At 51.7% G+C, this 60,948-nt stretch overlaps 2 protein-coding genes across 3 annotated transcripts; one reads left to right on the top strand and one right to left on the bottom strand.

Moving 5' to 3' along the window:
• Positions 1-1,213: 1,213 nt before the first annotated feature.
• On the top strand, positions 1,214-16,562 carry LGALS9 (galectin 9). Of its 2 annotated transcripts, XM_066363746.1 has the most exons (11): positions 1,214-1,319; positions 4,548-4,639; positions 8,186-8,387; positions 9,333-9,443; positions 10,436-10,516; positions 12,130-12,165; positions 12,774-12,821; positions 13,432-13,473; positions 13,937-14,025; positions 14,165-14,327; positions 16,037-16,562. In XM_066363746.1, the coding sequence occupies exons 1-11, from the start codon at positions 1,281-1,283 to the stop codon at positions 16,181-16,183; spliced, it is 1,050 nt and encodes a 349-aa protein (XP_066219843.1). In that variant the 5' UTR covers positions 1,214-1,280; the 3' UTR covers positions 16,184-16,562. The 2 variants fall into 2 exon arrangements, with proteins under 2 accessions (XP_066219843.1, XP_066219844.1); XM_066363747.1 differs by lacking the exon at positions 10,436-10,516.
• Positions 16,563-18,719: 2,157 nt separating this feature from the next.
• Positions 18,720-51,707, bottom strand: NOS2 (nitric oxide synthase 2). The gene is made up of 26 exons (XM_066367393.1): positions 51,601-51,707; positions 49,018-49,102; positions 48,122-48,244; positions 46,605-46,753; positions 42,358-42,520; positions 41,483-41,574; positions 40,038-40,179; positions 39,806-39,945; positions 38,014-38,188; positions 37,820-37,921; positions 34,526-34,720; positions 33,432-33,514; positions 32,931-33,075; positions 31,550-31,654; positions 30,572-30,621; positions 30,029-30,203; positions 29,108-29,240; positions 28,135-28,213; positions 26,454-26,635; positions 23,782-23,945; positions 22,529-22,736; positions 21,720-21,807; positions 21,128-21,249; positions 20,662-20,810; positions 19,495-19,689; positions 18,720-18,899 (listed from the first exon to the last, which is right to left on the bottom strand). Exons 1-26 carry the CDS (start codon positions 51,705-51,707, stop codon positions 18,720-18,722), a joined length of 3,531 nt encoding a protein of 1,176 aa, XP_066223490.1.
• Positions 51,708-60,948: the final 9,241 nt, after the last annotated feature.

Below are 60,948 nucleotides of genomic sequence, written 5' to 3'. Positions count from 1 at the left end.
TGGACACATGGCCTCAGTCAACCGGAGCCTCTCGAAGAACTCAGTCTTTGCAAACTCTGGTGCATCTAGATAAGGTTCAAGAAATAAGAGTGGTACAGACACGTGTGTGACCCTGGGGCACCTTCTACCCGCTTGGCTTGACTGGTAGCACATTGGTTTTCTCTCTAGCACATTTCAGGGACCTGCTTGACATCAGATGAGTTTATTGTCACTGCTCCTCTCCTTTCCTCCCCACTCCCTCAACCCAGTCTATCCTGCTATTCTCTGTTCAATCATTATTTTTTATTTTATTTTATTTTTTAGGGGAGGAGCAGGAAGCATCAACTCCCATATGTGCCTTGACCAGGTAATCCCAGGGTTTTGAACTGGCGACCTCAGTATTCCAGGTCGACGCATTATCCACTGCGCCACCACAGGTCAGGCTCAATCATTATTTTAACGAGGTGCTGAAGTCAGTTAAAGGCAGTGTATTTAATATTACGCTGACCTCCATGTCACTTGGGGTGTTCCAGTATGTCCAAGACTTCTCTCTCCCTATTCTAAAGCCCCAACAAAAAAGGGAGAGAGGAGAAGGGAGGGAGGGAGGGAGGAGAGAAGAAAGACATAAATTCATAGAGGGGACTCAGAAGCTCCTGGGTGCCTCTGGAAGCAGGGATATCATAACCTCCATTATGAGGTTTTCCATTTGTAAAACATTTCTCTCTCCATGATGATGTTTTTATATGAGGAACATAGTTTTAAAGGAGAGAAATGCCTCTGAGAACCTAAGGATCTTCATAGAAGTCAGGCTGCCTCTAGTGAGCTGTGTGACCGTGAACATGTCAATTTCTCTGTGTGTAAAATGGGAATAACCAGGCCTTCCCCCCTGTGCTGCCCCTTTATTTTCTGGACATTGTCACTGAGCATACTCAGGCGACACGGCACCACACTTACAGGCAGGGTCATCTGGAAACTCATTGCCATGTCAGTGTGGCCAGGCTCTTTGAACCAGTATGTGAACCAAACTTGATTTACTCGGGGTGGGGCACAGGAGGAGAGAGGAAGGAGAGGTCACTGGGGTGAGGGCCCCTACATTCCTGTCCCTGAGTCCCACCCGCGCTCCTCCTTCCCCGGCACTCTACCCCTTTCTTTCTCTAGTCCCACTTCCTATTGCTCCAGGCTCCTCCCCTTTGAATACCTGCCAAATTGCTTTGGTTTCTCTTTCCTTGCAAAGTCCTCCCCAGTGCAGAGAGCTACCTGGCTGGTGTGAGAAGCTGCGGGAACCACCGAGTGGAGGAGAGATGGCCTTTAGCAACTCCCAGCCTCCCTTCGTGAGCCCAGTGAGTTCCCGGGCTGCGGGCACGGGTGGTACTGCCAGCGAGCTGGTAGCCTCGCCAGGGACTGGGACGCAGCTCTGGGTCTCTGAGAAAACCACACACCCAGGGGGCAAGGGGTGGAGGGGGCATCCCGAAGAGAACACAGAAGGACAGAAATGCCGGGTGGGGCAATCCTGACACAATTTCTGCCCCTGGTGGATCTCATCTGTGCCTCCTGGGACTGGAGGGAACGGTAACCACCCGGAATCATGCATCTGAGGAAAGTTAACTGAGCTTCCTCTGGGAGCCTGTCCTGTCCTGGGTGCTGAGGGGAAGAAGGCACAAGTAACAACTAGAAGAGCAGTGGTTTGTTTAAATTAAAGGGAAGCGAACAGGGCTTCTGGGGGAGGCTAGACAGCACCCAGCATGGGGCACTTACTTTGGAGATGAGATAGCCCTCCTGGGCTCAGCCATTTACTAGCTCGTGACTTCAGGCATGCTACTCTTACTTCAGTGGTCACATCTGTAAAATGAGGCACCTCTCAGGATTGGGCTAAGGACTAAGTAAGGTGACATATCTAGGGTGTGGCCTCCTGGTCCCCGCTCTGCGGCACCAGCCTCTCCCAGTCTTGGCAAAGCCTTTCCTGAGGGGCTGGGGAGGTGGGCTGACAGAGCCCTCCTGGGGAAGGGGCATGGTGTTGGCAGGTGGGCAGAGCAGAGTGCTGGGCGGGGATCTGCCATGGCTTCACGGGAGGCCCACCCCCGCAAGGCCCGCGGCTCAACCCGAGGTAGCTGCCCGGGGGACTGGAGACCAGGCCCCTCGGCGCCTCCAGGCGCCTCCGCGGCAGAACGTGCTAGGGCTCATTTTCTGATTTTCTGTAAGAGGAGATCCCTCAGTAAGGGGAGGGATGGGGAGAGAGGGAAAGAAAAGGAAGACTCACGGACACAGACAACAGTGTGGTGACTGTGTAGGTGGGAGAGGTGGAGAAGGGAATGGGGAATAAATGGTGAGGGATGAAGACTTGACTTGTGGGGGGTAAACACACAGTACCATATGATGTACAGAGATATGTTAGAGAATTGGGCTTCTACAACCAGTATAACTATGTTAACCAGTGTCACCCCAATACATTCAATTAAAAATAAACAGGGCCTGGGAATCCAGACAAGAAAGAGGATGGGTGTAGCCCCCACAGGCTCCAGGAGCACCCGTCCACCCCCGATGGTCACCCTCTCCCAAGTGACACACTGACTTCCAGCAGTCAGGAGTGATCTTCCTCTTCCACCAAAGTGTGTTGTGCTGACATGCTGAACACCGCGAGGGCCTGCTGTGGGGGCCTTGCCCCCCATTCCTTGCCCAAGCCCCCCTGGCGTCATCTGGCCCTGCTTCCTCAGGGGTCAGGATGGAAGCTGGAACCTCAAGCAGGACGGGGCTTGCTGTCGGGTCCACAGAAGCACTCAGGGAGCCAGGAGTGAGGATGCTCTATGCTTCGTTGTGAGAAGTGGCCTGTGTGGCGGTTAAAAGCATGGGTGCTGGGATGGATGCAAACCCACTCTATTACTGACCAGCTGTGTGGCTTTGCGCAAGTTACCAAACCTTTCTGTGCCCCAGTTTCCTCATCTGTAGAGGTGGCACTAATAACGGCCCCAGCTGTTGGGAGGATAACTAGGTAGCAGGGAAACTGGCCAACAGAAGCAGCTCAGAACGCTTGGGGCAGCGGCATCCTCTGGCTGAAAGCCTCGTACTGTTCCCTGCAGTGAGGCCTTCTGCCCGCTGGGGCTGGGTGCCCGCTGGTGACCCTGGGCCTACAGGAGGAGGCTGCCCACCCTCTGGCCTATGGGGCCTGGTTCTGCAGTCTGAACATCCAAATAGAAAGAGGAAGAAAATATTTCAGCCTCCTGACCTGGCTCAGGAGCCTGGAGCAAGTTCTGACCCAGCAGAGGGATTAATCCACCCTAAATTAATTAGTTCATCCTGTTGGAGCCGAGAGGACTCTGTCGCTTTAGATGAGAGAGGTGGTATTTACTTTGGCAGTAGTCTCTACCACTCCCGCTTGTCCCCTACCTGGCCACCTCACTCGTATACATCACCCACCTGGCTCCTCCAAACATTTCATTTCTGCAGGGAGTTGGCTTAAAGAAGAAATTAGAGAAAATGTTAACAAGTTGAAAAATGTAAAAATTGACTAAGAGCTGGAAGCCCCCTCTCCTAGGTTAACGCGGGTTACCGACCACGTTAGATAAAAGGCATTCTGGAGGTTCACTTTAAAAGTCAAGAAGTAACCAATTTGGGAATTTTGCTCAGAGAGACTAAGAAGGGTGTGGTAGAGACACCTACTATGTGCCAGTCTCTTCCCCAGACTTTTTCTCACTAAATCATCGATCTTACACAAAAGTTAAGATTTATCCCTGTTTTACAGATGAGGAAACTGAGGCAAAGAAAGGTTAAATAAGCCTCCCAAGGCCACTCAGGTAATGAGCAGCAGAATTAGGATTCAAACCTGGATTATGCTTGGCTCTAACATGATGCAAGCCTCACCATCACCATTGCTCCTTAGAGCACCCAGGAAAGTGAGTTTGACAGGATGAGTGCCGATGGGGCCTAGGAGGAGCAAACATGCCACATGAGGGTTTCGGAAGTTGCCCAGGGCCTGGGGGAACGATGGGAGCCCATGGCAGGCGTAGAGGAGGAGGCTACCCTGTGGCTGCAGAGAGCATTCAGGAACAGGCACTACCTAAGGTGGCTGGGAGGACGAAGGTCATGGTCACCACAGTTCTATGGTAGGGTGGGCAGGAGAGGTGAGGTGGATGCCTTCTGCTTGGCCTTCTTGGGTGAACCCGAGGTTTATTCTTTAGAATACGTTGGTAACCTCGTTGGTCCCTTGGGTTTCTGAGGTTCAACCAGGGTCCTGGGGCCTTGGATGGAGCTTGGCCTAGAGTCCAGCAGCCCTTCTCACCACCCTGGTTCCTTCCTCTCTCAGGGTCATGTGCATGCTACTTCCTTCTCTTGGAAGCTGTGACCTCTTAAAGGAGGCCAGCTCCCGGTCACATCTTCTCAGAGTCCGACAGTCTCCTGTCAGTCTCAGAATGTCCATGTGACTACAGATGAGACTGAGAGCCCGTATGTTCAGTTCACAGCTGCACCCAGCACCCACCACGGTGCCTGGCATACCAGGCCAGACACTAGCAAGTGCCGGAGGGGACAGACACAGGAGGCAGGCCCACTGACTGACTGTCTCCTTCTCCCTGCAGATTGTCCCCTTTACTGGGGCCATCCAAGGGGGCCTCCAGGACGGACTTGAGATCACTGTCAATGGGGCTGTTCTTTACTCCAGTGGAAACAGGTACCAGGAACTGTTGTTTCTTCCCAGCCTTGCCCCTTAGCAAACCAGGCACCTGTCAGCTCAGCCTGGTTCACCCGACCCTCTCCCAGCTGCCTTTGCCCGGGCTCAGGGACGCTGGGTGGGTAGGGCTTGGCCCCTGCCAACACCGCATGGTTCCTCTGCCCTCTGCCAACAGCATCTGGACACTGTTAACAGAGCCTCCCCACAGACCCGGAGATAGCACAGTCAGGCCTGCCCGGCGGCAGACCATCACGGACTAGGATTGAACTTTGCACACTAAGACCCAGAGTTGTAAAAATAGCACTTCCTTTATTTCCCATAACTGCTGTCACATCAAAGCCCTCCTGTGGCTGATGTGGAAATGTTAAAATTTACCATCAGATGTAATTTGGTCTCTTTCGGTTTCAAGTTCTTTCCTGGAAAATACTAAGTCAATTCAAAATACAAACATGTCAGTACTGTTTTCCACCCAAGAAGGGACTTTGGGGAACAGGGAAGAGCCTGTACATCTGCTCAGAGGATGGAGAGCCCCCTACTGCTCAGGTGGCCCTGGCTGACCTCTGCTGAGGTCCGAATGGTGTGGAAGTGTGGGGCACTTGCCGGATTTGGGTGGGATCTACGACCATGGTGGTTGCTTGCTGACGCCCACAATGCCCAGGGTGCCTTCTGGACACATGGCTCTCTCGGAAGCCTCTCGGCCTCAATCTTAGATGTCTTTTGCCTCCAGTGGCTCTTTTATCACCTATCATGGGGCGCGGGAACCTTCTGGACCCCTTCACAACACTCCCCGGCCCTCTCTACCTCATCGTGGCATCTGGATTCCAGAAGGCTTTTCTCTGCCATCGCCTCCCCTGTCCGGTGGCTATAGCCACGTGCACCCTGGCACCTCTCCGAGAGCCCTGCGTGCTCCCAGGAGATTCCAAGGAAAGTGAGGCACCCTCTAAACTCTGCCATCAGGGGAATCTGGGACCTCAGCTCTGAACCTCCCTGCCCTTCTCTCTCCTTCTCCCTCTGCTTACCCCTCCTCCCACCACCAAGGAGCCTTTCTGCTCCCATCCTACTGTCCCTACCTCTTTGCATGGGAGCTTTTGCACCCTCTCCTCCCTGGGGCAGGGATTTTCAAAGGACCAAAGGAATGGAGCTGGAAGACCACAAGGGGAAACACATTCAGAGATATTTCAGAAACAATAGTCACATTTAAAAATTACTTTTTTTTTTTTTTTTTCTGAAGCTGGAAACGGGGAGAGACAGTCAGACAGACTCCCACATGCACCCGACCGGGATCCACCTGGCACGCCCACCAGGGGCGATGCTCTGCCCACCCACCAGGGGGCGATGCTCTGCCCCTCTGGGGCGTCGCTCTGCCGCGACCAGAGCCACTCTAGCGCCTGGGGCAGTAGCCAAGGAGCCATCCCCAGCGCCCGGGCCATCTTTGCTCCAATGGAGCCTCGGCTGAGGGAGGTGAAGAGAGAGACAGAGAGGAAGGAGGGAAGGGGGTGGAGAAGCAAATGGGCGCTTCTCCTGTGTGCCCTGGCTGGGAATCGAACCCGGGTCCCCCACAAGCCAGGCCGACGCTCTACCACTGAGCCAACCGGCCAGGGCCCAATAGTCACATTTAAAGAGGAATATAAACTTAGGTTTTCTGGTTCTAGAGTCAGTGGGAGCTTCCTTTCCTTTTAAAGTTCCCAAAGGGAGGGCTGGCTGGGCTTTTGGCCATGCATTTCCCTAGGTCCCTGCTGGCTGAGGGCCCACAGAGTGACCTGGTATTGAGGACACACCCAGAACTCGCCCTCCTCCACAGAGAAATCAAATGGGCTCCACGGGAATTGAATAGAATGTGTATCAAGGGCCACCTCTTGGCTCGGTACAACGCCTGGCCCTAGGGGGGATGCAGAAGACAGGAAAGCAGGAGGCCTTTCTTGAGTGCTGCGCATGAGTTGGAGACACAAGAGTGACTCCAAGAAACAGGCTGCGAATCACATACATGCTGAGTCTGGGAAGGCTAGAGTAGACAGTGACACCTTGGTGGAGAACCTCAGATTGAAACTGGTTTGAGGACATGTGTCTGGGGAAAGGCAGGACAAACATTTATTGCACCCCTTTTGTGAGCCCGGCTCCTTGGAAGGTTCTGTTTTAATTCCTCTTTTGAGAGCCGTAGATATATATACTCAAAGAAGTTTTGAAAGTGAGAGCTTCCGGGCCTGACCTGTGGTGGCGCAGTGGATCAAGTGTCAACCTGGAACACTGAGGTCATGGGTTCAAAACCCTGGGCTTTGCCTGACCAGGTGGTGGCACAGCGGATAGAGCATCGGACTGGGATGCGGAGGACCCAGGTCCAAGACCCCAAGGTCACCAGCTTGAGTGCGGGCTCATCTGGTTTGAGCAAAGCTCACCAGCTTGGACCCAAGGTCGCTGGCTTGAGCAAGGGGTTACTCGGTCTGCTGAAGGCCCACAGTCAAGGCACATATGAGAAAGCAATCAATGAACAACTAAGGAACCCCAACGAAAAACTAATGATTGATGCTTCTCATCTCTCTCCATTCCTGTCTGTCTGTCCCTGTCTATCCCTCTCTCTGTCTCTGTAAAACAACAACAACAACAACAAACAAACAAACAAAAAACCCTGGGCTTGCCTGGTCAAGGCACATATGGGAGTTGATGCTTCCTGCTCTTCCCTCTGCCTTTCTTTCTCTCTCTCTCTCTCCCCCCACCTCTCTAAAATTAATAAATAATTTAAAAAATTTTTAAAAAGAAAAGGAAGTGAGAGCTTCCTTCCAAGGAGAGAAACAGGAACAAAAATGTACTTGTGGGAGGGACTTCCTGAACACTACTTCATTAATCATCCCCAAAGGAAGGTAGGGAGTCTTTCCTGGGTGCGGTGACTTGAGGGTAGTGTGGTTCAGGGTCACCTAAAATGACAGACAGTACAGAGCTGGGGTCTGGGTCCAGGCCAGCGGATTTTAGGGGCACCACTCCACATCTCGTGTGTGGAACACACACCAACCTCTGATGAGGAACAGACACGCGTACTGGAATTTCTCCTGCCTGGAGAGCTAGTAGTTATCCTACGCCTCTCCTGTTAGACATGGTCATGGTAGGGGTAGTCCATCAATTTCACATGTCCTTCCAATTTGTTCTCTTCCTTCCCAGTTGAGCAGACGTGGCCTGGCCTCTCACAAGTGCCCACTTGGCATCAAAGGCTCTTGCTTCTAGGCATCGTCCTTGATTTCCATCTTTGATATAAATTTGTCATCAGTTTCCAAGATCTATGCTTCCTGTTGCTGGTGTCAACATTTTTTTTTTTTTACCCATTTTCCACTTATTTTTAGAAAGTCGTACTGGAAAGGGCAAAAATGCAATAATTACCACAAAACACTAGATGCCAATTAGGTTAAACGCAAAGAAAAGCAACAAAGTGAGGACGGGTGCAAACCTGCCACACAGGTTGTATGCAAGTTCCAGGAGGCACGCAAGTCAAGGGCATGAGGCCCTCCTGCTCCTGCCACTGGCAATAAACCAGAACACTATCTGATTGCTTCTGCCTAGGTTTGCGGTGAACTTTCAGACTGGCTACAGTAGCAATGACATTGCCTTCCACTTCAACCCTCGGTTTGAAGAGGGTGGGTATGTGGTCTGCAACACGAAGCAGAAAGGATGCTGGGGGTCGGAGGAGAGGAAGAAGCAAATGCCCTTCCAGATGGGAAGTCCCTTTGATCTCCGCTTCCTGGTGCAGAGCTCTGGCTTCCAGGTGAGCCGGAACTCTCTTCCCCACCCTCCCCCCTCCCTCCCTCCCCCATCAGGTGCGGTGAAAAACCCTTAGCAATTACCCAAGCAATGCTATTATGCAGAGAACGGGACCTTACACACCGTCACCTGCACCGCCAGGGGCAGAGGCGGATTAAGGTCAGTTGAGGCCCTGGATGAAGAAGAAAATATTGGGACCCTTGTCATTAGAAAAAAGTGTCAAGTTGGGGTTTTGTGGGGCCCTTCAGCAGTTGGGGTCCTGGGCATGTGCCTGGTGCACCTGCCATTAAATTTGCCTCTGGCCAGGGGCACCTGTTGTTTCTATGACTAAGAAATAAGAACTAGGTAGGTCACCACGTGCTCTCAGGGTCCAAGTTCACTCCATTTTTTTTTTTTTCATTCCATTTTCCTGCTGTAGCCATTTGTCCTGTCCAGGTCCTTGGTGATGTTGTTGAAGCCTTTATCCAGGATCTAAGAATGGCTTAGTCTTGCATGGTGTTGTAAACTGCTTTTGCAAGCAGAGCAATGCTGCTGGGTTCAGGGAGATGGATGGCCGTGTCCGCGCTTCTTTGTGTGAATGTGGATGGTCCCTTCCCCTCAAAGGTCCACCTGAGGTCCCCTCTCCTCTGCTCCCTACGGAGCATTTTATGCGTATTTAAATAATACCCCAGGTGAGCTAAGACTGGAAAGACAAACCTACTGCAATAAACAAACAACCATAACACCTGAAAGGCCAACAACTAAAGCCAAGTGGTGGCTGGGTTTGGATGCACTTTGATCGGACTCATGTTCCTGTAACTGGTGCAGCTCTGAAGGCTGGTGCCCCGACCTACTGGGGAGGGATGTGAACACCAGACAGATCTTCATTTCTAGAAGCAGGAGTCCTGGTCAGGTGTGTTCCCCAGCCCGGTCTGGGATCCCCTCTTGGAATAGTCACTCATGTTGACAGGTGACGGTGAACGGAAGCCTCTTTATGCAGTACTCACACCGCGTGCCCTTCCACCGCGTGGACACCATCTCTGTCACCGGCGCTGTGACGCTGAAGTTCATCAGCTTCCAGGTCAGATCATCCACCTGGCACCTGTCCCAAGGGCTGGGCATAGGGCCCGGTTTAGCTATGCCTAGGTTCTGTTGGTTCGGCCCAAAGGTACCCAGGTGACTCTGGGGACACACCTCTAGCTCTGACTCCCCCATCCCGCCCTTCCTGTGTCACCGTCTCTGTGCAGAGTGCTTGCCTCACGCTCCCAGACTCCTGCTACTCCTCTCTGTCACTCTGTGTCGTATTTCCACCCTGGTTAGGAGGCTCTTCCAGGAAGAGCCCAGGCTTAGAAATCAAACTGACTCTAAGCTCAGATCCCAGCTTTGCCATGTCATCAGCTGTGGGATCTCAGACAGTGCCTTTGCCTCTCCTAGCCTCAGTTTTCTTATTTGTGGAAGGGACACAGTCACTGCCTCCCCATGGGTTACTGTGGGAGCTCAATGAGGCAATACATGTCAGAGGCCCACACAACGGCCCACATGGGCCCACACCTGGATCTATTTGACCTGCTCTGTGTTTAAACTTTTTTGAATGTGTTGGCGACACCTTAAAGGTCAGGAGAAGTTTTGTGTTCTGGAGACTGATGGTGGCAATGGCTGCACATCAATGTGAACGTACTTAATGCCACCGACCTGGACCCTTAACAGTGGTGAAGGTGGGACATTTTATCGCAAAATTTTTAAAGGCCAGGTGATATCACATGGAAATCTGAATTTCTGGCTTTTGGTAAAAACTGGGAAGATGAGGACATGCAAGGCCCCAGGCAGCTGGACCGGAGCTGTCGTTACTAGTTTCCGTATTTGACTACACTCCCTGAGATGAGAAAAGCACACAGTAGGCCCTCAACAAACACGAGCTCCTCTCTCTTTGGTCCTCACCTCTCTTGCTCTCTCCCTACCCACTCTCTCCTCGCCTGCCTGGCTTTCCCCCTCTTGCCATGGCCCCTGCCTTTCCACCCTTTCGTGGCTCCATGAAAGCTACTCTCTGCCCCATGGCGCCTTTTGTTTCAACAGAACACACGTGCAGTTCCTTTCCAGCATGCCTTCTCCATGAAGCAGACTGCCTGTTTCCCACCCAGGGGGCGCAAACCAAAAGTGAGTCAAACGTGGAGAAGCTGGGAGGCTTAGCAGTCAGTGGGAAGGACAGAGGGCCTACAGGCCACATCATGCCTACCCAAGGTGCCCTATCTCCATTCACCAGCCACCCAGAGCCAGGACCTGGGAGTCATCCTTGGGTTGTCCTTCCCTTCCTTAATATCTTTCCAGCACACCAATGCCTCCCCTTCCCTCAGCCACTGCCTTGGTCCAGGCCGCCTGATCCCTCAGCCCACTCACACCCACCCACTGTCACAGCGAACTTCCTATAAGCAAATCCAATCTTATCCTCTCCTTGCTTAAAAATCCTGAAGGCCCCAAGCCCTCTAAGTAAAGGTCAAAGTCCCAGCAGGATGTGCAGAATCCGCCCCAGTCTTGCCCAGCCCACCTTCAGGCACGGCACCTCGCCCACGACACTCACACAGCCTCCATGCTCCCCCAGGCTCCCTCTGGCCACCACGCTTTTGCATCTGCTGTCCTGGTACTGAAAGTACCCTTTGCCACCTCACCCGCAGCCAACCCCTAACTGCCTGCCAATGCTCTGCTTAAATGGCACTCCTCAGGGCCATCTTCCCAGCCTGACAGATGGCTGGATGCCCCACGCCCTCCCCATCCCCATGGGCTTTTTTACAACTCTGTACTCTGCCAGCCACCATGTGCTGTTGTAACTGTATTCACATGTCTGTCCCCCTCACTCCACCCCCTCCTTCCCTGCACCCATGAGCTCAGAGTTGTGACTTGTCCCTTTGTGCATTCCCAGCACTTTGCACAGTGCCTGGACTGCAGTGGGGACTCGATAAATGAGTGAGAATTGTGGTTTGCACAGCCAGTAGGAGGGGAGACCAGCCAGGGCAAGAAGAACAATCTGCTGGGTGGGGAGAGGGTCTAGGGAAGGAAAAGAAGCAGGGTCTGGCCCTTCCTTTGGCCACTTGAGCAATGGATGCTGAGGGCAAGAGGTGCCTCTCTCCCCAGCCTCCCTGGGGCCCATCATGCTGCAGGTAGGGCCCCTGCCGCCTGCCACACCGATTTCAGGACTGGCAGAGCTCCTGGAAGCCTTTGCCAGGCAGCCTGACTCTGGCCCTGGCCTGGGGAAGACAGGGTGTGCTGGATACCAGACGCACCTGGGTACCATTTTGCATTTTATTGCTTGCAACGTGGTCAGGCTTGGGCAAGTTGCTTAAGCTTTCTGAGCCTGGTTGTGTCATTTAACAAAACAGAAACTAAGGATGCCTCCCTCACAATGTACCGAAGCCAGAGCTTGGCACCCAATAAGCCTCATTAAAGGCGAGTTTCCCCTTCCGGGTGAAATAGGACACTGGAAGTCATGGTTTTGTCTCTGGGAGCGAAGGTGAGCTATCAGTTCTACATCAGACACATCCTTCTCTCTCTCTGGAGGAGCCAACGGGATGCTCCTTGTCCTCCACCCCTGACCACCTGCCCCCACTCTGTTCCATACCTGGAATAGGGGGTAAGGGTCCAGGCCCCACAGGCTCAGGATGCCTCGCTTGGGAGCAGGAAGGAGGAAGCAAGCTTGAGTCTGGGGAAACGTTTCTTACCACAGTTTCTGCCGTCGTCAATGTTAACCACCATTTTTATTTTCTCGTTCCCTTCAGCCTTCAGGTGTTTGGGCAGCCAACCAAGCTCCCATTGTAAGTCTCTTGCTCTCTCTCTTCTAAACCTCTTCATTTTGGTTCTTCCTGTGGGTTAAAAGGAGGAGGCAGGGCCAGGCGTTGGGTCTCTGCCATGGGAGGTGGAGTGGGGGCCGAGGGTCAGCTGAGGCCAGACCCCTTGCCCACCCGCCTGACTGCGGTGGTGGTGGTGGTGGTGGTGGTGGTGGTGGTGGGGCGGTTTGGGGGGCCGGGGTGGCTGGCTGGCTTGATGATTTGGGAAACAGCCTGAACTGCCCAAGCCCCTGCCATCTGTGGACAGCCACAGGAAACCAACACTCCACATCTCCTCCTTCTTCCTGCAAAGTGAAGCTGTCTATGCTAGAGAAATTCCCGCGAGGAGGAGGATGGGCCAACAGGTCACAAATGAAGCCATATTTCTTCTCCAGGAGAAGCTTTTGCCCCTACCTCATCCCCTTAAGAGGAGAAACACCTCTCGCCTGTAATTTTGGGCATCTGGTCAGGCGATTGAGCTGTTGACTTGCTCGGAGCCCACTTAAGGAGGGTGCGTGCTAAACGGTGCCCTCTGGTGGTAGATGGTGATCTTCACACTGGTGAGAGATGGTTAAAACCCGATTTCTTTCTTCCAGACTCAAACAGTCATCCACACAGTGCACAGCCCTGGACAAATGTTCCCTGTAAGTCCGAAAGCTATGGTCAGCTCACAGCCCCTCACCCCTTCAGCAAAGATTGAGTTCTCTAGTCTCAGAGAAGGGAGGAGAGCAGTTTAGCAAGGAAGATGGGGACATTTGGAGCTGGAACTTCTGCTCAGAAGACGTGCAAGTCAAACTCCCCTTGAGACACCAGAGATTCCGGATCAGGCTGGCTTTACCCAGAGGCCCAAGAGGCAGGAGCCTGAGGACCAGCCGGAAATCTGGTCCTGTTACTGAGAGGAGAGGGCAGTGTCCCCAGCATCTGAATCTGAGGCCCTGCATCCTCCTGTCCCCGGATGTCACTGCTGGTCACAGACTTAAGCTACTGCTTCTCTCCCTCCTGCTGGTACAAGTCAGATGGGAGCCCTGGAGTGAGGGGAGCGGGCTGTGGAAGGGTTGAGGGCAGGTGACCATGAGACTATGGCAGGAAGTTCCACCAAGGCTGAGAGGAGAGGGAGGGGGAATGGAAGAATCCAGGGGCTGAAGCCTCCCATTGGAGCATCCCCTGGAGAGTGTGTGTGTGTGTGGGGGGCCTGGCTGTGGGTGTGGGCGCGGGCACAATTCCACACTGAGTTTCCCGGTTTCTTCTCAACAGAACCCCACAATCCCACCTATGGCGTACCCCAACCCCACCTATGTAAGTGATTTCTCAGGGGGGCGGAGGTTTTGTCCATGGGGCAGCAGGGAAGGTGAAGGGCAGCTTACCTAATTAAAAGCAGTCCTTTGGTAAGCTGCAGTTCTTCAACCATCCAAGGAAATTAGAAGACTGTTGAAAGGAGCTGTCACCTTTAAAACTGTCCCTTCATCATGAGCATATTACATGGCCCTCCCTTCTCAGCCCAGGTAGCCTTTTGTGTCCAGCCAAAGTTCTTTTCATGGCAGTGGAAGCCCATTAATCTGAGGAGCACTGGAAAGTTTTCTTTCGACATGTGCTAACCAAGTAAAGAGATCATGATCCTTTCTTGAAAATATACAGCTTATGGGTACAGTTAGTCAAACTCAGGTAACAGTTCAACTTCATGGAAATTGGCAGGAAGTACCCCCTACAGGGGTCACTGCTCTGGCTGCCCCTGGCTGACTGACCCCTCTCTTCCCGACAGCCAATGCCCTTCTTCACCAGCATCCCTGGCGGGCTGTACCCCACCAAGAGCATCATCGTGTCGGGCACCATCCTGCCCAGCGCTCAGAGGTAAGCCTGGGCTCTTGGGGAGGAGGAGAGATACGCCAAGGTCATTGTGGCCCCGCCCCTGGCTCTGGGCAGGCTGGGGAGGGGCAGGGGCCCAGAGGTCAGGGGCCATAGGGGGTCCACATGAGCTGCCTACCCCCAGGTTCCACATCAACCTGCGCTCTGGGAGTGACATCGCTTTCCACCTGAACCCCCGTTTCGATGAGAATGCTGTGGTCCGCAACACGCAGGTCAGCGGCTCTTGGGGGCCTGAGGAGCGCAGCCTGACCCAGAAAATGCCCTTCTTCCAAGGCCAGAGCTTCTTGGTAAGCAGTCGCAGTCTGGGGCTCCAGGGAGCTCCGGAGGGGCAAGTGAGCAGGTGGTGGGGGTGTCTGGGGGCCTCGAACAAGATAGGAGCTGAGGCCTCTGAGGTGAGGGCTGGGCCCAGTAGAAGAGGATGTGTTCAACAAATTATCATTGTTATGGTTTGACTATTACTGTCAACACATAAAAGAGGTGCAGTATCTGCTATTTACAGATTGGAAAAAATCTCTCAAACGCAGGTTCCTTGTCTGAGGTCACACAGCCAATAATTGCCAGATCAAAGATAAGAATGAGGTGCATTCATCTATTCACTCATTCAATCATTCATTCAACAATCATTTATCAAGGTCCACTTTGTGCAGGAAGTAGCCCAGGTGCTGGGGGGACAGCCATGAAGTGGACAGATGGGGTCCTGCCCCTGAACTTTACAGTTTAGGCAGAGGAGGATCAGTGTAGATCACAGCAGGTGCTATTCCAAAAGCACAAGTGAATAATGGGTAGAGTGAGGCCCAGGCAGGGGCCACACGCCTCAGATGGGGACAGCTCTCAGAGGCCACAGTGCAGTGGAGACCTCAACAATAGAAGGAGTTGCCCCACAAAGATCTGAGGGGGTGCATTCCCAGCAGACATAGGAGAAAGCAGCTGTTATGGCAAAGTGAGAGTCATGGGCGTGGCCTATCCAGGAACTGGGAGGGGCTGAGGCTGGAGGCCCAGAGCACAGAGCAGGGGTTCTCAACCCTGATTACAGATTCAAATTACCTGGAGAGCTTAAAAAAAGAAAAAGCAATGCCTGGCCACACCCCAACCAATGAGGGAGTGAGCCTGGGCATCCATCTTTTTAAATAGGCCAGGATTGAAAATGGCTAATGTAGGGCCTTGAGGGCCATGGAAAGAAATTTGGATTTTAATATAGGATGTTGGTGTGTTTTGAGCCAGAGAGCAATGCTCTGGCTCAATCAATACTCTGATTTCTAGAGAGCTGCGTGACTTTGAGCAAGTGTCTTAGCAGCTCTGGGTCTCAAATGCCTCATCTAATAAATTGGGCTAATAACAGTATTGACCTCACAGCGATGGAAGAATGAAAGGCTTAGGACGGTGCCTGGTGCACAGTAAGTGTGCAGCAAGTGTTGTGAAGGGGATGATGACATCTTCAAAGATGTGCTCTGACTGCCTTGTGGAGAATATTCGGGTGAAAAAGACAAGTTAGGAGGTAGCCGTTGCAGAAGGGCAGGTGCGGAGCACCCCTGTGTGCCGGGCACTAGGGACACGGGTGGCACAAGCCAGAGCTCCTGCCCCTAGGGGCGTAGGGTCCAGTTGGAGAGTGAGGATGGGGGCGGGGGACATGACCTAAGGGAACACCTGACTTGACTAGTAGGGAGTCAGGAGGTGGGGAAAGGCAGGGAAGGCCAGCCAGAGCGGGGGGGGGGGGGGGCGCCTCAAGGGAGAATAGCAGTTATCCACGCGGGCAAGATGTGCGGAGCGGGGAGCCGGGGAAGAGCATTCTCTGCCAGGGGAACAGAATATGTAAAAGGACGGGAAGGAGAACACTCGGCGTGTTTATGAAGAGCGAATCCTTCCGGGTGACTCGAATGCAGGTGTGGGGTGTGCTTAATTAATGTTTGAAGAAGGCAGGAAGGAGGGAGACACCAGCCTGCATTTAGGTTTGAGGACTTTCCAAGTGGGGTGCAAGTGTCACGACCTGTCTCTTCAGGTGTGGATCATGTGTGAAGGTCACTGCCTCAAGGTGGCCGTGAACGGTCAGCACTTGCTTGACTACTGCCACCGACTGAAGAACCTACCTGCCATCAACAGCCTGGAAGTGGCAGGCGACGTCCAGCTGACCCACGTGCAGACATAGCTGGGACCCCTGGCCCTGGGGACACGGGCTGGAGCACAGTGCTGCCTGGATCTGCCCCTCCGCCTTCCCAAGCTCCCAGCCCGGGCTGCCCTCTCATCTCCCTCTTGACCCCAATCCTACCCTCTACTCAAGTCCACCTCAGGCTCGAGTCACCAGATGGCCACTCACATGGGAGGTGATCTCTTCAGCTCCTCCTCTTTCTCCAACCTTTGACCTTTCCTTTCACCCGGTACCAACCCTCCCCCCACTCCAGGAACATGACCCTGACTGACACCTGCTAATCTCCACCAAGTACAGGATCTTTTTCAGCTGGAGGTTACCCCTGTCCCATTGCCCTTCAAATAAAGAGAGAAAGAAAAATCCATGTTGGCACAAATGCGCAGGACGATCGTGGTTTATTAAATGTGTTTGGAGATGTATTGGTTTCTGGAATTGGGGAGGTCCTGGCCAAGGAGAGCATAGGCTAACTTCGATGCAAGGGATCCTGATCCATTTTTGCTCTCAGTGGGTCCCCCCAAATCCTACACAGGTGTGGGAGAAGCAGCCAGAAGTGGGATCTTTGGATAGGAATCTCTGGCAGGAAGCTTAGCAAAAGAGGTGAACCCAGGAAACAGCCCCACGCTTTTTTTTTTTTTTTTTTAAGATTTTATTTATTCATTATAGAAAGGGGGGAGAGAGAGAGAGAGAGAGAGAGAGAGCGAGAGAGAAGGGGGGAGGAGCAGAAAGCATCAACTCGCATATGTGCCCTGACCAAGCAAGCCCAGGATTTTGAACCGGCAACCTCAGTGTTTCCAGGTTGACACTTTATCCACTGCGCCACCACAGGTCAGGTAGCCCCACGTTTTTTTGTTGTTTTTTTTTAATTGATTTTTTAGAGAGAGAGACAGAGAAAGAGAGAAGGGGGAGGAGCAGGAAGCATCAACTCCCATATGTGCCTTGACCAGGCAAGCCCAAGGTTTCGAACCGGCGACCTCAGTGTTCCAGGTCGACGCTTTAGCCCACTGCGCCACCACAGGTCAGGCCTAGCCCCACGCTTTTGAGATAGGCCAGAGGCTGGGATAGAGCCTGTGAGGGCTGTGGGCTCATCAGAACCCTGGATCCCAGTGGGAGGAGGTAGCAGGTAGGGTCAGGAGAAGCTGACTCAAAAGAGAGACTTGTGTTGCTCCACTGGGAGTCCCCAGGTGTCGGAGGTTAGGGTGTGGGAGGGAAAGTAGCTCAGTGTGAGGTCCTGCGAGCCACCAGGTCAGTGCAGGGGGACCCGGGTCTGTGTCCACATGATACCAACAGGCCCTGCTCACTCCATCAAGAATCCAGTGCCTCAGAAACCAGGGTGCAGGCTCAGAGCGTAGTCCTCGACCCAGCAGGATCTACAGCACCTGGGAGCTTGTTAAAAAATGCAAAATCTTGGGCCGCACTGCAGACCTGAATCGGAGTCTGCATCGGAACCAGGTCCCAGGCAGTGTGCACGCCACGTCACTGTGGGAGGGGCACTGGTCCAGGTGACTGTGTTCTTGTTGGGACACTGCACATTGGCATGTCCCCTTCTCCCTCCACCCCCACCCCCACTGAGTAGGGGGATCAGGGAGCCGATGAAACAGAGGCCAAACCCAAGCTGGGAGTCAGATTTTGCTGGAACCTGACTTAGCCCCTGGTCGAATTCCTTCCTTGTTCCCACTGGGAGAAGGAAACATGTCTCAGTCCCTTAAGGAGCCTTCCTCATGAAAGATGTGTGTCCTTCCCTCACTGCCAAGTCACTGACATATAGCCTGACCCCACATGCCTTGTCATCCAGGTGCCAGGTCCCAGGGCGAAGTACTGTGACTTTGTGAAGCGGGCTGTGGTCGCGCCTTTGCTACAGAGCTGGCCTCCTGCCAGCGCCGCCCCTCCCCGCCCCACCCGGCATCCCCTGCGCGGGTGCCTCCTGCACCCGGCTCAGCCGAGGCCTATGCCTCCCACCCTATCTCGGGTTTCAGATGTGCACTCCGTGTGCTGGCCTCGAACCCATTTCAGAGGGGCAGCAGGGCCAAGCTGCTCCATCCCTTTGTGGGGGATTTTTGTCCAGGCTGTGCCACCCACCAGCCCCCAAGTTTATATAATGTAGGGTTGCTTCTCTTATGAAACACACACACACACACATACAATGTGATTAAAATAAGATGCACTTTATATAAATATCCCCATCAAGGAGTCACACAGGGAAGGCGTAAATGGCCCTCAGGTGGATGACTAGGGTTTGTTTGTTTTTTTAATACAAAGGCATAAATAACTGTACATGGGAGAAGGGTGGGGCTAAATACAGAGCAGCACGACAGCGCCTCCAAGTGGCCGCTTGGAGTGGTGCAATCAGGAGGATCCATCCTCACCCACTAGCGTTGCAGATTCACTCTCCAAGGGATCAGGGACACCCCAATTCCCCCTTATCCGGGAAAAGGTGGGCTCAAAGGAGACAGGAGGTTCCACTTAGTCCAGGCTGCTACTTGGTAGCAGGTCAAGTAAAAGGGGAAGGAGCTGGAGAAATAAGACCTTGTGACCTCAGTTAATCGAAAGTTGGCTCCATCATGAAGTTCTGCGGCGGCAGCTTTAACTTCTCCCGTGGGCTGTTTGTTGGAGGTCTGGGATCGCTCGGCTGCCCCGCTGCCAAGTGAGCGGCCCCATCCTCTTTCACCTTGTAAGGAAATACAGCACTAAAGATATCTTCATGATAGCGCTTCTGGCTCTTTAAGGGAAAACAGAGAGAGATCAATGTGTCAGCTCTGCTGGTCCAGCCCCTTCTCGTTCATCAGGCCCAGCCTGGAACAAGCTCCTGGGCTCCTCCAGCTCCCCTACCACGCGTACACTTGTGAGCCATTGGCCTTCCCTACTGTCCTGCTTAGATTACACTCGAATCTCACTTGACTCTAACTCCCACGGCTGCCTGCTCTGGTGTGGACCACCGAAACATCTTTCCAAGCTCTATGATGGACAGGGTAGCCTGCCTAGTGCCTGTCCCACTAGCACCTGGAAATGTGGGCTCTGCGATTAATATGTTTGGTGATTGCTGCATCCTTTCTCCCAGTTTTGAAGTGTCATAATACACAGGAACATGTTAGAGGCTCTGGAAGTCTTATCATAAGGCAACACGTTTGCCTTTGTTTAACCAGCAACCAGACCAGGATGGACTGACAGCCCATCTGAGCTCCGGCCACCTCTAGGATTCCTCCGACATCCAGGACTGTTCGAAGCCTGACTCCCCTGGTTCAGACTCCCCTAGTCCTGGCTCCCTGGCCCACGCCCTTGACCTGCATCCCTAGCGCACACCCCAGCTGCAGTACCTTAAGCTGGAAGAAATAGTCCTCGACCTGCTCCTCACTCAGGCTCAGCCTGGCAGCCACCAGCTGCTTCAGTGTGTGGGCCACATCCCGGGCCATGCGCACGTCCCCGCAGACATAGAGGTGGCCTTGTTCCTCATGGAGCACGTGGAGCACCTCGCCGGCCAGCTGCTGCTGGAGGATGTTTTGAACGTAGACCTGAAACCAGAGGAGATGGTGAGTCCAGGCCTCTGCTGCTGGAGTGGGGTGGGGAGTGAAGCCTGAAGTCAGGCTGCTGGCCACAGGGAGGCAGTGTGTGTGTGCCATGGGCTGCAGGGAGACCATGCTCCCCGCCAGGACTCTGCACAGGGACCAGGCTCAGCACGAGGAGGTGCACTGGCATCCTGCCCAGCCTGGGCCTGGGCTGCGGCTGGAGAGATGAATGCTGGCCACAACCCTGCCCTTGAGGGGCTGAGGGTCCAGTGAGGTTCCTGGATATACTCTGAATTCACCATGCTTCAAAGAGGCATCAATCAAGCCGCTTCCCCTGCCCAGGGCTCTGAGTCGTACCTGCCTACACCCCAGAAAAGCGGTTCTCTCAGTGCAGACTGTCTGTGTAGTCTCCACTGTAATTCAGAGCAGGGCACAGAGCCTTGGGCTCACCAGTGACATAGATGTCCAGGAGTCAACTGGGGCTCCCAGTGACCCCAGTTCTGGGCATGGAGCACTGGCTCTGGGAGGAGCCCTGATAGGCCAAGTTTGAAAGGGAAGAGCCACGAGTCTGTCCAGACTCCCCAGGCTCATGGGGCAAAGTGCCTCCTGGGCAGTGTGCCCATCAGTGGGCTCACGGTGGGAGTAATGGCCGCCCTCCAGCCCTGCGATGTCTGAGCAGAAAACTGGCGCGGACCACCTCTTCCTGGGGAGTTATGTATCCTGCAGCGGGCTGGGCCCTCGGGATTAACCCACCACGTGGCCCCGACTTAGTCCTGTCTTCAGGCCTGTCTGTTCTTCTAGAAGAGTAAGCGAAATACTACAGCTTCACGACATCGCTCTGACAGTGTATCCGCCTACGTTTTAGAGCCGAGGAGATGAAGGCTCAGAGATGTGAGGGGCGTGTGGGAGCCAGGGCACCCACCATTGTATAGTCTACTTTTAAAGCTCCTCCCGCTGCACGGGCAGTTGCCGTATTACCTTGGGCTGGCCAGGCAGGCGAGAATAGGCTGTGTGCACCTCATTCAGCACCCCCTTCCGGGCCATCTCCAACATCTCCTCCTGATAAAGGTGGTCTTCGTCGGGGCGCCGGCACCCGAACACCAGGGTCATGCGGCCTCCTTGGAGCCCTGCAAGACACAGCAGGCTGCAGTTACTAGGATGGCCACCAGAGGGCAGGCGTCAAGGTCTGACAAGCGGGGCACCCAACTTGAATTCTCCTTTCATCCCCACAAGTGACTTAGCTAGCACTTTCCACACTTTAAAGATGAGGAAGCTGAGGCCCAGGGCATACAGATCACTTTCCCACACAGGCCGAGGCAAACGGAATAGGGACCAAGAAATGTGTGTGGGCAGTGACACAGATCCTCTGCAGCTCAGTTCTATTCCCAGGCGGGTGCTGGCCACCTGGTGCTCCCCACCCCACCCCTGGGGACCCCTGCAGTACCTTTGTGCTCAGTGTCATGGAGCCGCTGCTGCCAGAAACTGCGGAAGGGGGCGATGCCTGTGCCGGGCCCAATGAGGATGCAAGGGCGGGTGGGGTCCTCAGGTAGCTGGAAGCCACTGGCACTGAAAGAGACAGAAAAAGAGAGGCCATAGTCCGCAGACACTGTGGACCAAATGTGCATGCAGGAAAGGGGCCGGGGAGCTGGGTGGTGGTTGGGGGTGGTAGTGGTGGGGGGTGTGGAGAGACAGTGAGCTCAAGTCTGATTCCCAAGTCCTGTAGGCTGGATATACTCTGTCCTGACCAAACACACCATTTCCCCTGACCAAACACACCACCTCCTTGCCCCGGGGGCCTTTTGAAAGAGGCTGAACCTCATTTGCTCTGGGCCCCATCACCACTGTCATCTCCATCCCTGCTAGACACTGGCCATGTTCTACAGCCAGGAGATGGAATGGAGAGGCCGTGTGACCCCAATGCCTTCTTTACGGGCCAAGGGGTCCAGAGTGGCATCCAAACCTCAAATCCTTTCCGTTCAACCCAGAACTCCCAGAGCCAATGATCCCACAGCAGACAGAGCGGAGGGGGCACTTACCTTCGTACAAAACAGGGCACTGGGTCTTGGGGCTTTAGGCTGCTGAGCCATGTGCTGCAGACACCGTGGTGCAGGGGACCCTGTCCGTCTGCAAGGAGAGCACAGACCTGACCACCATCGCCCCCGCCACCCAGGCGCGAACCCACCCCCAGTGGCTCCTCCCACTTGATGCGCCTCCTCAAACTGTCCACTCAGATACTCTGTGAGCTTTAGTTTTTCTCCTGGTTCTAAGATTTACCCTCTCTATCCCCAGAGCTGGTGAGAGCTGAAAGGGACTTAGCATGCCAGCTTCTCCTTTTACTACTGCAGAAATCGAGTCTTGGAAGGGCAGTGACTTGGATAAGGTCACTCACATGGCCGTAGAATAAAGGCCACAGCTCAGCTTCCCTGACTCTTACTCTGATGCTCTTCTAAGAGTTTCTTCAGAGACGCTCCCAGCCCAGCACTCAGCTCCAGTGACAGTTGCACAGAGTGGCTCCTGAGGGTGGCCACAGTCACCGCCCCAGAGTGTTCTCACAAATATAGTCCTTACGGGTAGGAACCCCGGGTGATGGACAGCCTCCTGAGCACTCCGGTCTGTTCTGACATCTGTGTGTGGCCCCTCGCATCTCACATGATGAGCGATAACACGCATGCAGAGGGGCTAGCTCAGTGCCCGGTTCAGAGTAATCTCCTCACACACCTCACTGCTATCACAACTCGGGAAGGTGGCTGTTTAACTGATGAGGAGACCAAAGCTCAGATATGTTGAACAGCTGCCCAAGAAAAAGCAGAGTTGGACTGCTTCAAAGCCTCTGCCTCAGCCTTACCTCGCGTGTGGTAGGTGAGCACGGCCACGGTGAGGTGGACCTCTGTGGGCGTGCGGTCCATGGAGGAGCTGATGGAGTAGTACCGGGGTTTCAGAACAGGGAGCTGGGAGAACAGGAAGCTGGCAGACACCCGCAGGGACGGGAACTCCTCCAGCACCTCCAGCAGCGTGGGACTGTTGGTGAACTTCCACTTGTTGTACTCCGAGGGCTGAAGGGCAAGGGCGGCAATGTGAGCGGCTCAGGGCACCTGGCCCACACCGAGGGAAGAGGCTGGCCCACACCGAGGGAAGAGGCTGTCACAATGCCGTGTGCACTCACTCATTCATTCACTCACTTCCCGTTCCCTCCCTCAACACTTTGAAGCACCAAGCGCTGTCCAGGGTGCTGAGATGACCAAACTGGAGAGTGAATATGTCCTGTCATGGAAGAACTCAGGACAGTGAGTAGCAGTTATCTAACTTGTGGATCTAACTTGTGTACTTACAACTTCACTGTCAGCAACATGTGGGCAGGAGTCAAATTTTTATTATAATCTCATTTGGGGCAGGCCTTTGGAATCATACAGACCTGGGTTCAAACCTTGATTGGACGCTGTGCTGAGATGCATGGTTTAGAGCTGTGGGATCTTGTCCCAGTTACTTAGCCTTTGTGAAATGAGGATAGCATCACGTATTTTGTGAGGATGTTGCAAGAATTAAATGAGAAAATGTGTGCCAAGCTAGTGCAGCGGAGCCACAGGACAATGGCATTGGAGGTGGCTGGAATCATGATCACTAGCAATGATGATGTAATAATGACATCCAGTACCTTTTGCAAAGACTTGGGCCTAGAGAGTTGCGGGTGAGTCAATGCATTTTCTTATTAATTTGTTAATTCAACTATCCATCTGTCACCATGTCCATTTATCCATTCACCCACGCCATCCATTCTCCAACCCTTTCTAAGTCCCAAGCGTATTCCAGACTTGGGGAATACAAAGACACACAGGACCCAGAGGCTCTCTTCTTCTGGATAGTCTCTGAGGATGTGCACTTTGGTTGCATCCTGCAGACACTCGGGAAAATCCAGTTTACTCAATGCAACTGTGTCCTAGAGATGTGAGAGGAGAGGGTGCCTCACTGCCCACCAGACTCTGACAAGGTCTCACTTCGGCCGCTGGAGCAGATCCCCCTTGGAGGTAGAAGACCAACTCTGGCCTCTGGCTTCCCCCAAGTATAGAACCCCACCACTGCCCCACCCACCAGCCCCTTTACCTGGCACAGGGCCTCTAGCCGCTGCCTCTCGGCCTCTTCCGTGGCCAGCTGGGCCAGCTTTCGAAGCAGCGGCTGGGTTGGAGGGGTGGTGATGTCCAGGAAGTAGGTGAGGGCCTGGCTGAGTGAGCAGGGGGGCAGCCGCTTGTCCCTGACCCAGTAGCTGCCTGGGTAAGGAAAGGAATCAGGGTGGGAAAGAGGTCCCATTTAGTTTTCCCAAAGGGTGATGAGGCCTCAGAGGCAGACTCCCTCTACCCTCCAGCTGCAGCAGAGAGAAGACACTGATGTTCTGGTTCCAGGAACAGCAACAGGGCTCATGTGCCCAACTCGTGTGCAGGAAGGTGGTGCTCGGAGATAGGGCTGCAGGGAAGCTGATCCACAGCCGTCCAAAGGGCACCTACAGTGACCAGTCCTATAAACTATGCACCAGAGTCCAGCCCCTCTCTGACCCAGGCCTGGTACCCACAGGCAAATTATTAGAGACTCACGGTGACTAAATCCACCAAAGACTGGTGTACGCCTGAGAAGCCAACTGTTCATTTAGTGAAAAGCCCCTGACTACAGTCCTCTGGATTCCTATACCAAGAGGGGCTAGGAGAGCAGCCAATCACCCCGAAGTAGATAGGGGAGTCCCAAAGGGCAGTATACAGGGTGGTCACAGCATGGACCCTGGGCCAGTGGAGGTGGGTTCGAACTCTGGCTCTCCACTTTCTAGCTGGGTGACTGAATTCTCTGAGCCTTGGTTTTCGCCTCTGTGAAATGGATGTGATAAGAAAGCTTGTCTCACTGGGTCTGCATGAGCAATGAATGACATGGTGCAGTATAACAGTTGGTACAGTATCTGGACACAGGTGCTCAATAAACATCAGGTAAAAATATTAGTATCGTGCCTGACCAGGTGGTGGCGCAGTGGATAGAGTGTCAGACTGGGATGCGGAGGACCCAGGTTCAAGACCCCCAAGGTTGCCAGTTTGAGCATGGGCTCATCTGGCTTGAGCAAAAAGCTCACCATCTTGGACTCAAGGTCGCTGGCTTGAGCAAGGGGTTACTCGGTCTGCTGTAGCCCTACGGTCAAGGCACATATGAGAAAGCAATCAATGAACAACTAAGGTGTCACCACAAAAAACTGATGATTGATGCTTCTCATCTCTCTCTGTTCCTGTCTGTCTGTCCCTATCTATCCCTCTCTCTGACTCTCTCTCTCTGTCCCTGTAAAAAAAAAAAAAAAAAAAAAAAAAAAAATATATATATATATATATATATATATATTAGTATCGCATTGTTTCATCTAGACCCAAGGCCTGATGAACCGCATCTATCTCCCTATAGTCACGAGGACATCTCTGTCCTCTCATCCCCAAGTTTCAGGCTCTCTCACATTCTCCAATGCCAGACTTGACTTCTCTGACCCCTAATTTCCTATTTTGGCCACTCTAAGTAGGGGGACACATTCCTGAAGGTGTCATTTTCACTGAGGAAGCTAAGGCCAGGGAGCTAGTCCCACGGCAGGGAGTCCCCTGACTGTAGACTTCACCGGTAACCCCTCCTCGTGCCTGTCAGCCCATGCTGCGCTCACCACACAGGCAGAGCCTCGCCTTAGCACCAGAAAAGAGTGCCCTGGACCCTCCGTAGGACAGTGTGTCATCCCCTCCGCCCCCACCCCCGGTGAGGATGGCCAGGAGGAGCCACACTCTCCTGGTCACCTATAGCCTGCCCCTGCTCACTGCCCAGGGAAGGTGGCAATAAATCAGACCCTTGGGGAGGAAGCAGTATGAAATTAGAACGCCATGAAAATGTGAGAAGTTATATATATATATATATTGGGATCTGAGGAGACTCTTAGGGTATATTCTCTGACCTTCAGGACAAATGCTCATTAGCCTGTGGGAAATGGACGCTCTTCCATTTCTGTGTTTGGTTCCAGGGATTGTGGTGAAGGCTGCATTTGTATGTACTCATTTATGTTTTTCACAACAAGGAAGGCTTTGTTATCTCTATTTTAGACAAAAAGAAATAAAGCCTAGAGCGGTTAACTCATGTGCCCAAGGTCACGTAGCTAGTGAGTGATGGCTCAGAAACTTGAACCTTCACATTTTACACTTGTTTCCACATTTCTCTATTATGTCACCAAGCAAGCTGCAGACATGTGCCTGATGTGGGGATGAAAGGGGCAATGCGTGTGAAATGCTGGCGTAATTACCCAACAAGTGCTAGCTGTTACTGTTATTGTTATAATAATTATTATGAATAATCTTGCATATCTGCCTCCTGTACAAGGTTGTGAGCTCTCTGAATGAGACATTGAATCTCATTCATTTTTCGCCCAGGGTCTGTCTGTTATATAGAAGGGACCAGTTAAAACTTCAATGGAAAAATAAACGAATCAGTCAATCAACAAAATATTGGCTAGAAAAGGAAAAGAATGAAGGGGAAAGACTCTTCAGCTGCTAATTTTTGGCAGATAGTCCCAAAGGAGCATCCCTTCTCGCTGGTTGAGAACCCTTTGTGAGGGAGCTTTAGTGCAGGCTGGGGTGGCCCACCCACCCAGCAGGGAGGACAGGGTTAGCTGCCCGCCTGGCCTGCCGTGCAGGGCCAGGCCCAGCCCAGCAGCCAGCTGGGGGCTGGTGGGAAGGTGCTGGGGCCGCCCCAGTGGAGGATCCTTGTAGAGAACTCACCGGTCTCGCTGAGGATCTCCACGCACATGGGTTGGTTGGATGTCGGGCCGTCCACCACTCGCTCCAAAATGCCTTGGACCAGGACTGGCTGGTTGCTTGGGAAAACGCCCAGGTGCTCTCCAGGCAGGTAGCTGAGACCTTGGCCGCCCTCACGGGAGAGTTCGACCAGGAGGGTGGTGCGGCTGGAGGAGGGGAGAAGAAGCCTCTGGTGACACCGCCAGGATTTCCTCCAGAGGTCCCTGACGGGTGGGCCGGTTTCCCCAGGAAATCTGCCCTCCTTTCATCTTCCTGCCTGGTTCCCTGCGCGCAGTCACCAGCACCCCTCAGGCTGGGCCACTTAAGAGGATCGGGTCTGGCTGGGCCTGAGGCTTCTCTGGGGGCAGAGGGTGAGCTGCAGCCCTCCCTGTGCGGTCTTCCCGAGTCCACTGGGCTCAACCACAGACTCTGCCTGGAGAGAGCATCCCTCTAGAGGTATGTGCCCTTGTCCATGGCACAAATCTGGTTCTTATTAGAACAAAGCCCAGTTTTCTCTTTTGTTTTTTACAGAGACAGAGAGAGAGTCAGAGAGAGGGATAGACAGGGACAGACAGACAGGAACAGAGAGAGATGAGAAGTATCAATCACCAGTTTTTCATGGTGACACCTTAGTTGTTCATTGATTGCTTTCTCACATGTGCCTTGACCGTGTGGCTACAGCAGACCGAGTAACCCCTTGCTCGAGCAGCGACCTTGGGTCCAAGCTGGTGAGCTTTTGCTCAAACCAGATGAGCCAGTGATCAAGCTGGCAACCTCAGGATCTTGAACCTGGGCCCTTCCGCATCCCAGTCCGACACTCTATCCACTGCACCACTGCCTGGTCAGGCCCAGTTTCCTTAATGTGTTTTGTTTTTGTTTGTTTTTTTCTGAAGTTGGAAACGGGGAGGCAGTCGGACAGACTCCCACATGCGCTCAACCGAGATCCACCCGGCATGCCCACCAGGGGGCGATGCTCTGCCCATCTGGGGCATCACTCTGTTGCAACCAGAGCCATTCTAGTGCCTGAGGCAGAGGCCACAGAGCCATCCTCAGTGCCCAGGCCAACTTTGCTCCAATGGAGCCTTGGCTGCAGGAGGGGAAGAGAGAGACAGAGAGGAAGGAGAGAGGGAGGGGTAGAGAAGCAGATGAGCGCTTTTCCTGTGTGCCCTGGCCAGGAATCGAACCCAGGACTCCTGCACACCAGGCCGATGCTCTACCACTGAGCAAACCGGCCAGGGCCCCAATTTTCTTAATGAATGGCAGAAGACAACACAGAGAAACAAAATCTACAGAGAATCCACATCACTGGCTCACCCTGGTAGGGAGATGACCCTCCCTGCTGAACTGTTCCTGAAAGTTCTAAGAAAGAGTCAAATGGTTTGAGTTTCTCTTGCTCTCCCCTTTTGGTGAAAGAGTTAAGTGACAAAGGTTAGGAAGTGAAGCAGGTACCTAGTTACCAAGCTGGAAAAGTGGCCCATGATTAATGGAGACCAGATGTAAAGGCCCTGGTGGCTACAGTGTGACCAATCAAACCGGCCCTCACCAATGGCATCATTGCTAACACCAGTGGACACTTCTCTCTTTTCAAAGGCTGACTGGCTCTAGTTTTTCCTTCCTTAAAATACAGTCTGTGGCCCATCCCCCGGGAAGCCCTGTACTCCCCTACCTGGATTTCGCACTCTGCAAATTCTGCCTTGATTTGAGCTTCATGGTGAACACATTCTTGGCGTGCATACTGCTGAGGGCTGTGGGGACAGAGATGGTGAAATGGCCAAGCGGCTCTTAAGCGTTGGTGGGGCAGCCTCCACGTGACTGAGTCAGTGACATCTGGACACTGCCCGTGGGATGTCCCACTGTGGTCACGGTAGGGTTTTCTTTCTTTTTCCCCCCCGTGTCTCTGAATCAAAGACGAAGACCTTTGGTCTGACAGAGAGGGGCGGGGCTACTGCTAGATGATAGGACGTGCAACTTAGAGGCCCGAGTATGAGGGTTTCTAGAGCACCTCATGACTCGGACTCCACAGGAGAACCTTGCTGAAGTGGGGGCACCCTAGCCAAGCGGACCCCTGCAGGGCACGGGACTCCTGGCACTAGAAAGGAGGACGCACTGAGGTGCAGCGTCTGGAGGGCACCAGGGAGAGAGCACAGACTGGAGAATGTTCTGGAATTGCCTCTGCAGGATGTTCTTTACAATACTTAGCTGCCACTGGAGCTGGAAGGGTGGGGCTCAAATCTCAGCCACAGGGAACAACTCGCCTCATCTCCCTGAAGGTCATTTTCTCTGTCCGTGCCTTTCTCGGAGGCTGGGTGTCAGGGCTCGCTTAGAGCGGGCGGGCAAAGAGCCTGGCACCGTGCCTCACACACAGGGACCCTCAGTTGGTGAGGCTGCCTCCTCTCTTCACCTCCCACCCAGGGCTTCCTCCTGAAGTGGCCTGCCTCCCTCAGGGACAAAGCAAGGCCTGGATTCTGGCAGCCCCACTGGCTCTTGGAGGCAACAAGAGAGAGGGGCCCGGTAGCCCCAGGCCAGCTGCCTCTGCTCGGAGGGTCCTAGTGCTCTCCCTGACCACAGACACACGGCTCAAAGACCCCGGCCCTGGCGGGAAGGGCAAACAAGCCCCGGGGGTGCGGGCAAGCAGGTACCTTTGTTGAGGTCCAAAGGTTGTGAGTCCTGCACGAGCCTGTAGTGGTGTGGGTCCCAGGTCACACGGGTGGTGTAGCGCTTGGGGATCTGAATGTGGTGTTTGCCTCGGACATCGAACGTCTCACAGGCCGCCTGGGGGAGAGAGAGCAAGTTGGTGTCCACGAGTGCCACCTTCAGTAGCAGCAGCAGCTGTACCACCGTGGAGGCTCCCATTGTTTAGGTCCTTACAGCGAGCTAAGTGCTTTGTTAAATCACTAAGCACATGTATCTGATTGTTGTAAAGACTTAGCACATGGTAGCTGTTGCTATTATGATGAATGTTAATATTGACAGTGTCTCATTTTATCTGCGTGAGGTAGGTCTGATGACTCCCACTTTCTTGCTGTGGAATCATTGGAGGAGGCCTGGGCTTGGGAATCACATCAGCCCTGGCTCAAGCCAGTGCTCCTGGGCGCCACTGGGCGAAATAGTTCGCTTGAATGAATTTGCTAAATGAGAGGAGTCAAACCATGGGCGACAAAGACTGACTGCCCTGGGTCCAGAGAACTCAACTGTGTGGTCCTTGTCCCCAAGCTCTCTGGGGCTGGAAGACTTGAAACAAGACAAAGTTGTCAAGAGGTGACCCGGATAATCAGAGGAGGAAACATCTTAAACAGAAGCGCCCAGAAAGGAGGGAGGTGTCCCAGCCACTTCTCGTACCCAGCGACGCATGCTTAAAGTGGGGCTTTTTTTGGGGGGTGTTGAGGAAGAGCAGCAGTGACCTGAGCCCTCAGGCCTGCAACCCCGGCCCACACCTGGGTCCATGCTTACAGGGCCAGGCCAGGGTCATGCCACCCAGGATGCCCAACACAGATGACCTGGTCACAAATGCATGACAGCACCCTGTCCGTGCTGGGGGGCAGCTCCAGCTAGGAACTGACCTTGAAGGTTTGCACAGCCCAGCTTCGGAAGGCCTCTTCCTGCCCGCTGAGCTCGTCTCCTTCCCCTGTTGGGGTGAGCTGAGATGCTCCCAGGTGGGACAACTTCTGGTCGACATCATGAGCAAAGGCACAGAACTGAGGGTACATGCTGGAACCGAGGCCAAACACAGCATACCTGCCCGAGGAGGACACACACACACACACACACACAGACTGCAGCGAGCCAACCCGCACACGCCCCAGCCAGCAGCACCAACAGTCCGTAGGCCAGCCCCAGACACGCCCTCCTCAGCCAGGCATAGGGCCCAGCAGCGTACGCCCCCTTCTGGTCTTCCCTGGTCAGCGCCTTGCCACCAGCTTCCATGAGCAGCCCTAGGCTTGGCCTGCGGACCTGTGAGAGGGACCTGAATTTCCTGGCTTGCTCCTCGACACATGCTGAGCACAGGTTCTCTCTGCGCCTGGACCTCCCGGAGACGACCCCCTTATATGTAGACCTAGTTCCAGACCCTAAACCCTACAGCAGGGGGTAGGGAACATCCTTACCTGAACTTGTTGGTGAGCTCTTTCAGCATGAAGAGGGATTTCTTCAGTTTCTAGAAAGAGAGAGAACCACAAAGTTCTCAAGACAAGATTCATAAAAGCACTGCTTTTTCTTTTCTCCTGGTGGCCGTTCAAGAACTGAGCACACCTGGCAGGAGAAGGTCCAAGACCCACAAAGGCAGGCAGGGTTCTGTGTGCCTGGCCGGGGATCAGGGACGACCTCAGCCGTAGGCTCTCACGTGGCCCTGACCCTCAGCGTGGGACCCAGCCCAGCCCAGCCTCCGACCCACGCAGCCCCGGTAGAGGGGGAATGCCTCAGAGCAGAGCACCGCCAGAGGGTTTCCACTTCTGGCTCAGAACCTGGTGAGACCAACAACTGTCCCCGTATTTTCTGAAATAACCCTGATTCCCCAGGACCTCGAGATCATTTTCAGTGGTACATGACCTAGCGGATCTAGTGTCCAATCTCATGGTCAGAACGTATTCTCTTTTCTGTAATTTTTTTTAGTTATCCCCATTTCAATTTTATTTTTTGTTCTTCTGAACACTAAGGAGAAAGTCCCGGGTTGGTATTAACGGAGACTTAACACCTCTCTAATACTTGCCTTTTACTCTGAAAAACAAAACAAAACTGAGCAAGCCAGGGTTAGCGAAGAGTTCAACAACTCCGTTTGGCTTTCATTGGAATTACTTTCTGCTGGCTTTTCATTTGTGAGAGTGACAGAAAATTTTCCTTAAACGTGAATGACTGAGTTGTAAAACGTAGCTCCATTTGCTAGAACATTAAGTATGTCATAGGAAAGGTGGCACGTGCATATGGCAATAATCACGAAGGGCACAGGCTGATGTTAGGGCAACCCAGAGTGATCTGAGCACTCACTCCCAAGTGTCCTCCTTAGGACATGCTGAATCCCCCAGACCCTTCCCTTGGTCCTCTGGGGCTCTGCCACCACTCACACCACTGACACCTGGACCACCTACCTCTCCATTGCCGGGGGAGTCTCCGTTGCCAAACGTGCTTGTCACCACCAGCAGCAGCTGCTCCTTCTCCAGGCTACTCAGCCTGTACTCATCCATGCAGAGAACCTGCATGGCACCAAGGGAGGACATGGCCCTCGGCCCAGGCTGCGGCCCTCTGCGCCCTCCCCAGACACCCTGAGCTTCCTCCCCCCAACCCAGGCCCTTGGTTCCCTTCATCATCCCGTCCCCTGAGCTCCTCCTCCCCAACTCCCAGCTCAGCCGTGGCACAGAAATGGTGAGTGCTCCACAAATCCCTGTCAGATGAACCTACTTGAATACATGTCCTCGATCTCTCAATCTCATGCCCCACGGCTAACATGTCAGCAAGCCCTGGAGGGGTTATCTCCAAAGTACAGCTTGTCCTAAGGCAAAACACTCCCACCACTGCCTCTACTATTCTATTTTATTTTATTTTTTTAGTGAGAGAGAGAGAGACAGAGAGAAGGGCAGATAGGGACAAACAGGAAGGAGAAAGATGAGAAGCATCAATTCTTCACTGCAGCACCTTAGTTGTTCATCATTTGCTTTCTCATATGTGCCTTGACTGGGGGCTCCAGCAAGCCAGTGACCCCTTGCTCAAGCCAGTGACCCTGGGCTTCAAGCCATGATATTTGGGCTCAAGCCAGCGACAATGGGGTCATGTCTATGATCCCACGTTCAAGCCAGTGACCCTGCACTTAAACTGGTAATCTTGCGCTCAAGCTGGTGACCTTGGAGTTTTGAACCTGGATCCTCTGTGTCTCAGGCCGACGCTCTATCCACTGTGTCACCCCCTTGGTCAGGCTCCATGGCTATTTTGGATTCTGAATGTGTGGACATGTTTTCCACAAAAATGGGATGATCAAGTAACACAAATAATGACTGCTTTGGCACCTCAAGAACCCAAACGTTTTGCCTGATGCTAATCTCAGCTGAAGGGTGTCCTGGTCTCACTGTCCTTTCCAGCCCACCTGACTTGGGAGGCCTTTGGTAATGAAGCAGCAAATCCAGCACTGATGGGACGAATGACCTACCCTTCGAAGTTTTGTTTGATTTGTCTGCTCTTAGTCATCCTTTGCCCCCTTTACATGTAGCGGCGCACCCTGTATGGGTGGGCGGTGCTCAAGAAAAGGGAATAAAATTCATCTACAGCAGCTCATGTATACTGAGATTGGGATTCATCAGGAAGTGTTTCTCAGCCTGTGTTCCCCGGACATACACCTATACTCCCATCACCAATTTGCAAGGTACAGTGGCACATCCAAGGCTCTGAGACACCCAGGAGCAGAGCAACCATTTTAACCTTTCCCAGACACCCCTGAGCACAGGCAAGAAACTGGCATGCATCGCCTGGGCCAGGTACCTGGGGGTTGAAGGCACAGCTGAACAAGGCCGCCAGGTCCTGGGCCAGCGTTTCTGATTTTCCCGTCTCCGTTGCAAAGAGGACTGTGGCTCTGACCCGGGATGCCATGGCCTTGCGCATCAGCATAGAGGCGAAAAGCACGGCTCTGTGGGGACAGACAGACAGACACTGTGCTGAGTCATCTTTCCAGAGGAAGATGGGTCAGGAGGATGGGAGGGGACCAGTGATTAAAGTGGGGCAGCTTGAATTAAAGGAACCCATGTTTCTCACCAGCTATCAACCCTGACGCACCGCCCCTCCGCTCCCCTCCCCTGCCCAACACACTGCTGTGGAAAAACGGAGGAGATAGGGGTTTGCGACAATGGCAACAGGTGACCCTTGGAATTGGTGTAGAAGCCAAACTCCATCGAGATCATCTTTTCTATTTGTTCCCTGCCCTTCAAGGCCTAGAGGGGCAGTCTGACTAGAAGGAAGATGTCAACACTGGCCACTCCCTCTTACTTGGCCATGACTTGGAACCGAATCTCCCTTCTGCGGGGTCTCCGCTTCTCGTCCTGCCAGACGTGGGTTTTCCAGGCCTCCACCTGCAGAAAAGATGGCAGATGTGAGAGTGAGGGAGGGCCGGGTCAGCTTGGGCTTGAGGTACTGGCGAGATATAGGAGCCTTCGTGCCCTTCACAAGTTGGGGGTGATCAGGCCCTGTCCCATTTTCTGCCTCACTGAAAGCCCCACAGGGAAGGACTGTGTCTGTCTGTGTCCCTCAGAGCGGCAGCTGCGGTTTCTAGCATAGAGCCTGCGCATACCGGGTGGTCCGCTGATTGTATGGTCATTAGTATCTCTTTCGGTTTTAGTGGCTTATCATTAGGAAGACTATATAATGTATAGTCCAAACTAGGGCACCACTGAGAGTAAAAGGAGGTGCTATGGCAACAGATACAAAGTGTTCAGGGCAATAAGACACCCTATTTATCACCTTTAGTGTAAGGAAGTTCTTCCCAAATCTAACCAAAGTCCTTTTTGACAAAAAATGAACTTGTTTCAACATGTAACGGTTATGGAGTGCATTCTGGGTTGGACACTGGGCTGAGCTTTGCATACACCAGCTTATGTGATCCTTACAGCCTCCTGTCATGACATGAAGCTCAGTCCCTTAAGAGATGAGAAAATTGGGCCTGAGATGGGTGAAATGACTCCCACCCCAGGTGTGCCTGACCTGGGGGCCAAGCTCTTCACCATGATGCTAAGTGACTGTTTATGGTCCTCCTGTGGAGTTAGGTGCCATGGTGGTCACCCCCTGGGAGCTTAAACCCTGTCAGAGCAACGGGTCACTAAAGGTACAATAAAAGGTATTTCCTCAGCCCATGCTTTATAGAAATAAACAAACATCCTTGAGTGAAGTCTAAAAATATGTCTGTGTCCCTGATCCTTCCCCATATGCCTTGCACAACTGAGCATACACGTGCACACACAGATGCACACAGATGCACGAACACATGCACAGACATGCCTGCCACGTGCATACATGTACACACGTGCAGACACACACTCTCTCCACTCCTAGCTCCGGAGACAGAGAGGACAGGAAGCCTCTGTTACCTGGTAGTAGTAGAAAGGGGACAGAACATAGTTTAACATCTCCTGGTGGAACACGGGGGTGATGCTTCCAGAAATCGGGGGGACCAGCCAAATCCAGTCGGCAGGGCAGCCCCCTCGGGACCGGTACTCGTTCTGCATGTACTTCATGAAGGACTCTGCTGCCGAGTGGTGGTCCATGATGGTCACATTTTGCTTCTAAATCAGAAGGAGGCAAGAAGGGGAGTTGAGACAAGGGGGAGTCAGGAGAGTGCTCTGTTGACTGCAGGGCTCCCAGAGGAACCACGGGAAGGCCTGCAAACCTGTAAAACGGGACAGAAATTCCTCCTGGCGCCTCCTCGCTGCTGCCCAAATGGAAGGCACTTTCAGAGCCTGTGAAGGGACCAACAAAACCCCCAACCATCGCCATGTTCAGCCCACAGATCAGGTGGTGACCTACTGTTGGCCCTCTGGGACAGTGTTCAGTTTCTCAGGCCATGCCCTCAAGTCTCCCCAAATTCCCAACAAATGGCTCTCTCTGGATGCTGATAAATCAAACCACAATGCATTTTTGTTGGCAGAGAGTTCCAGGAGTCACGTCAACAGGATGAGAAGAGACTAGACTCCTCCAAAGCATTGTGGGAAACATAGTGTATGAAAGACCAGTGACCAAAATCCTAAAATTAAAAGCCAAAGGGCCAGAGCCTTCCCAGAATGAGCCTGCGAGGGCAGCCACACCCTCGATGTCAAGGGCAACTCATTCAGTCAGGAGATATTTGTTTAATGTAGTGGTTCAAACCTTGGCTTCTTATTAGCCATGTGACCTTAAGTAATTAGTTCCTCAGTTTCCACATCTGTCAAGTGGGAATGACAACAGTCCCTACATCAAGAAGTTATTGAAAAGATGCAATAAGTTATTACAAGTAAAGTATAGAACTTGCTCAATAAATGTTAGCTGCTATTATTTCTATCTGCCAGGCATTGCGCAACGCTCTGGTATTAGAGAAAGACATGGCCCATCTCTTCATCAGACTATATTCTCACTGGGGGGAGGGGAAGAAGAAAGTCAGCTGTTTCACGTGGTGTGATAGAAGCTACGATGGAGGTGTGTGCAGGTGCTAACGGAGGACAGAGGAGAGGGCTTAGCTCAGATAGAGGCCTGGAGGTGAGATGAGGGTCTTTCAGGGACCGAATCTAAGAGGAGGAGAGTCTTGAGGGATGGGTACAGGTCAGGCTGGAGACAGGCATTCCTGGAGGAGGACACAGCATGAGTCAAGGCCAAGAGGAGGAGAAGACTAGCTGATGGAGGCCCCAGTAGGCCCAGCCATGCCTTCTAAAATGTATACATACTGTATATATAGAGCGACTTCTGGCTGCCAGACCAGTGTTAAGTTCAGGAGCTGATGATGGTCATTGTGAAAACGATGGTAACAATAATAAATAAGAAGAACAACAAAATGAGTGCTTCCTAAGTGTCCACAATGGGCCAGGCTGTTTGGCTAAATGAATCACATACATCTCATTTCATTCTTACAGTAATCTAGTGAGGGTGGTACTATTATTATCCTTGTTTTACAGATTAAGAAGCAAGGTCCAGTCTTTTGCAGTTTGTCATGAAGGAGGGTGACGAGGAAATCCTGGAGACTCAAACACAGTGACGGGACATGGTCAGCAATGGACAGGCGACAGGGAAGGATTGGCGGGTGTTCTGGGACCTAGCCACATCCTGCCAGTGTCAGGGCTGCTGCTGGGAGCCCCCAGGACTCAGGATGTGTGGTCCAGGCTGGAGCTGGGCCAGCCCTAGCGGGGCTCTTCCTGTCCTGTCTCAGAGCCATCACCCCAAATCAAGCACAAGCTTAACTAACCTACCTATGGGGTGACTAGTCATGGGGAACAGTGTGTGATCATAAATGTTTACTGGGTGATTGTTCAATGTCAGTTCCTCACTATACTGCACGAGGAAAGACTGTTGTCTATTTTGTTCACCACCCACATCCTCGGCCCAGCCTAGTGCCTGGCATATGGAAAATGCTCACTAAAACTTTGCTGAATGAATGACTCTCTAGTCAGTAGTCTGGCCTTCAGGGCATCTACCAGCTTTGTGGAGATGGTCCTCACTTCTAAGGTAATATCTTCAAACATCCCACGCCTCCTTCCCAAAAGAAAGGGGTGTGTTTATGTGAATAGGAGCAGCAGATGGACCAGAGGGCTCAGTCTCACACAGGAACCAACCTGCTGTGTGTGGGTCCAAGGGGCAGATACTGTCGCTCAGTATAGGGAAACAAGAGCACCACTGCTCATGTGGAGGTGGGCTCTCATTCATTCAACACATTTTTTTAGAATATACCATGTGCCACTCTCTGGATTCTAGAAGTAGAACAGTGAACAAGAGAGACAAGTCCCCTGCCCTAGGAGCTTCCATTCTAGTGGGGGAATCAAAACAACAAACAAAGAAAGAAGTAGATGTACTATATATTGTTAGGAGTTATGAAAAAAAATAAAGACAGAGTTAAAGGAGTAAGAGAGAGAGACAGGATGGAAGGGAGGAGGTGGTGCCATGTTTTAGGGCATGGTCAGGAAAGGCTACTCTGAGGAAGTCTCAGTTGGGACCTGGATGAAGAAAAGGGGCCAGTCATGGGATGATTTGTGGGAAGAGTTTTAGGAAGAGGGGAAAGCAAGTGCAAAGGCCCTGGGGTGGGAACTTTATTGGTGAATTTGAAAACAGCAAGAGTCCCAGTGTGACTGGAAGAGTGGTGGAGGATAAAGGCTTGACTGGAGTGGCTAAGGGATGAGGATGGGTAATGAGATCTGGCCTTCGTTTTGCGGTAAGGGGAAGCAGAAAACAAGGTAGTAGCTAGCTGGGGGAGTTATTTGGTTAGCTAGCCATTTATTTCTTTGAGAAAGGAATCATTACAGCCTATTGGTAATGATGGGAATGGTCCAGTGGAGAGGGAGACATTGATGATACAAGGGGGGGGGGGGGGTATTCTCAGAATCAAAGTCCTTGAGAAATTGAGAGAGGACAAGCAAGATTCAGTGCTTAAACACAGGGACTGACCAGTCTTGGGAGGAAAGTAGTTGCCTGTTGCTGGAAGCATACAGTGATATTAGAAGACCTAGAGTTAGTGAGAAGGCTTATCTGTCTCTGTGTCCCGAGTACCCAGCACAGCGAGTGGCACAAACTGGGTGTTCGATGATTCTTTGATGCATGAATAAATGAACAGTGATGTAAGGGGGAAAATCAAGCATGACATGAGAGGCTGGACCAGATGACCTTCTAACCAGGAAGGCTTCGGACCCACACAACAGCAGACATACCTGGAAACTGTGGAGCACAGCAACATTGATCTCAATGACAGCCTGGTCTTTCCAGAGGGAGGCCAGCTTGTGCGTTTCCAGGCCCATCCTTCTGCCCACTTCCTGCAGAGGCAGAGACATGGGGGTGCGTCAGGCCTTGGGGCCAAAGCCCAGGCCCACACCTCCAGTTGGCGCAGCCGGATGGTCTTTGTTACCTCCAAGATGTTGTAGCGCTGGACGTCACAGAAGTCCCGGACGCCGATCTCTGTGCCCATGTACCAGCCGTTGAAGGGGCACCCTGGGAACTCGAGGCCACCGACCTCGAGCAGCATGTTGGACACTGCAGGCAGTGCATACCACTTCAGCTCCAGCTCCCGGAACCACTCATACCTGGCAGGGAGAGAGCCGGTGGCAACGGGGGCTTTCTGCTCTGCCCACCCTTACCCCCCAAAATAAAGCTTCAGAGAAACCAAGAAAACTCCTTTCCAAAACAACCAAAAAGCCTGTCAATAGATGACTGGATAAAGAAGATGTGGCACATATACACTATGGAATACTACTCAGCCATAAGAAATGATGACATCGGATCATTTACAGCAAAATGGTGGGATCTTGATAACATGATACGAAGTGAAATAAGTAAATCAGAAAAAAAACAGGAACTGCATTATTCCATACGTTGGTGGGACATAATAGTGAAACTAAGAGACATTGATAAGAGTGTGGTGGTTACGGGGGGGGGGGGGGGGGGAGGGGGGAGAGGGAGAGGGAAAGGGGGAGGGGGAGGGGCACAAAGAAAACTAGATAGAAGGTGACAGAGGACAATCTGACTTTGGGTGATGGGTATGCAACATAATTGAAAGACAAGATAACCTGGACTTGTTATCTTTGAATATATGTATCTTGATTTATTGATGTCGCCCCATTAAAAAAATAAAATTAAAAACAAACAAACAAAAAAAACTCCTTTCCAAGTGTTGATATCTAAGGTTCATCCCACCTGCAGGGGTGAATGGGGGCACTGAGTGTCTTTCACTAATTATACACCCATTCACTCATTCATTCATTCATGCAAACATACAGTAAGCATCAAGTAGGTGACAGGCCCTGTGCCAAATGCTGAGAACCCAACACAATATAGCAGTTAAGGACTCTAGTGTCAGAGAGCCTCCTTTCAGTTCTGTCTTACTGCTTACCTGCTGTGTGACCTTAGGATGTTATTTAGCCTCTCTGAGCCTCAGTATCCCCACCAACAAAATAGAGTTAATAGCATCTGACTTGGGAGATGATTGTGAAGATAATAGTATCATTCAATTCTATTTTCATTTATTCCAGAAATATTTAGCACCTACTATGTGCCAGGCACCCTGCTGGCTCTTAGGAATATATTGCTGAACAAGAAAAGCAAGATCCCTATTCTCAGAGAGCTAACAGTCTAGAGTCTAGGCTACAAACAGGTAAATAAGCAAATAAATAGGAAGATACAATCAAGGTGATGTGTTAAACGGAGGGGGAGGGTGCCTACTGCGCAGTGAGTCTCAATGTACGAAGGTTTTTTTGTAATTATGAGAGCTGTCTGGAGCAAGGGCCGAAGCAGATGTGCTTCTGAAGTCACTACAGCCCTACGCTTTCATCACAGTCAGGAGAGGGACACCTGAGAGAGCTGGCAGGAAAGCAAAAGAGGCCTGGGCTGTTCAGCGTGACTCTCGGAGCCTTACAAGGGTTCCTCTCTCAAGCTCACTGCTTCCCAAGTCCCCAGGGCCCCACCTGTCTAAGCCTCTGCTTGCCCCTCGCCATCCACATATTCTCGTAAGTGCGAAGCCCCAGACACAAGTGCAGAGCTGCTGTATAAGGCGATAAAGGGGGCTTTGAATGCCAGCCCTTTCGGGCCCCCGCTGCTGACTGGGCTGTGGGGGAGCTGCACAGAGGGGCCTGAGGATGAGGTCTCACTGAGGAAAGGGGGGACATGCGTGTTGACTCACACCCCAGCACCCGCAGCCTGCTTACTTGGGGTGTTCCATAGGCACCTCGAGCACAAGGTCAGGCGGGATTTCGAAGAACTCAGGGTCGCGGCCGTCAGCCTGCAGGACCAGAGGCACCACGTCGAAGCGGCCGTACTTGGGTTTCCAGCCCAGGTCCATGCACAGCTGGGGACAAGACAGACCCAGTGAGCCCGCAGACCCAGGCACTTGACCCCTCTAGGCTCTACTCTGTCACCCACCAAGACTAGATCTGGTACCTGGGTGAACTCCACGCAGGCAGGGTCCCCTCTGATGGTGCCATCAGGCATCTGGTAACCGGCATACCGGAGGAGCTGAGAGTTCCAGATTCGGAAGTCATGCTTCCCATCGCTCCGCTGGGGGAACACAGTGATGGCCGACCTTCCGCGAGACAAGGACAGTACCGTTTACCACCTGGCTTCAGTTGGGGCTCCCAGCCATTCCTCACGGGTCCCCTTCCCCTTCCTGAAGTCCCACTCCCCAGCCTTCTGCATCTGAGCAAACTGACCCCAACTTCCGCAACTCCCCAACATGCCAAACAATCCCCGGCCTCTGTGAAACCTGCCCCGCTTCCTGAAATACCTTCTCCTTCCCTCGTCTCCCTCCAGCTCCAACCCTGCCTTCAACACCAGCACAGAGACTGCCTCCTCCAGGAAGCCCTCCCCACTCTCAGGTGGAGTCAGCCGCCCCATCCCTTCCCTTGTGGCACCACATTTCTCTCCCTCCTTGCAGCTCAGTTGGTTAGATGCTGTCTGGTGCAGGCGGAGGCTCATAGTGGGCTGGGATGGTGTCTCCGGGTCTCCATCACCTCTGCACTCGGCCACCCCACCCTGTGCCTAGCCCTTTGTTGGATCCCCATTAGGTGCCCACATTTGCTGAACACGAAGATGGATGAATGAGCAAATAAATGAGCTGTTCGATCCTATCAGCCTGGATCTCTTTGGTGAGAGGTAGGGATGGTAAGGCAGAGGGGGTACTGATGAGCAGTGATAGTCCCTCCTCTAAAAACAATACTGCACGGGAGCCTCTCATCATCTCTCAGAAATGGGGAGCCCTAATCTTGTTTTTTGTTTTTGTTTTGTTGTTGTTGTTTTTTTAGCGCACATGAGAGACAGACAGACAGACACAGATAGGCAGGAAGGGAGAGAGATGAGAAGCATCAACTCATAATTGCAGTATCTTAGTTGTTCATTGATTGCTTCTGATATGTGCCTTGACCAGAGGCTCCAGCTGAGCCAGTGACCCCTTACTCAAGCCAGCGACCTTGGGCTCGAGCCAGAGACCCTGGGTTCATGTTTATGATCTCATGCTCGTGCGAGATGAGCCCACACTCAAGCCGGCGACCTCAGGTTTTTGAACCTGGCTCTTCAGCATCCCAGGCTGACGCCTTATTCACGGTGCTACCGCCTGGTCAGGTTAATCGTGCTTCTTAAAGACTCCCTCTCCATCCCCTCCAAATGACTCCAAGTCAGAAGGAAACCTAAAGAATAGGCTATTGAGGGGGCTAAGCCCATGGAGGCTCTGCTCATTGATAAGGCTTCCAGATGAAGCCTGCGTCTTGGCTTTCTCTCTCCCTTGTTTCTCCTGGAGCCAGAGATACCATCCCTAAATCCATCTGTAGCTTTTGGTTAAGACTCTGGAGGAAGGTGGGCCCCAGTCATAGCCTCGGGAAAGGCGCCCCTACCTGATGTTGCCGTTGTTGGTGGCATAACGCAGGTGTCTGCAGATGTGCTCAAACATCTCCTTGGCAGTGGAACAGCTCCGGGCATCGAAGACCTGCACACAGACCCCCAGACCACGCCCCCTTAGGACTGTGAGGACACAGGCCTCAGGGATGATCAGAAGTTAAGTCACCAGGGACTGAGGGTGTGTCCCAGAACCGCTGCTGCCAAACACCAAGCAGAGAAGTGCATTCTCATCTCTGCCTTGACCTCTCTCACCTCAGGGCTGCCCCGTCCACCTTTTCTCCTGCTCGCCTAGCGGAGCCCAGCAACCCCACTTGGAAGACCCTGTCAAAACCCAAATCCCAAGCACTGTGCATCAGGATTCCCATGACCCAGCCTAGTTTCTTTACAACATGAGCACACTTTATCAACAGCCCGAGTCGCCTTCTCCGGCATTGCTCATTGATGTTTCTGTCCAAGTGCTTTCTATATTATCCAGCAATAAATGCTCTCCCAATGTAAAGATGTCCTAGGAAGCTAAGAGAAAGAACATGTTTTCTAGGAGCCAAGGATTCGAACAGTCTGGGTAAACCATCTCTCTTGCGGCACCAGCGTTCAACGACAATAATAAGAAGGTTGTCTGGTTTGATGTTGGAGTGTAGTCTCCCAAATTTAACATAAGACAGAAGGATCAGCTAGAGAGCCAGGGGCTGAAGTCAGATTCTAGACTTCTCATAGGGCCCTAATCTCAGGCCCAAGAATGTGAAAAGAGAACCGGAGGCCCCGGTTTCATCCGGGGAGCCCTGGGCACAGTTCTGCTTGGCTGTTTGGGGGCATCTGCTCAGGGCCTGCCTCCCCCCAGCTTCCTCTCCCGCTAGGGTCTAAGGAAGTCCACCTGTAGGTTGGACCACTGGATCCTCCCGATGCAGCGTGGGGCATTGCGCCAGGCCTGCTTGGTGGCGTAGATGAGCTCATCTCCCGTCAGCTGGTAGGTTCCTGTTGTTTCTATTTCCTTTGTTACAGCTTCCACCCTGGCCAGATGTTCCTCTATTTTTGCCCTGGGGGACAGGAAGACATCAGGAAGATCAACAATGAGATGGCCTAAACGGGGATTAATTCAATCTACAGAAGCAGGAATTGAACTAGGACACCAGGAGGGCAAGCTGTCTCTCGCAGAGACTGTCCCCTCCAGGCTCGGCTTTGTGGACCTGTTATGCGGGCCCCAAGCTTAGAAGAGCCCCGTGCTTGGTTTCATGCTCTGCTGTCACTGTTTTGAAATTCATGATCACTTTTGAACCTGGAGCCCAACTTTTCCATTTTTAAACTGGATCCAGCAGGTTACATAGCTGGTCCCGATCCCATCGGCACCCTTGTTTCTAGGCACTTTTTCTCATGTACATCTCAGCTTGGTGAGCACAAGAAGGAGTGTGTGCAATCCTTCTCAGACACGTGCAAAACCCAGATGAGCATCCGTCAGGCCATAGCCAGTCCTGCCTCTCGGCCTGCGGAGCGATCGTCCACCTTCCGGTGGTTCAGAGACAAGACGGGCCAGTCCTTCCCACAGCATCTCCTGTGCACGGAGTAGTTGCGAGGAGCCAGGTACTGGGGGAAGTCACTCACAGTTGGGGTCTCACTGGGCCTGTGTCCATTGTATAGTCCAGTGTATCAGGGCTCTAGGAGGTTCAGTACCCGCATAGAACTCGTGTGATAAAGAGCAAAGTCAGGACTCAGATGCCAAGCCCAGGCTCTTCACCTTCTACCTTCCACCCAAGGGGGGACTGAGAGCCAAGAGATGTCGAGGGCCTTCCCACGCTTCCCTGGTCAGGCCCCAACAGGGCCCGGCTCTCAGGACTCAGCCTGCAGGGCCCCAGGGCCTGCGCAGGGAGGAGGCCTCCACAGAGTGGCCCAACACCACTGACTACTGCACAGCACGCTGTTTCTCAACCTCTGCGCCCCTCCGCCAGCAATCCCACCTGCGGATATCTACACTGGCTTCTCCCCTCCCCTCCCAGGCTTCAGACATATCCCACAGGGAAGAGTTCAGTCAGAAAGTCTTTGACACACACACACACACGCACACACACACGCACACGCACACGCACAGCAACCTTGAGGTTTCCAATCAGCACCAAAGATGTTTGAAACAGCAACAAACAAAACTATGTGAGGAATGAACTCCCTCCCGATGAAGGAGAGTGGACGACTCGGAACAAAGCGGCCTTTCTGTGGATGAGGAGAGTCTCGGCGACTCTTCCTTGATTAAAGAAGAAAGCTCCAAGACAAAACACTTGACGCTATTTATCTTCAAGGATCCTCCTGGCTTAAGGACCTGCTGGGTGAAGGTTGAGGTGGCCCCACCGCAGGAAGCCCTTGCTCCCTAAACAAAGCTTCTCACAGCACTGCTCTGCATCCAAGCACGAGGTCCGTCGCGATGACCGTAACCCTGATGCTTCGAGCATTCTTGGTGCTGTTACCATATAACTACATAAGAAATAATTCATTTTTACCCAATTCCTTTAATGAATTAACTGACTAATTAATTTAGCAAGAGAAACAGAGAAGGGAGGGGACAGACAGAGACAGACAGACAGGAAGGGAGAGAGATGAGAAGCATCAACTCGTAGTTGCGACACCTTAGTTGTTCATTGATTGCTTTCTCATATGTGACTTGACCAGGGGCTCCAGCCGAGCCAGTGACCCCTTGCTCAAGCCAGCAACCTTGGGCTCAAGCCAGTGACCTTTGGGCTTAAGCCAGCGACTATGATATCATGTCTGTGATCCCATGATCAAGCCAGCAACCTCGCGTTCAAGCTAGTGACCCCGCACTCAAGCCGGATGACCCCACGGCTCAAGCCAGCAACCTCGGGTTTTCGAACCTGGGTTCTCAGCATCCCAAGCCAACACTCTATGCACTGCACCACCATCTGGTCAGGCTTCTTTTAGAATTTTTTTATTTTATCACTGTTTTCATCTAGTCACATTTCTGAGGCACTGAAAATGTTATCATGTCTATCAGTTCTGAAGAAAAGAGGGTGGTTTTTGGCATCGGCGAACTGGATTTGACAGAACATTCAGCAAGTTACAATTTCTGACTAACTAATCCTCCCCTTGTGAAAGACTGAACCAGCCCAGTTGTCCGTGCCCTGGTTGCTAGTAGAATTGTGGAGATGGACTGCCATTTGTCGTTCACACTGCCCAGGACCTCGTGGGGGTCCCATGTGTGGACTTGTGACTCTGAGAAATGGCTCTTCCCTCAGCGAGAAGCAAATGGGTTTGACCAGCCACCAAGAGCAGCCCCGGGGCCTCCCCAGGCTAACACTCCCCCAGCTGACTTCCAAACACCAGCAGGACCTCCCAGGTCCAGCATGGAGTTGAGACCTCTAAGACCAAAGAGCTGGACACTAGAACACTGAGATTAAAAGCAGGGGCTCTAACGCCATGCTGCTGGAGTTCAAATCCTAGCTCTGGGACTTCAGAATGTGTGACTTTGACATCTCCGTGGCTTCAGTTTCCATGTCTGAAAAATGCGGAAGATAATAATGGTACCAATCTCAGGGAGGTGTGGTGAGCATTACTTACACCACACTTCCGTACTCAGTAAACATTAGCGTTGATATAGCGGCCCAAGGAAGCCCATGAAGGAAATTCCTACACCCTGAAAGGCTCATTAGTCAACAACCTAGCTGAGGACTGTACATTAGAACTGCCTAAGGAGCTTTTTTTTTTCTTAAACTTTTTTTTTTTTTTAACAGAGACAGAGAGAGAGAAAGAGAGAGAGTCAGCGAGAGGGATAGATAGGGATAGAAAGACAGAAACGGAGAGAGATGAGAAGCATCAATCATTAGTTTTTCGTTGCAACACCTTAGTTGTTCATTAATTGCTTTTCCCATATGTGCCTTGACTGCGGGCCTTCAGCAGACCGAGTAACCCCTTGCTCAAGCCAGTGACCTTGGGTCCAAGCTGGTGAGCTTTTGCTCAAACCAGATGAGCCCACGCTCAAGCTGGCAACCTCGGGGTCTTGAACCTAGGTCGTCCTCATCCCAGTCCGATGCTCTATCCACTGCGCCACCGCCTGGTCAGGCTGCGTAAGGAGCTTTTAAAGAACATGGATATCTGCGGCCTCCCACTTCCTGGGTTCCTGACACTCCTGGCTTTGGGGAACCTGATGTCAGTATTTTGCAAGGTTCCCAGGTGACTCTACAGCATAGCCAGGGTTGTGGATCTCTAACCCTGGGAGATAAGTGTCTCTTTCAGAGACTCAAGGTCCCTCCCAGCTCAGACATGGCAGGGTCACAGGAGAGGGGATGTGGTATTTCCAGGGACCACTCTTTCTGCCATGGGGGTCCCAGGTGAACTTCTCTGGCTCACTTCATGCAGTGAAGTGCAGTGTGGGGCTGTACCATAAAAGCCACACACCCCTCCCAGCCCATAAAACAGCAAATCCAAGCCCTTGGACATTCTGTCTTACAATCCCTTTGTGCATTCTTATTTTAAAGTTTTAAAGGGACCTAAATTAAAAGTCATATATTTTTGTGAAACCTGGGAATATAGAACCTCATAGAGTACAGAGCACAGCCTGCCTTCTCCAAGTCGGGTGGCCTGAATTCTAGCTGGGACCAGTGGCCTCAGATGTTTCACTGGCCTTCCTAGTTCACACCTGTAGGAGAAGGGCGTGGTGAGGTGGTCTTGAAGGTCTTATCCATCTCAAACATTTATAATACAAGAGTGCATATCGATTCATACTCCCGGTGGCTTTGTGCCAGGACACTATTCTAAATTTATCTAATCTTCACAACAATCTTATGAACAAGACTGTATCATCACCCTCGCCCCCTTTTATAGATGAGGAAGTTGAAGTAAACAGATTTCTCAAGGATGCAGAATTGGTTCCTGGAGGAGCCGAGATTCAAACTCAAGCAGTTACACTCCCAACCCACACTTCTAACCATTATTGCTTTGCCTCTTCATCTTAAAATTATGAAAACCTACTCCGGGATCTTTTTCCCTGGGGAAACTATGCTTTAGCCCTGGGCTCACTGCGAAACTGGGAAGGAAAGGGGCCTGGGCTCAGAGGGAAATGGTTGGAGACAGGAGAGCTCCCAGGAAGGCGGAGGCAGCAACTCTGCCAGAAGCAAGCCTTACTCTTTGAAGGAGCTGTAATACTGGTTGACAAATTCGATAGCTTGAGGTAGAAGCTCTTCTGGGGAGGTAGGCTTGTCCCTGGGTCCTCTGGTCAAACTTTTGGAGTTCATGATGGCTCCCAAGCAACATTTGGACTTGCAAGCAAGATCCTGGAAAGAGAGAGGCGAGTGGTAAGGCGGGCAGTTTCGATGGCCACCCTCTCCAGGGGTAGGGCTCCTGGCTATCTCCTTCCACGTTGGCTGCTCCAGCTCCCTACCACCTCTCTCCACCTCTGGGGTACCTCCTCCTTGGGGCCCACTAGGCTTTCTCCCCACCTAGATATCTTATCTTCTACTGGTTGGACCCCAGTGGGCATGAGCTGGAGTTGCTCCCCCTCGCCTGGGCTCAGCCTCTTGGTCTTATTCCCAGCCGGCCCCAGACCCAAAGCAAAGTCAGCAGCTCTATCCCTGAGAATATCTCGACTACCTTCTCATTTAAAGAGGCTGATGTGGCTCCTGGGAACACACTGTTGGTATTCAGCCAAAATGAATTGAAATGAGAGGGTGTAAATCCCAAAGTGAGAGGATGGCACAGAAAAAGTACTGGAAGGAAGTACACCCCAGTGTTAACTGTGGTGGTAATGTCTGGGAGGGGCGGGAAATCATTCGGCTTTCATGGTTTTGAAATGTTCAATTCTTTCCCACTTAGATGCATCAGATAGAAAGCAATCTAAAGTTAGAATGAGAAACACAGCATATAGGAAGGAGCCTTACAGGACACTTAGTACAACTACTCACTGGATGATTGAACTCCTCTCTAATATCCCTATTAAATAGCCTTTGAATTCTTCTAATGACAGAGACCTCACTACCTTTTGATATAATTCAGTTCAGCTCAGGGCAGGTCTGTTAGAAAATTATCCCTGAGCCGGTGGCACAGTGGATAGAGCATCAGCCTGGGACACAGAGGATCCAGGTTCGAAATCCTGAGGTCGCCAGCTTGAGTGTTGGATCATAGACATGACTCCAAGTCACTGGCTTGAAGCCCAAGGTCGCTGGCTTGAGCAAGGGGTCACCAGCTTGCTGGCATCCCCCAGTCAAGGTACATATGAGAAAGCTAAGAACAACGAACAACTAAGATGCCGCAACAAAGAACTAATGCTTCTCATCTCTCTCCCTTCCTGTCTGTCTGTCCCTACCTGTCCCTCTCTCTGTCTCTATTGCTAGAAAAAAAAAAGAAAAAATTTTCCCTGATACTATGCTAAAATCTGTGTTTCTCAAGAAAAAAATTAACTTGTTCCTGTAAGCATTTATGTTACCTCTGAATTAGCCATTATCCATGAGGGGGGTTCACAGGGAATTGGCATCATCTACTTCCTAGTTATGTATGAGGAACTCAAGTCTCGGTTCCCAGCTCCCTCTACTCAAGCAGATGACTATTTGCTTGCCCAGGAGGACATCTGTTTAATCCTCTAAGAGCCATGATGGCTTCATGGACTTGGGACAAGATGCTTCTCCCTGAAGCCCCAGGTGTCTCACCCCCTTGGCCTTGTGATGAAGCGTGTCTTGGAAAGTCATCCCACTGCCCCAGTTCTTGATCCTCACATGCCGTGGGCAGGCCGATGGGGGCATATCCGGCTTGATCAAGGATTCTGGAGACTTCTAAGAGAGGGAAGAAAACAGGGATTTCCAAAAACCCCCAACTCCAGAATCCCATGGGTCTCCCCCTGGTCCCTGGGCCCTGCTCTGGCTTTGGGTGGCATGCGGAACTTGGGTGGGTACACAGGTCAGGGTGTCAGTCCATGTCCCTCCTCCCTTCCCGGCAGCCCAGCCACCTGGGCCAGTGCCTGCTAAGAGCTCCAGGTGCCTGGGCCGCTGGCCAGGCTTCTCTCCTCACCCAAGACCCTGCCAAGTGCTCCCTCAGAGGGATTGCAACAGGAGAGACTAAGGTTAGATGCAAAGGAGACCACTGTCACAGCCAATACCGCGGAGAACAGAGTCAGGATGAGGAGGAGTGTACCGCTGCCTTCCACAGAGGCACTTAAGAAAATAAAAACCATCTTCTCTCCCAGGTCCCCCTCCCCATCTCTCTGCCCGCCTCTCTGGAATGCTGAGGAACCAGTGGGCTGGGGCCAAAGGCTCAGCTGCAGAATCCAGATTATTTAGGGGTGTCCTGCTCCTGGGTAAATGAGTGGTCACTTCTCCCCATGCCTGCTGGCTCACACCAGCAAGTCATCCAGGCGCCAGTGCACCGTGGGGACCACCACTCTTGATCACTCTGGATTACCCTGCTCTCCCAAAGCCCTTCCTCGTCCCCACCTGTGTCCCCTGGGTCTCCACTCACTGCCCGGATCCCAGCTTCCACCAGGCTGCTCAGCCTGTATCTATCTGGGCAAGAGAGGAAGGGGCTTCCCACACCCATGTGACTCACTGACCTTAACTGTCCCCGTGAAGGCCTGGGGGGACTCATTCCGGTGCTTGCCGAGGCTGTGACACTTGGGGTCATCCTGTGTCGCTGGACTGGGAAAGGAAACGACTATCATGAGACGGAGTGAGGGGGACCCTGAGGGCAGAGAGGGGTCTCGGAGTCCCTTCTGCCAGCCTGTCATTTGATGGATGAGGGGGAACGAGGTCCAGAGAGCGGGAGTGAATTGCTTAAGGTTTCCAGCCACGGAGGATGTGTGTATGTGGCAGGGGAAGAGGTCAGTCAGACCCAATCTCCTCGCCATCACCACCCGCCCTCCTCCTCTTCTCTTTCCTTCCCTCTACAAAGCCCAAAAGCCATGAAGGGAGCTAGCCAAAGGACGGCCCCCAGGAGCTGTGGGGTGATGCACCCTCTAAAGCCGAATACAAACGTGGACGGGCAGAGGATGGCTTCTCCCAGGCCGGCAGCACTGCCCCCCCCCCTCATTTTGAAGGACTTAAGCTCTTTTAATTAAAACATTTGATTTGTCTTAGTTTATTTATTCTAAATTCTTATTATGGAAAATGTTGAACGTACACAGTGGAGATAATCGGGTAAGAAACCCCCACAAGTCCTTCTCCCAGATTCAACCCGATCAACAATTGTCAACCCACTCTTCCAGCCCTCCCCATCAGTCTAAAGCAAGTCTGAGATGTCCTGTCATCCATAAATATCTCAGTAAGTATTTCTGGAATATAAACCTATTGATCACATTTATTTTGAAAGAACAGATATCAAAAACTTAGCCTGTCCTTTGGAGAAAGCCCTAATAGTCAGAAACCATTGGTTCTGGTTTGGGATTTCAGGTTCGCTCTCCTGGCAAATGCTACAGGGAACAGAAGACAGGGGACTCGTCGCGGCTTACTCCTGAGCCCTCCGAGAGCCACACCCCACACATGCCCTGCCTTGGGGGATTACATTACAGGGCACTTTAGTTGGAAAGCTTGTTGTGTTCTGTGTTCTTTGCAGTATTTTCTGGGGTGTGCACATCAAAGGGGGAGGGGTTAGACAGTATTACAGAGTCTCTCACTTTCTACTTTATATTTATCTGTGATGTTGGAATATGACAAATGAGCATGTATTGCTGGTATTATTGAAAAAAGTAATATTAGGTTGGGCCCAGTTTCTCCACTGTTATAAACAATGTCCTAAACTATGTACATGGCCTGATACTGTGTGTGTGTGCATGAGTGTGTAAAAGCATAGAAAAACACTAGCAAGTGTTAACAGTGTAGACACCCGTCCCAGCATTAAGTGATGAGAGCTTGAGCAATTTGAATTTTTCTTTATACAATACTTCTCTGAATTTTCGAACGTTTTATAGCGACCACAAATTCCTTTCATAAGTAGGGGAAATTTTTAAATTTGAAAATGAATAAACTAAAGTATGCCCTGTTCCCTTCCTCCATCATTTAGCAGATTTCTTTTTTGTTTGTGTGTGTGACAGAGGCAGAGAGAGGGACAGATAAGGACAGACAGACAGGAAGGGAAAGAGATGAGAAGCATACATTCTTCGTTATGGCTCCTTAGTTGTTCATTGACTGAATTCCCATATGTGCCTTGACTGGAAGGCTCCAGCAGAGCTAGTGACCCCTTGCTCAAGCCAGCAACCTGGGCTTCAAGCCAGCAACATTCAGGCTCATGCTAGAAACCATGGGGTCGTGTCTGTGATCCCACACTCAAGCCAGTGACCGGTGCTCAAACTGGTGAGCCTCACTCAAGCCCAGGACCTCAGGGTTTTGAACCTGGATATCTTCATCCCAGTCCGACACTCTATGCACTATGTCACCGCCTGGTCAGGCTAGCAGATTTCTTAAAGCTAGCTGTTGGGAGATGGGGTGACCAGAAACCAGATGAGCATATTAAGACTCTGGATACTTATTGACTAATGATTGCATTGTCTACTCAGACACTCCATGCAATTTGACTAAACCCACAGCGTGCTTGGTTGGCCCTGCTTGGTCCTTCATGGGAACGGAGGACCCTTAAGGATTTGCCATCCAAAGAATGCCAGAGTGTAGTGCCTGCGTAGACCTAGGACCAGGGACGGGAGGTCAGAGCTGCAGTGTGTGGCTTGTTTGGGGGCTGACCGGGAGTCCTGATTCTGTTCCAGTTCCCACTCCTCCCCACCCGCCCACTTCTCCATACAACAAACGTGGGGTCAGGGAGGAGCTCTGGAGAACGGATCTTACTTATAAAACAAGAACGTTTTTGCTTTCTTATATCTGTCCTAGGAGTGTAGCAGCCCCAGTGCTAAAAAATCTAGAAAGCTCCCAAGTGCTAGAACTTCCACAATTCCTACTCCAGCCCTCACAGAAGCAGCTCACGGGCTTCTCCGGGTCTTTGTGGCTATTGAAATGCAACCTTTTAACCGAGGAAAACATTTTAAGTAAATCATCATCGGAATCCTAGAATGGCTATTCTAACCTTCATATTTTCACGGAACACCGAGGCTCAGAGAGGGTCAGGGCCACGTGGAGTTGGAGCCCGGTCCCCGCGCGCGGAGCCGCCCGCCTCCCTTCCAGGGCGACCCGGCCCAGCCCGGCGGCAGTACCTGGCTCGGCCGGAGCCGCAGGCGCGCTGCGGCCGCAGGATCCTGCGCAGGAGCCCGCAGAGCCGGGGCCGAGCTGCCTCGCACGCCGCACCCAGGCTCTCGCGCATGATACCCGCCAAGGAGCAGCTCCCAGGGCGCCACTCTCCGTTCTGCACCCGCCACTTTATAGCCGCCCGACCCCTCAGCCCCGCCCCAGGGAGGAGCAAGCAGGAAAAGCGGCCAAGATTCGGACGTAACCCCGCGCGCGGCCCCGGGCCAGGGTGTCTTCCTGAGTCCCGCATACCCAGTGACCCACAGCGGGAGTCCGCAGGGAAGTCCACCTTTTGGAAGCCACTGGACTTTCTTTGGGCTATAACCCCGGAGCAAATACGGCCAGCCTTGTATTGTAGTGCTTCACAGTTTACAAAGCAAACTTCACTCTATTATTTCAGTTACCCCTTACTAAATCCAGTCAAGAAGGCACTTGTTATACCCACTTTACTGGGGAGGAGCGGGGCAGAGAGGTTAAGGATCTTGCACAAGGCCACACAGCAGACTCAGGGCCATGCCCAAGCTCTCTCCCTTCACAGTGCTGCCCTGGGAAGTGTTCTTTCTTTTCTGCATATACAGTGTGGTTCCAGGAAGGAACGCAAAGAAAGAGCATGGCTGGGGTGACACAAGGGACTGGCAATTAGACCAGGAGCCCCCTCAGGTCCCTCCCAGGCTCCTGGTCCTTGCAATCTGGAAGTCCACAGGACCTCCTGACTGCCCCAGCTGCACCCTGCTCCTGCCCTGGAAGCATGGTCACTCCTGGGGTCCAGAGAGAGACAGGGCAGCAGCCCCCCCCTTCAGACACAGAGATGCCCTAGACATATTCCAGTGTGTTTAATTCCAACCCCAAATAAGATGGAATGAAAGAAGGCACACATTTATTCTGGGCCAACTGCATCCCAGCTCAGCTTTGTTCCAAATCATATATACTGATATATCTTCACCTAGACCTAGATGTTCCCAACATTTGCCTTTGTCCCTAAATACACACACACAAACATACCTAATCATTTGTTTACATAAAATACAGACTCATTAGTCATATATAATAGGTTCTGGGTAGGTTTATACTGGAATGGATTTGAAAATGATTTTCTAAAATCAAAATATATTCATCGGTTCCCATGCTCTCAGTATAAAATCCCCTTTGCACTGCTGCTTCCTCTTCCAGGAACATGCCTCCCCCCCAACTGTAGGTCCAGCTGGGCCTAACTCAGGAGAGCTCCTAGTGCCCTCCTATTCTCCTGTAACCACCTACCTCTCTGTCCCACCCACACACCTCACCAACTTGGAGAGCTCTCTAACCTTCCATTCTGCATGCACTCTCCCAAACCACTGAGAAAGGTACCATTTCCCCCATCCTTTCCTGACAGCAGGAACTGGGTTTTGTCTCTGTCCCCTTTCCTAGCCCAGCACATAGTAGACCCCCAAAGAGAATTCACATACAGTAGCGGTTATGAGTTTGAACTTGGTTCAAACCTCAGTTCCACCACTTGCCAGATACTGACCTTGAGTAAGTCATTCAACCTTGTAAAATAAGGATGATAAGAATTTCTGTCTCGTTACTGACACTTAATAGCCCTGTGATCTTTGGCAAGTCTCCCTCCTCTAAGCCTCAGTAATAAGGACTTTACAAACATTATCTGTTATTTTTAGTTGCTGTATATACAATTAATAAGTGGCTCAATTTACTTTTTAGTTAATAAACAGAAGGGCTTCATTGACATCTCCATGACCACCCCCCCCCCCCAGCACAGTGCAAGGTCAGTAGCCCTCACAAATAATTGTTACTGGCCTGGAACATGCCCAGCAACAAAAGTGTGGCAGCCCAATTAGTGGGTACTAGCCACTTTGACCCCAGCCAACTCTGACCTCTGGCTCTGTCATATTTGCTGTGAGATCTTAAAATTATCACTAAACTTTCTAGGCTTCAGTGTTCTCATTGCCACAGTAGGAGGATAACAGAAGTTCCTTCTTCATGTATTATTGGGATAGGTAAATAAATTAATGTATGATATTTTCTCTCCATCACCTCCAATATCTGATTTGAGCATGTCCACCAGTCTACCCGAGCTTAAAAAGATAGGTCACATCAACTGGTTTGTTCCAAGTCAAGCTACATCTCAGGGTCCCACCCAGGGTCTGAGCTCAGGTCTCCAGAATGGTCCAAAACACAACTCAAGAATAATTGTCACCCTGGCCGGTTTGCTCAGTGGTAGAGCATCAGCCTGGCGTGCAAGGGGTCCTGGGTTCATTCCCGGCCAGGGCACACAGGAGAAGCGCCCATCTGCTTCTCCACCCGTACCCCTCTCCTTCCTCTCTGTCTCTCTCTTCCCCTCCCTCAGCGAGGCTCCATTGGAGCAAAGATGGCCCGGGCGCTGGGGATGGTTCCTTGGCCTCTGCCCCAGGCGCTAGAGTGGCTCTGGTCACAACAGAGCGATGCCTCGGAGGGGCAGAACATCGCCCCCTGGTGGGCAGAGCGACGCCCCCTGGTGGGCATGCTGGGTGGATACCGGTCGGGTGCATGCGGGAGTCTGTCTGACTGTCTCTCCCCGTTTCCATCTTCGGAAAAATACAAAAAAAAAAAATCAGTGCTATTAAGAGGTGTGAGATTCAGGGCTAAAAGCTGTAGGCCACACTATAGGGGATAGGGGAGGATCTCAAAAGATAGAAAATGAGTTGGGTCTGGATGAGTTGAAGGAAGAATCTGTGACAAACAGGCACTAGGAAACTGAGGAAAGCTGGACTGACCAGGTGGGATGGATTCTTTGGGAAGGGTGATCACATAGAACTCTGCAGTCAAGCCTCAGTGTGATGACAGGCGATAGGTAGCCACTGCAGACGCCAGAGCAAGAGTATGGCTTGCTACAAGTCAGCTGGAGGGAGGGAGGTCAGAGCTGGTGGGGGGCTGCAGTTGGGGAGGCCAGCCAGCCATAAGGTAAAGAGAAAGAAGGAAGGAGTGTGTGACTTGGTGACAGAGAAGAGTCAAAGCAGATTCCTGGGGTTCAGGTCCTCCCTAGATCCTGCGAGAAGTGATAAAGCCTCTGACAGTCTACAGTGTTTGAGTCTGAAAAGCAAGGAAGACATCAGAGGCTGTCCAACCCTACGATCTCATCCTTCAATCTCTTGGCCACCTCAGCCACAATAGCCCAGACTGCCTGGTTTCAAGCATTCTCTCCTCTAACTCAACCCACACACCATACCTGGACTGTCTTGCTCAAGAATCTACAATGGTTTTCTGCTGCCCAGCAAAGCAAGTCCAAATCCCCTGCTGTCCATTCAAGTCCTCCATGCCCTGGCCTCACTTTTCCTATCCCAACTCCCACTCCTGGCCCAAGCACAGTCATGCTTACAGTCTTTGCCCACCCTGTCCCCCTTCCTGGAATGTCTTTGTTATGTCTCTTGATTTCCCCACATTCTATCCACTCTTCCAAGTCTACCCCGAGCCTGCTCACTTCTGTGAAGCTATTAGATTAGAGAGGTCTCTGTTTAATGTTGCTCAACATCACCTAGCTGCCAACAGCAATAACAATAATGACAGTGGTAACACATACCATTTATTGAGCTCTTACTCTCTGCTATTCATGGTGCTAAGTTGTTTATATGTGAAAATTCATTTAATTCTTAACACCACCCCAGAAAATAAGCACTACTGCCCCCTTCTCACAGATGAGGAAACTGAGGTTCAGAGGCTAGGGGACTCACCAAAGGTCACAAGCTTATTAAGTGGCAAAACCACCTGCTTATCCCCAAGCCCAAACTCTTAACCCTACTGCTTTTCTGTCATCTGTCAGGTATGCTCAGGGTTGCCATACTGTCCACCTCCAGAGGGCGCCCTGCCCATGGCAAAGGCTTCTCGGGGGCTGAGGCTGTCCTGTGTGGACCGCGGGGCTTTGATTTAATTTATGCTTTCATGATATTGCAAATTGACTTGTCTTTCACTTGAGAAAGCCTCAGTCTCGAGTTTATGGCACGCTGGATGAACTTTTCTAGCATGCTGTGGAAGCCTGTCCATTGACTGGTTGGGTGACATTCTCTTGGTTGGTTCTACCTCAAGCTTGCTTCTGCTTCAGGCACACGGGGTGTACGTGTATGCGTGCATGCGTGTGTGTGTGTGTGTGTGTGTGTGTTCAAATTCCAGGGTGTTTCTATTTCTTCTTTTGTAAAATAAGACAACCACTTGTACCTCACAGAGCTGCTACAGATATCAGCTGAGATGCCATGCATGTGAAGCGCCCTGCAGAGCCCTGGTGTAGAGTGCGTGCTCAGGAAACTATAATAAAACCTTCATGGTGGGCGTGCCGGGTGGATCCCGGTCGGGCGCATGCGGGAGTCTGTCTGACTGTCTCTCTCCGTTTCCAGCTTCAGAAAAATGAAAATAAAATAAAATAAAATAAAACCTTCATGTTTATGGAGTGCCTGTCATGTATGGGGAAACTGCTGAGTGGTTTACCTGCACACTCTCATTTCATGTTCAACATGCTATGAGGTGGGTGCCATTGGTGTCCCCATACTGCATGTGAGGACATCTGAGGCTCAGAGAGGTTAACTTGCCCCAGGTCACAGAGCTGATGAGGGACAGCCCCAGGTCACAGAGCTGGTGAGGGACAGTGTGGCACTTCACAGGGTTTGGATACAGTTTGTCTAACATCCCGGTACTCTTCATGAGGTTGATATTCAAAATATCTAACAACTGGTGAAGTGTGCGCACTGGCGAGTCAGAACAGCTGTTGGCCAGGATGCTGCCCCAGTTCTAACCACTGGACTGGACTTCCTCCCATTCTCAAGTTAGGAATTTCACATTCCCTTCTCATGTTCTTCCCTCGGAGATTCTAAGCTCTTTGAGGGTCAGGACTGTGCCATGTTCCTTTTTCACATAATTTCAGGCACAATAAGGTGCACAATAAATGGTGGCCGAATAAAATTCCAGCAGAGACATCCAAGAAGCAACTAGTGAGATCAGATGTCCAGTGAGAAGCTGGGATCAGAGAGAGAAATTGTGAGTTGGTGGCGCAGGGGAGGGGAATGAAAGCAGAGAAGAGACGAGCAGAAGATGGAGGTCATAGGGAAAGCTTACCTGGAGGGAGCCCGGATGGTTTTCTCCACATTGTTGTTGATGTCTGGTTCCTTCACCAACTGTGATTTAGCTTTGAACAGAGACTGCCAGAAACAATCCATCTCTGTGTCTTTGAAAACCAGGTAACTTCTCAGGATTTAAACTCAGACGTTCTCCACCATGGGGCTGAGGAAGGGGTGGGAGATGGTGACAGAAGGTTTGCAAAGAGTTTACAGAACTGAACCTCCTCAATAGGGTTGGCTTACTAAAGAATCACACAAAAGCTAACGTAAGACTTGTGTGACCAGGCGAAGGAACAGTGGATAGAGTGTCAGACTGGGATGCGGAGGACCCAGGTTCAAGACCCCGAGGTTGCCAGCTTGAGCGTGGGCTCATCTGGTTTGAGCAAGGCTCACCAGCTTGAGCCCAAGGTCACTGGCTCGAATAAGGGGTCACTCAGTCTGCTGTAGCCTCTCGGTCAAGGCACATATGAGAAAGCAATCAATGAACAACTAAGGTGCTGCAATGAAGAATTGATGCTTCTCATTTCTCTCCTTTCCTGTCTGTCTGTCCCTATTTGTCTTTCTCTCTGACCCTCTGTCTTTGTCACACACACACACAATAAAAGCGCTAACGTAAGTCATGAACAGACACTTCAGTAATGCTTCCCAACCTCTGTTCCTGTTTGGGGACTGGCTTTGGGGATACTATGGACACAGATTTTAATTCTACACAGCTACATAATAACAATCTAAAGGGAAAGCACCAGACCTTAGCTCAACAAGGACACAGTTCATACCTTGTGGGCTTCCTTTACAGAACCTGCCAGCCCATTCGACTCGAGCAAGGGTCATCACTAGTTGGCCCAAGGCAAGGTGGGGAGGTGCCCGCAGGTCACTGAAACATGGGTGTTTTTGCCTGGGCCTGCAAGACCTTTCCTAGCAGCTATAAATAGTAACTGTCATAACCTGTTATTGGGGAAAGCATTCAGGATATTAGCTGCCTTTCTTTTAAGATTTTGCAGTTGTTGATACAACCTTTTTTATCATTTGGGAAGGAAATTATTATTTGTGAAAAAAGTACACTCAATTCTCAATAGTTGTGATAAATCATCTTTTAAAAAAACCAAAAAAGCCTGACTGGTGGTGGCACAATGGATAGAGCATCGATCCAGGACACTGAGGTCCCTGGTTTGAAATCCCAAGGTTGCTGGCTGGAGTGCAGACTTGCCAGCTTGAGCTCAGGATCATCAACATGATCCTAAGGTCACTCTCTGGCTTGAGTCCAAGGTCACTGGCTTGAGCAAGGGGTCACTGGCTTGGCTTGAGCCCTCCAGTCAAGGCACGTATGAGAAGCAATCAATGAGCAACTAAAGTGAAGCAATTACAAGTTGATGCTTCTCATCTCTCTCCTCCTTTCTCTCTTCTTTCTTTCCCTCTCTCTTTCTCAAATAAATAAATAAAATCCAAAAAGGAGACCCACATGGAGGTCAAGGTGTGATGTGGGCTTGTCCCCAGCATACCTCCTCACTGGAAAAAACCCTTATTCTGGGAGGCAATGCGGTGGTTTAGCCAATGTAACCATCTCAGAGCCTGTACTAGTTACATGGCCTGGACCAAGTTATTTAGCCAACACTTATTTCTTCATCCATAAAATGGGCTTAATAATATCCATCTTAAAAGAATTTGTTAAGAAGGAGAAAGGTGCATGTAACAAAGCTTGGATACGATAATCTATATTTAAAAACCCTCTGTCAAAATAACCTGGAGATATTTTCTCTGAACCTATGTATCCTGACTGATTAATGTCACCCCATTAAAATTAATAATAATTAAAAAAAACTCTCAGCAGATTACATCCCACTCTCCAGTCTGAATTTTCCCCAAAGTTGTTGTTTTTTTCTTGAAATGTTAGCAACCACAGCAAATTTTTGCAGTAAAAAAATATGAATAAGATGCCCTGTTTAAACAGCCAGACCACATGTTGGCACTTCTCAGCTTTCCATCAGTTTATCTCTGTAGGCAGAAAATTCCCAAAGTTTTCTGAGCCTTCCCAAACAGGAAGAAGCAAAACCTTCTAAACTGCAGCTGCCCCAGAAATGAAGACAACTCACCTCGCTGCTGGCTGCGCTGCCTCGTCAGAGCACGGGCCGGGCCGGCAAACTGGGGTGGGCGGTGAGGAGACCGAGCCAAGAGAACTCCGGAGCCACCTGTAACTGCCCAGTCCCCTTGCCAAGGCTAGCTGAGAGGTCTCAAACCAGTGAGGCTGATTTCTGGGGCAGAGAACCTCAGGCTTCACCTTGTTGCAAAGTTATGATCACACTGGCAGCTAAGAAGTATTTATACCCACCCAGGGAGCAGTTTTTGCATAAAATTCTCTTTTTTGTTTCCAAAGGGAGTGTCCCCGGCTGAGTGTACAGTTAGATAATCCATGACTAGGACTCCCTGGCCTGTGAGTGGTTTGGCCCTGCTGTGACATCACCCTGTGTGGTGCAGCCTCAGTGAACCCATCTCTTCCTGGTCCCAGGTCCAGGGCTCATCAACAGGGTGGCAAGTCCTATAAAGGAGTCATCACGGACCTGTGTTTTATTTAGCTAAGCCACATCACTTCACTTTCAGCATCTGGGGGATTTCGGTCTTTCCTCAGCAGGGCGCTCTCGGGTTCATTCCTATGCAGCCTTTCAGTTTTCCAGTTTGCAGCAGAACTCAGGAAGCGAGGGAACATTGACAGTATGGAAAAAACTGGAAACTGCCCAATTACAGAAGGCTAGGGATTCTGGATGATGCCAGTGAAACATTCAGCTTGAGGTTTTGGAAAGGGAAAGGGAAAGGGAACCATTGGCAGAGTGACCTCTCAGAAGTTGGAGTCACTAATGTCTCACCCAGCAGTTCTACAGAAGCTATGGTAGAATGGCAGGTAGAACTATTTTCTACAGAGAAAAAGATTCCTTGTTATAAAAGAAATTGGTATTTCTTCTTCTTCTTCTTCTTATTCTTCTTCTTCTTCTTCTTCTTCTTCTTCTTCTTCTTCTTCTTCTTCTTCTCCTCCTCCTCCTCCTCCTCCTCCTCCTCCTCCTCCTCCTCCTCCTTATCCTTCTTCTTTTAGCAAGAGAGACAGACAGACAGGAAGGGAGGGATGAGAAGCATCAATTCTTTGTAGCAGCATCTTAGTTGTTCATTGATTGCTTTCTCATATGTGTCTTGACAGGAGATGAGGAGGCTCCAGCAGAGTTGGTGACCCTTTGCTCAAACCAGCGACCTTGGGCTTCAAGGCAGCGACCATGGTGTTGTGTCTATGATTCCATGTTCAAGCCATTGACCTTGAGATTTGAACCTGGGTCCTCAGCATTCCAGGCCCATGCTCTGCGTCATTGCCTGGTCAGGCATGTTATAACTTGTATGGAAAATTTTTAGTTTCTCTTTTTTTTTTTTTTTTTTGTATTTTTCTGAAGTTGGAAACGGGGAGGCAGTCAGACAGACTCCCACATGCGCCCGACTGGGATCCACCAGGCATGCCCACCAGGGGGTGATGCTCTGCCCATCTGGGGCGTTGCTCTGTTGCAACCAGAGGCATTCTAGTACCTGAGGCAGAGGCCATAGAGCCATCCTCAGCGCCTGGGCCAACTTTGCTTCAATGGAGCCTTGGCTGCAGGAGGGGAAGAGAGAGACAGAGAGGAAGGAGAGGGGGAGGGGTGGAGAAGCAGATGGGTGCTTCTCCTGTGTGCCCTGGCCAGGAATCGAACCCGGGACTCCTGCACGCCAGGCTGATGCTCTACCACTGAGCCATCCGGCCAGGGCCTAGTTTCTTTTTTAATACAAAAAACTGTAATTTATTTTTTGTGACAGAGACAGAGACAGACAGAAACAGAGAGAGGGACAGATAGGGACAGACAGACAGGAAGGGAGAGAGATGAGAAGCATCAATTCTTCGTTGCGGCTCCTTAGTTGTTCATTGATGATTTTCTCATATGTGCCTTGACTGGGGGGCTACAGCAGAGTGAGTGACCTTGTTCAAGCCAGCAACCTTGGGCTTCAAGCCAGCAACTTTTGGGCTCAAGCCAGTGACCATGGGGTCATGTCTATGATCCCACACTCAAGCCAGTGACCCTGCACTCAAACTGGTGAGCCCTTGCTCAAGCTGGTGAACTTGGGGTTTCGAACCTGGGTCCTCCACGTCCCAGTCTGACGCTCTATTCACTGCGCCACAGCCTGGCCAGGCAAAAACTTTAATTTTTTATAATTTTATTATTATAGTGTTTCAAA

This window comes from Saccopteryx leptura, chromosome 2 (assembly GCF_036850995.1).
Source record: "Saccopteryx leptura isolate mSacLep1 chromosome 2, mSacLep1_pri_phased_curated, whole genome shotgun sequence".
NCBI lineage: Eukaryota > Metazoa > Chordata > Mammalia > Chiroptera > Emballonuridae > Saccopteryx > Saccopteryx leptura.
The sequence above is the reverse complement of the archived record's forward strand: the minus strand, read 5'-3'. Positions and strand labels throughout refer to the sequence as shown.

What these genes read in the sequence shown, in the direction of transcription:
- NOS2 (XM_066367393.1), bottom strand. Translation starts at nt 51,707, where the DNA reads ATGCGCGAGAGCCTGGGTGCGGCGTGCGAGGCAGCTCGGCCCCGGCTC. An exon ending in TATTACAGCTCCTTCAAAGA is followed by an intron (nt 42,521 to 46,604) that starts GTAAGGCTTGCT and finishes CCTGTCCCCCAG; the next exon opens with GGCAAAAATAGAGGAACATC. An exon ending in AGCGCTACAACATCTTGGAG is followed by an intron (nt 37,922 to 38,013) that starts GTAACAAAGACC and finishes CTGCCTCTGCAG; the next exon opens with GAAGTGGGCAGAAGGATGGG.
- LGALS9 (XM_066363746.1), top strand. Translation starts at nt 1,281, where the DNA reads ATGGCCTTTAGCAACTCCCAGCCTCCCTTCGTGAGCCCA. An exon ending in TGAAGTTCATCAGCTTCCAG is followed by an intron (nt 9,444 to 10,435) that starts GTCAGATCATCC and finishes TTGTTTCAACAG; the next exon opens with AACACACGTGCAGTTCCTTT. An exon ending in GCCCTGGACAAATGTTCCCT is followed by an intron (nt 12,822 to 13,431) that starts GTAAGTCCGAAA and finishes TCTTCTCAACAG; the next exon opens with AACCCCACAATCCCACCTAT.